At 35.4% G+C, this 72,089-nt stretch overlaps 1 long non-coding RNA gene across 1 annotated transcript; it reads right to left on the bottom strand.

The window, feature by feature from the left end:
• Window positions 1–30,792: 30,792 nt before the first annotated feature.
• LOC138710013 (uncharacterized) lies at window positions 30,793–54,125 on the bottom strand. Its single transcript, XR_011335015.1, has 3 exons — window positions 53,828–54,125; window positions 43,343–43,526; window positions 30,793–30,998 (listed from the first exon to the last, which is right to left on the bottom strand). It is a non-coding gene; the product is annotated as an uncharacterized lncRNA (long non-coding RNA).
• Between the last annotated feature and the right edge of the window lie 17,964 nt (window positions 54,126–72,089).

Genomic DNA, 72,089 nt, shown 5'->3' with positions numbered 1-72,089 from the left:
TGAGGATGACGGCCACGAATCCTCTCATTTCGAAGGTCGCCAAGATTGTGGCAACTGTGCAATGTTGGGATGATGGACTGGTCAGAGGTGTTTGTGTAGAAAGTCATAAATCTGTAAGTGGGTGTTCAAAGGAGCCACCAAACTGCACTCCATGATATAAAATAGACTTTAGCAACAAGGTTAGGTAAGGTTTGATGAGGAGATAAGTACATTAGTGTTAATTACACACTTTGGCAGTGATAAGGTTGGCTGGGGTTTGACGAGGAGATAATGTATTAATGTCAATTACACACACTGTTGATTTCAACGATATTCCCTGGACCACATCATATTTCTCCTTAATTTCGCCATGGTAAAGTGTTATGATATTTTCGAAAATGTGCATTTTCTTTTAGTGTATTAAAAAAGTCGTCATTATACTCCATAGACCTTGCATTTAAAATTGCAGGGAATTAGTATTAAAGAATATCATCACCAATTTTACTAGCAACATTTCGATTCTCTTTTGTTTCATAAGGTGATTTGGAATGTACACGCGAAAATAAATCCAGGTAAGGATCATGCTAGCACTACAAGAGAAGTCAGCGCATGCGCAGTTTGATCTCACAGCCAAGTTCTTTCTGTCGTGAACCTCTCCTCTAATGGCGAGCATAATTGCTATATGCTATAGGCACCGTGCAAGCTCCTCTAGTGGCGACTGTTGTTACTAACTGTGGGACAGCAGCGATAGAGTTGTGCTTGAAGCGTATGAATATACTTAACGTCACAAGTTAAATGATTAGAAATATGGATGATCCTAAAAAGCGGAAAGGTAATGCAAATTGCTGTGTTCTTGAGTATAGTAATGCTTATAGGAACACACCAACCGATATTGTTTTTATTAATTCCCAAAACAGAAAACTGAAGCGCAATGACGCTAATTGTGGATCCATGCAGTACGCAGACAAAAGTAAATAAGGCTACACTACTTGTAATCATAGTTTTATTGTATACTAGGCCTGATATAAAAATAGAATGTATATAGTATTATGTTTATAAGTAACCATTAAGTTAACAACAACAGGAATGTATCATTTAAATTTCAAAAAATACATAATTACTGAGTTCTTTACATATATATTATGTATAATATTAGCAACAATAAATAATTATATATTTATTTTAAATGTATTCATATCGATATTTAATTCTTGATTTCAAGTGCTGATGGTTCATCTTGGAAACCAACACCCGCGCAAGAATTTGCGGTATTCATTTTATTGGGAACGAGATCAGAACACCCCCAAAACTAGCATACCGTTCCCAGTATTTTTATAAAAGTTTACAAGAAAAAGACTGCCTCATCTCAACTAGCTCCGGAAAGGTACGAAAGAGACGCATAAAGAAGAAGAAAAGATGAAAATTAAGTTTTATGGAAGGCGAATGCTCAACAAGTGTTATTTCGAAAAATTAAGTAGCCATACAGGCAGAAGTAAATGAAACCATTCCTAGTGATTTTGTTCTTTCTTTCACAATTGAATTGTGTGAATTATCTATTCAAGTGTCTATTCCATTACATGCTGAACTGAAGTCACATAAGAAATCTTATGACAAGCGTTCAGGAACAGATGATATGTTTAATGAAATGCAAGATTTCCGAAATTATTCTACAATAAAATATGAGACAGAACTACCAGACTTAATGGGAGTGACATTTGTGGTTTCAAATATATTGTTAAAATTGCTGCCAATTGAAACATAATAATACCCGTAGAATCATAAGAAATATTTCCAATTCTATCATTTAACCCAAAAATAGCTACCATAAATAAACAATAAACGCCCCAAGATGTAGACCATACATATTATATTTGCCATTTTTATTAGTGAATTTCACATCGAAAGCTTTCGAAAAATTCTGTCCAAGAGTAAGATTAGTAAAGAAAATCATTTACTCATATTTTCCAATTAAAATGAAAACTGGATTGTCGTATTCTGCTATGAGGGTGATGTTCGGAGTTAATCGTACTATTATAATTATAATGTATTTTTACCGCCACTTTAATGTTGTTGACATCCACAATGGTTACTGTAATTTTGGGTTTTGGCCTAGCAGAGAAAGTATTCAGGAAACAATGCCTGCAATATTGAAAAATGTAGAGTGACAATTAATTGTTCAGAAGTAGAACAGCCACCCAATATGGTCAGATGGTGGCCTTCAAATCTAAATGCTACCGAGCAGATCGAGTGACACATTCATAACAAATGATTGTGGATTATTGACTTTATTGGAAGGTGGTGATGAAGTTAGGTTTTCCCGGAATAATAACAAACCTCTCCGATAAAGGGATCATTGTTGTTACTCCACCGTATCTGCACGATGGTAAATTAACAGCTGAAGAAGTCGAAACTACTTACAGCGTTGCCAGTGTTCGAATTCATGTTGAAAGGTGCATTGAGCGAATTAAAATATACAGTATAACATTTTACACAAAATATCAATTGAACTGCTTCCGCATGTTGATCTTGTTTATTCAACTGTCCAAAGAGAAGTCTGAACCTCATAAGTGATACCAACAAGGGACCACTTATGAGGCAACTAGGCCAGAATATCATGGGGTAGAGTGGCCAGTTCCTTTTCCCTTCCATTGCATATATCGCCAACTAGCTACAAATTACACTAGTCAGACTTCACATGCATACAAACAATATTGTTCTTCCTCTGTCACATATCGTCAAGTGAGATGTACAGCCTGATAACAGATGTACATATCAGCCAGAACCTCAATCAGAGGTAGTATGTTGATATTGTTCATATGTGTTGTAATTTACAGTCGCCCATTATTCAGGAAGTGTAATTAAGACTACTTTTAGAATTAAATCACCTTAAAATAAACAATTTATAGAGACATTATACACACAAATATTACACACGTCATGACATCAAATATAAGTATATCAATGTTTTCGTAATATGACCGTTCACCCTCATTGAATGGTATGAAATCTGATTTAAATGCCAAACAACTTCACTGTTATTCAGGAACTTTGTAGTTACATTTTTACACTCCTCTAGCAGTAGTGAACTTTCCACTGAGTCTATAAAATAATTAAAGACTGAAGATTGCTGGGTTTGCAGTGAAAGACCTGCCCTTGGGCAGAACACTATGAATCAATGAACCCATTCTTACTAATATTACAACTTTTTATCGGCAGAAAGCAGCATGTAATTTCTATATCACACATGACTAGTGAATGACTGCGAGCCTGTAGTTAATTAGGAATTGAGACACTGCGCGGCGCCACCAGTACGATTTTGAGACCCTTGCACGGTGCCTATATGGTAGATATGTATTATCCAGTTGTTCCAATTGAATAAAAGTTTTTTTTTTTTTAGTTGACTCTTCAAATGTCACTTACTTACTTACTTACAAATGGCTTTTAAGGAACCCGAAGGTTCATTGCCGCCCTCACATAAGCTCGCCATCGGTCCCTATCCTGTGCAAGATTAATCCAGTCTCTATCATCACACCCCACCTCCCTCAAATCCATTTTAATATTATCCTCCCATCTACGTCTCGGCCTCCCTAAAGGTCTTTTTCCCTCCGGTCTCCCAACTAACACTCTATATGCAAGGGGTGGTCCTCCAGCTTGGGGGTTGGGCGAAGGGCTAACAACCCATCACCGTAAAAAACAGCTTGTTACGAATCCCTTCAAATGTCACAGATAGAATAATACAGAGTGGACCCCTCGAACTTCCCTGATTTCCATTGTTTCTTAAAAAAAACATGATTATTATTTTTTTATTTTATCAGAAAGAACAACAATAATAAACACAATATGCTTTCACCTCCACCTTTCATGTCTAAAAAACGAAGACTCGAGGAATAGGGACTGAATATGGCATATTTGAAATTCTGATGGCATCTGCAGCAAGGCAACATGTAGAGGATGAATGCCAGATCTTCGGGAACTTTATAGTTAAAGATGTAGTAATGTTCATCCGTAACACAGAGCAAAGTCCAACATGCTATTATAAACGTTTACTTGATGTGGAACTGAAGCAGTGGCAAACATGCCATCCAGTTCTTTCTACAGTTCACCATATACATTTTCTTCTCAACATTATACTGTAATGTTCTTCCACCACAAGGCCCGTTACCATATTAAGAAAATTCCTTCAATTCTCCTGACTGTCCAAGCACTGCACTGATTACACTCAGTTCAAACCCAAATTTTTCTAGCATCAAGTACGTCCAATTGCCAAGATGTGGATATGGATTTTCAGGCTTTCTTCATTTAAAAATAGTGTTTTATGGTATTACTTAACCTTTTATGTATTGGTAGAAAATAAGAATACCTACTTGTAGACTTCTAACACATAACCTGTGCATTCAGCTGATGCCAGAGCGGTGTGGAATTGCCTCACTATAACTCACTACAAAAATATAAGTTCAAGGAGGCCTGCTTAGCACAGCGTAATACACAAATACACTATTGTGTTATCCCCACAAATTAAATAAACACAACAGAAGCAGGAAATATACGCTTTTTAGAACATGATAGGCAGATGCGTTCTTTACTCAGAGAGAAAAATTAAAGTTTTTTGGAAATGTAGTAGTGCAGGTGGTGTTCTGCGCATGCGCAGAGCCTTTCTCTGTGTTTTAACACAATTTACTCCATTAACTAACAGTCAGAAAACGCACAGAAAAAGTGTCCGAATTCCAAATGTAAGATTGAATGTTCTATTAAAATTATTATACTTTTGTATTTTGTTTAAGTCCTTCATTAACCCTCCTGCTACCCAGAGGAGTAATAGGATTACTCCATTGTTGATTTATCAATATTATTTTAATTTTTCTTCATATTTCTTTTTGGAATTCCATGCATTTGTCCGTTATATGCTTACTAACAATTTGAATTAAGAATAACATAAATAATTAACCCTTTCATTCACTGTGTCCTCTAAGAGGACAGTAACTTCAATGCCGCTTCATGGACAGCTGTTGACAGGTCCTTTTAGTTACCTTGTCCTCTCAAATGGACAGTTCATATCTGGAAATCTAGGCATCATGCTGTAAAAATGAGACTGTGGGCAATTCACAAAAACTTAAAAGGAGTCAAGAACAAAATTAGACTTTTATAAACGAAAATTATAATTCGTGGCTAAAAGGATTAATCTACTTTAAGATATACAGTAATTCACATTATTCATGTGGGGTGATCTTGTTACCCCTCTTCATAGTGTGTGTCATGAGAATTCTTGGATATAAAATTCAATCTATAGCTTAATTCTCTTGATTTCTAAGTTAATCTGCTTCTAAATTATTTTATTTTGTGTTATTTATACACCAATTTTTATATTGTTATTTATATTATCATGACCTTTTGTTCTCAATTTTTTACGTTTTATTTCTGTGTGTTATAGTTTTTCTAAAAGTGATTTTGTTTGAAATAATTATTAGTGGAGCTTTTTCCGAGATGCACATTGTAATATAGGTGGTATTCGAATATTTGAATTTCAACAAAAAACTAAAATTTCATTTATTAGTTTTAAATTTTTATTTATTTATTTTTATAACTTCAAAACATTTTCTTTTTAGATTTTATTTTATTAAAAACAAATGCTTTTGAGATGCTCATGGTCAGTGCTGTAGTTGGAAGCAAATTTTAGAGGGTACTGTTGAAATCTCCTTGATCAGACTAGATTTTGTATGGACTCGTACTGCACTTCTTTTCCAAGGTTGCTTCTTTGTCATGCAGTCGTCTCTGCAGACCTCCTTCTAGATCACAGCCACAATTGCATATAAGGCAAGGAATTAAACGTAGACATTGCTGGTCCAACACTTTTTAGGAACAAAAGTCTAAGTACTCTTTTACTGGAAGGATATTACTTTTCTTAGTGCGGATATTGTTCAGTACAGTAATGCTCATTCACATTCTTTAGTTGAAATTGGAATAGAATCTATAACATGCAACTGGAGTCAAGATTCATATGAACGCACAAAAGTAACAATATTTCCCTCCTCTAGCAAATTGCTAACATTATGAGCGAGTTTTAAAATTAGTGAATCAGTGCAGCAGAATTATTGAGGCACCACATCATAAAATTAGTGTTATGTGAAGCCATCTACACAAGTTTTGAAATTAGCAAATCAGTGTAGCAGATTTCTTGAGGCGCCATGCCATGAAGTTAGTGTTAATTATGATATAAATACGATGGTGGTATGCAAACTTGAAATTAACAAATCACAACTACCCCTGACGTATCAGACCATGTTGCTCAATAAAACAACGAATGGACAAGTGTTTAAGCAAAGGATTTAAGATGCCATCTGCTACTTTTATGCCAGATATCAAAATGTTTTTCAAATACAGTGGAGTCTGAATTGTAGGTAGTGTTATTTTAGGCAGTTCGATTCTAGGATAGGGCACATCGACTCAAGAGTTCAGCCACATCTGCAAGAACAATGTTCACTATTTCAGGTTCTCATTGTATATCTTATCGTAATTTTACCAACAGAGAATCGAGGCAATTTCGTAAATTAGATCGCAATAGTGTAACAAATAGTGTATTTTAAAAGAAATGAATTTATTGCGGTTGAATCTAAACTCTGATAAATAAATGGACGATTATTAAAACGAGGAAAATTTTTAAACTTTTGTGACATCTTTTTCATGGAAGAACTAATCCATTCTAGAGAATTAAAATATACCCATCAATAAAATAAAGTTAATTATTGCTTGTGCCATCGCATAAAATATACTTCCTTTATATATCACAGTACATACTGATCCTTTTGAGAGAGCAAAGAAAGAGCATAGACTGTCCATTGTTTATAGTTGGTCTCTTTAGTGGTTTTTTATATTTTCAAGAATTGAACTGGAAATGGTATCAAAATTACTATTGCCAGTAATACTCCTCTTCCACTTCGCTAATGTACTCTCTGGTATAGACAGTTCTGCAGCTAAACTTGCCACACTTTCACCTTTCTTTAGTCTCTCTGTCATAGCGAACTTAGTTTTCATCAAGTAGAATTTATTTTTTCTTTTAAACGTGGTTGAGCTCAATACAAAACACCCAACTACTACCAAGAGACAACTATACGCGAATACCTTGCCTTCGTTCACTCACTCCCCATCCCTACTGCCTTATAAGGAAAGGATAAATAAGACATTTTCCCTGCCTAAAATTGAGGCTTCAGTGCACCTAACATCCTGCATTTAAAAGTCTATTAAAGATTATTTAAACATAATTAATATATTTTAAAGTCTATATTTTTTGAGGTACGATAACAGCGAATTTTTATTTTAGATGGTACAGCATACTGGCCCAACTACAGCACTGCTCATGGTTATATAAGCCGCACAAATCTTACATTCTCTTTAAGTTCGTTTACGGAATGTGACTTTCTTGCATTCTGTAGGGCCTTAATTTAAGTAATTTTGTCGTTACACAAGCAGAATTTCTACTTATTTCAGTTTCCTGCACTAAACTCTGAGGGATTTTTGAAAGGTGTGTTCCAATCCTTCATCAATCTCGTCTAATTTCTCTTTCGACAGAACAGGACATTCTTTTCGGTTTTTCATCGTTTACCGAACCTGTCCAAATGAATTTCTTATAAAGTCTTCTTATTTTACTGGCAGCTAGAACAGATCTATCTGGAAACTTGCCGCACAAGATTTTCGTTTCCGTATGCATGTATTGTATAGACTGCAGATAAGTACTTTCACCTAATGAATATGTTATACAACAGTAGCCTACATGGAGCACTTTAAACTTAACTTAAACTTTTAAGATTATAGCTTTCACAGCCAACTTGATTCCCACAACACAACACAACTAAAGCAAAACTGCAGTGTCACTCATTGCTTGCATGCCGAGAATGTGGATGCACTATTCCTGGTGATCATGCCATCTCTTGGCGGGGAATGGCTCCTGCAAAACCCGAGCATCCCCAATTAACCCCACTGTATTTAAATTTAAAGAATTAACTGAAGTGATTTTCAATTTATATTATAGTACTGTGACTTTCATTGGTTGTAAATGTGTTATCTACCATGTCAGAACTATATAGCATTGAGCAGTTTGTCTTCAAATGGAAGGGAGGTAAATTTAAATTTACTGTATATGTTGCCTCATAGTGTCGCCGGTAACATATCTAAAGTTCATTAGTTTTGGTATACTATGCTTTCAATAAAATGGAGCAGAACTTTTGAATCACCCTGTATTTTTAAAAATAGGATGATTATGTTATATTTTTATATTTTTTGTAAGTCTATAGTCAATAATACACCAACTGTTTATATTCCAAATGCTTAACAAAGATTGGTATATGATTTTGATGACGGTAATTTTATCACCCCTCCTTTGTTATAGTAAGTTGTGAAAAATTTTGATAGCAGGAGGGTTAAGAACTTGATACGCTTCAGGAACAGTAACACTTATAAACTGTTAGGAAATTGTGACGAGATATTGCGGATAGTGTATGAATCACCAAATCACCATAAAATGCACCGTCATTGTCAGATTTTCTTGGACATAAATAACTTTTCTATTCTATGTGGTATCCTTTCTTGCTACCTTAGTAGGGTCCCCAGATGTCCCAGTTTAGCCAGGATAAACTCGAATTTCTAATATCTGTACCCCTGTCACGAAAGAGTGTGTCCAGGATGTCAAATGTCCCAGTTTTCTCTAAAGCATAATATTAGGCTAACCTGATTTTTTATGGTCCAGCAGGGGACATAGACAATTTAAAAAGAAAACACAACCACTTACCTAGTCACTATCTGTTGAAATGTTGCAGAAGATACATGTAACAGTAGATACAATGACAGAATTTTGCATACTAAATTTGTAGAGTATCTTAACTTTTTGAACTAAATGCATAAACACAAGTAACTCCTATAAATAATTATGGCCACTAAGAATTCAATTTCAGTACAGACGCATGCATGGAAGTCTTTCATAAAATATTGTAAACACTGAACTCTAACACACACATTTTACAAGTACTTGTCTGAAGAATGTATTTTTTTAAGGATCTGTTAATTCCCATACAGCTTCACACTAAGTTCTTCACATGAGAAATTAAAGTTTGTTTTCACTTGTAACAAAGATGTTTCAATTTTCTTTCTTGACTTTTCATCAGTCCAGATAGAGTTCAATGTGGAGAAAAGTCTTTCAACTGATGAATTACTGACTGAAAGACACATGATTAAGGACACTATTTTGAGAAGATTTTCAAATGTAATGGATTTTTTTTTTTTTTTTAAATGTTGAAAAACATCATATCACTTTTCACCTGTTGGTTTGTCATAAAACTCCTCATTGTTTTACTTACTTAGAAATGGATGCTGCGGCATTTCTAACGCTTCCACGCAATGCGAATGAAGACGAAGATGCTGTTCTTCTTAAAGAGTGCAGACTGTCTCATACTGTGCTCTCTGGTTCGTCTGTCTCATACTGAGAACCGTTCAGAAATGTGCATGAATCATAGGAGTTTCAACACGATACTTAAATATTCACGTGCAAAATGTTACTGAAACAAAATCAAAACTTCTGGGGACAAAATTAATTTCCAGGGACAAAAACGGGGACATTTGCACCCAGGGGACAGCAATACAAAACCGGGGACGTCTGGTGAGCCTACATAAGATAATATTATTTGTGTGATAGGTAAAGTATAGTAAATATAGGTACCTATTTAAAATTTCCCGATTTCATTAGCAAATATTCAACTGGTAGCAATTCTGTTCCCTCTGACACTCAATGAGAATATCTTAGTATGAGCATGACGAGCATGAGTCTACATTCTTACTATTTCTGGTTTTGGTCATTCTGATTGCTTTTCTAACTGGCATTTGCAGTTGCTGTTCGGATACAATTTGCACATGGGAGTCTTGCTTTAGTTTTATTGAATCTGAATGTTAATCATTATTGGATGAACATTAAAAGTGTAGACCACGTGTAGGATGTGTAGTCTCTTCTTTCAATATAGTTATAGGTCATTCGTTGTCTCGTGAAACCTATCTGAGTGTAAGGGGAAGAAGAAAGTGAACTGACAAGGAAAGCTCACTAAATGATAATGGATTTTCACAACAATTTTTCCCCCATATGTTCCATTTGAAATAAGAAATCTGCCTATAAATTTCTACAGCCAGAGAAGACCTAGTCTTTAAGATATGACTTTTCAAAATAATCGCCTGACACTCATATAAGTCTATCTCCATTGCCATCGTGAAGAAGAAAAAATTTAAGGCCCCAAATGTTTACGCACTGCCCTCAAAATCGAGGAAGCTTATGAAAACTCACCTCTTCAAGTTATTTGAAGAACTATGCTTTCCATCTGTCAGTGATCATAGCCCCAATTGAGTGAGAAATTTACTTGTTCACAGATTAAATGTTGTTGTTTTCTAATGCCAGGCGTTTGACAATAAAGTCATTTGACCTCTTGCACTCCAATATTTCTCAGAGATATTATCATGGTCACCCACTGAAGCACAGATTTTGAGGTGTTCCGAATCCATTTCTTGGTTTCAGTTGCACAATGGGCAAATCATGGCCTGTTGCCAATCTAAATACAGCCACAGACGAGTTTCGTGGTAAATCGGGAATTAACTGTGGATTATGATGCAGAGAGTTCCATTTTTTCCCTTGAGATTTTGTTATCAAATTTTGTTTGTTGAAGTCTAAGTATGTAGATTTAATAAATCTTTTCACAGAGTAATATGTAGATTTAGTAACAGGTCTGTAAGTAGCAGTGCTGCCCTTCTTTGCTAAAGCATCCCCATTCTTACAGATTAAATGTAAATACATAGGTAGTTGTAAATGTCTTGATACCATATGCCCAAAAGGAGATGATTGAAGATTTAATTAGTTCGCCCTTTAATGTAGTATAAATTGATACATCAAACCACATTGACAAGAAAATGTCGCCAGTTATTGTTAGGTACTGCAAAACTCCAAATTTTGATATTAAAAATGAAATATTAGAATTCACCAATATAATTTACACAGAGAGACTTCAGCTATTCTGGTTTAGCACATTATGGAAATTGTTGAAATGAGTAACATTTCAGACAAAATATTAGGAATATCAGGAGACAATAGAAACACCAATTTTGGTGATTTAAAAAGAAAAACAATTTATTTTAGAAATGAAAAAGAACTGGATGGGCAAATATAAATGGAGTAGTTGTGTAGCCCATATAATACACAATGCTGTACAGAACTGGTATACATACTCGTATTTTGGCAGTTGGCTTTCAGACTGTTATAGGAAAAATTTTCCAATTCTTTCGTTTGTTTACTGTCAAAGTGGAAAATTTAAAATCAGTCTGTGAAATTTTTACAAGAGAATATAAAATTATGTTAGGCCAGGGTTTAAGTCACAGTCGCATTTTGCTACTCGACTTCTAAAAATGCAACAAACTTTGAATGTCTATGTGCAAAAAATGCAACAATCACATTGGACTTCAGAAACGAAGATGGTAATAGAGAAAATGAAATCACAAATGTGTTTGAACTTATCTGAATTTAAATGAAATGCTAATGGCATGGGTAATATTCAAAAAGGGATTGAGCAATAGATGTTCAGGAATTGATTTCAAAGAGTTGGTGCAATTAATGTAAGTCAAGTGAACAATTTTTTCTAATTGATTTATATAATTCCATGGCATACCAAAAATTGTGAGCAAGGATTTAGTTGCATGAATCTTGTCAAAACTGGAATTAGAAACAGTCTTTCAGTAAAAAGAGTTAGCACTCTGCTAACAATAAATCTTGAAGGGTTTACTAGTAAAGAATTTCAATGTTTAGAGTGCCCATAAAATAACGTATTTTAATGTGATATAAATTCAGCAGTAATTGATTCTAAACATACCGGTATGTATGTCTAATGACTTACTTACATAAGTGTATCTAGACTGTGATAAGATGGATTGAAAGTAATAAAACTCCAATAAACAAATTACGTAACTTTTTGTTCCTCCATACTTCATTAATTTTATCTTTCTGCACAATTATTCATAATATTGCACAAGCATTTCTCAATTTGCACAAATGTAATTTTTCATTTGTGCATTTTTGCAAAAATTATTTATTTTCTAGCTTAAACCCTGTGTTAGGCCACAGCAAAACCAGATGACTTTCTTTGAAGACTGCTTTAAATCGTTTGAATGATATGTATAAACGCCTCAGGTCTTGCTTCTTAAGCTTGGATACATGACATTGTCCATGCATGCTTTGTGATTTCCTTCAACAAAAGAGAGAACTTTTCCTATCTCATTTTCTTAAAAAGTAAAAAAAAGAATATTTTCTAAAGCTGTATACTGATGATTGAGCATAAGGATGCCTCAGCTATTGAAACGAAAAAAAAATAACAGACAATCTTTTCAAGCTTAGGACAAGACAAGATGAGGTCTTTATAAATAGTGAAGTACTTGCCAAAGTAGTCTACAAGAAGGTCTGATATCAGAAAGCCCTTTCAGAAAAATTGTACATTTTTACTCAATAACAGTAGACTACATTGATGAATGGGTGCAACAGACAACAAGCTCAACAAGCACGTGATTCACTGCTTGGTGCCATCCTATCAATTCAGCCACAGCATTCAGGTCTGATGGAATCCATGTGAACAGGAATCCCCCTCCACCTCCCTGTGATGTTCCTCTGCAGCCTCTTCAGATCAATAGCATCTGTTTACAATTCACGTGCATGAATCTGCTGCATCCTTAACCAGAAGGACACATTCATTCCGCGATTCACCACAGCGCTATCTATCCAAGGGAGCTATACTCCCTCTGTCTACTGCAGTCTGCTGATTGAAACCCATGTGCCATCTCTGGGATATGTGCAGCTCCTGCAGACAGATGCCATCTGTAAGCGAATTCTGGAACCATGTCCTCCTGGTCAACCTGTAGCTATTAAATGTGATTAATGAAATTTTGCTAATGAAGGCGAAATGAGTCAGAGGTCCAACACCGAAAATTACCCAGCAATTCTGCTTCAAGTGGTTGAGGGAAAACATGGAAAAAACCCCAACCAGGTAACTTGTCCCAACCAAATTTGAACCCAGGCCTGCTCGTTTCATGGCCAGGCAGGCTAATCGTTACTCCATAGCGGTGGACATAATTACTGATTACTCTACACTGAACAAAATATAATCATGTCATTTAAACATTATTACCGCAAGAATCTTGTGAGAAAAACAATGTGTGCAACTAACAAGTCGATTCATGATTAAGGTAAACGTTCTGGATGTTCTGCATTTCATTGCAGAGGCTTGGAAAGCAATCACAGATTCAATAATGTCTAACTGTTCTCATAAGTAGTGTGGTTATCTGTGGATGGAAGTGGATCTCTCGGGATTGAAAGTGTAACAGAATTAACACGACAGAAGACAAATGTTATCAATTAGAAGCTAGTGTGTCATATGAAAAATATGTAACATGTGATGTTCAAATCATGGAACAATTAATGTTAGAAAGAAATCTAGCATTTGATGCATCTGAAAAAGAAGAAAAGGACGAGGGAAATAAAGAAAACAATGAGCCCCCAACAACTTTCCTGTTAGCTCTGGAAGACATCAGCAATACTACTAAATACCTAATGAGATTTGATTGTAATGATAATGTAATGCCTGCCCCCAGCAGTGTTGAAAATGTGGTATATAGGGTTTATAAGAAAAGAAAAAACAACAACCTGCCTTAATGGATAGGTTGAAGAAGTAAATTAGATTGAAGCTAATATTATTTACCGTAATGATTTTATAATTAGTCTTTGTAACTTTAAGTAAATATACTTTTTCCTCCCTTTTACCTACCTACAGCTATTAGTAAACCAGTATTCTGTTATGTTAAAATGTTTACATTTCTCTGTTGTGTTAATATAATAGTTGAATATGTGTAGAACAACACTTGCTGCTGTAACTACATTCTTCCATGTTTGCACCAGAACCCACACTGATAGAATGCTTGTAGGTTCCAGGTTACATACTCTGATGCAGGTTTAAAGAGTTTATGCGGTAAACACATTGCATAACTTTGTCCTCTTTTAACCTTGGTATGCAATGTAGTTACAGAATGGGATTTGGCTCACATGTTCACACACAGCATTTACAGAAATGTCAGAAAAAAAAAGGTTAAAAGTGTGTATTTTACAATAGTAATAATTCATATTCCGAAGCTTATTGTATGGATTCGTAACAGGCTGTTTTTTATGGTAATGGGTTGTGGCCCTTCGCCCAACTCCAAGCTGGAGGACCACTCCTTATCGGCTGTCCATGACTGCTTATTCAATATATTCGCAGCTACCCTCCACATCTGGAGGTCACATAATAACTCGAGTGGGCTGACAAGACGCCAGAAACTCTCACAAACTCTGTGCGACTTGAAATTGTGGTTTTCTCTTAATATACCACAGTAATGCATTAGATTTGCGGAGGTTAAAGGTGTTTGAGATTAAGGTACTTAGGAAAACATTTGGGCTAAGAGGGATGAAGTTACAGGAGAATGGAGAAACTTATACAATGCACCTGACATAATTAGGAACATTAAATCCAGACGTTTCACATGGGCAGGGCATGTAGCACGTATGGGCGAATCCAGAAATGCCTATAGAGTGTTAGTTGGGAGGCCGGAGGGAAAAATACTTTTGGGGAGGCTGAGACATAGATGGGAGGATAATATTAAAATGGATTTGAGGGATGTGGGATAAGATGATAGAGACTGGAGTAATCTTGCTCAGCATAGGGACTGATGGCGCCCGCACCAATGTGAGGGCACCAATGAACCTCCGGGTTCCTTAAAAACCATAAGTAAGTAAGTAATAATTCATATTAGCCATTAACAATGAAATCACCATTGAGTTTTCTAAGTGAAATAACATACCACTTCCTAATGAATACTGAAGTCCTTCAAATTAAATTCAACAAGTGGAACCAGTGTCATCAGTTTAAATTTATGATATGTTATGTGATGTATTCTAATGCCACTTTGTTTTTATTTCGCTCGTATTTCATTTTCATATATTTCTGTTCGTTTTCTTTTTTTTACATAGATGGCAGTCCTAGTGGCTTATCATCTTTGCTTTTGATTATATCAATTGGCACCTCAAATGAGGGTAGTAATTCGCGGGTGCTTGTGTAAAGGGGATTAAGTATGAATTGGCTAAAGTGGGATAAGTAAAGAGTTGAACCCTCCACAATTACTTCTGTTAAATCATGCTTCCATCCATAATGCAGTTACAGTGCTCTGTATTTTGTGACAAAGTGGTTTTGTTCAGTACCAAAGGAGAGAAGTTTACATATCTTATAATTTGACTTAACCCCCTTTACACGAGTACCCGCGAATTTTGCATGTTGGATAGCCAGTGTCTTGTGTGATTTTTCTACTATGGGTGCTTTTTCAAATTTGTCAGTTAAAATCCCTACTCCTGTTTTCCGCACATCATCCATTGGAAGTGACTGTAGGGCAGTGTTCGACTGGAGTGGTGGTGCATCATGGGAGAGTGATCTGCGATGTGCAGCCGAGTACACATCAGAATTTGATGTCTGACAACAGTGGTGGTTGTTTGTCCACCGAGTGAGGGGTCAATCGACGAGATGTGTAGCTGTACAGCAGCAAGTGATTAGTAACTGCACTATAGTTTCGCCTGTGTTACACGGGTTTTCAGTCTGCTGGAGCTGCCTTGGTGACTCTTCCTTGGACTCGCGGATATTAATTCAGTGGCTGGTGTGGTCCGCAAGTAATGCTTGACAGTGCAAGTTATAAGTATGACTGTGTTTGATTATATGCTGACTTAATTCGTACTAGTTGTCTGAAATTTCTTTATCGCTGTCCAGTGAGTGCAATGTCATTTGTTGACATCTGTATTTAGGCACTGCAGGGACTATGCGGAGCAAGTGGGAGGGCATGTACATTCCACATCAAAGCATTATTAGCATGACTGCTGTACCAGCACATATAATCACATGCTCTCCTGCACTTGGTGCCAATATAACAATAAAATTATTATATTGATACCAGAGCCGCTTGTATTGTTAATTATAATTTATCACTAGAGCCCGGATATTTAGGAATTTATAACAGTTAAAATATGCATGCAAAAAAGGCAATAAAACGTAAAAAGATGCCCAATAATCTTTGAAAAAGGCATTATGAATTTTAAAAGGCACAATATATTTTAGCAATAAATTTAAATTATATCAACATAACTCGCATATTTACTTCGTAGGTGACACATGTTGACTTATAAAAGACTTTTTTCCATGATTAACTGTCTTTTTACAAACCTTACACCACAAAACTGTTCCATTGGTTGAAAACACATGGGCACCAAATTCACTAACGTAAGCAAGAAGTTTACTTTTCAATGGTTTACTGATTTTAGGCATTCCAGCTACCTTCTGTCACCCGACAATAACTGACTGTTCCTCACTCAAATTTCTTTCTCCTACAATAATAAACACGTGTAGCAAAAAATTATAACAGTAAGATTTGAAAATATGAAAGCAAACAATTATTGGAAATGCTACGTGGCAACTTCTATGAGAACGAGCTTAATATTTAAAATTATAAAGCTGATTGTGGGTATCGTGAAGACATGACAATATTATATTTGTAAATGTGGATTGTCAATCATTATTCATATTACTCCAATAGTATTAAAGCATGATTATTAGCAGTTTAAGCACCAAAATAAATTACTTTTATTTACTATTGTTAGTAAAGTTAGTCATTGTTTCAAATATTTAAATTTCATACCCATTACATTACAATTAATTAGAAAATTGCAAATAAACAAGAAATATTGCTTTAAAATGACAAAAAAAAAAAGGCATCTCTTAGCAAGAATCACTTTAAAAAGGCAAAATAAAAATTGACTCTATCACTTTGATTTACTCCAAATCACATTTATATCTATGGAAATAATGATTTACTTCCACCCAGTAAAAAAAGGCATTTTGCCAAACATCAGGGCTCTAGTTATTATATTTCATTTTATTTTTATCATTAATATAATGTGTTCCGACAACTAATAAATTAGTATCTATTGCTATATAGTCCTGCATTCAAACTGCAATAAATCATGTGTTTACAATATTCAAAATTTGTACTGTTGAGTGATTAAGCCGATTAAGGTGAATGTTGTTGATGCAATGTTGATAACAAGAAATTGCATCACAGCCTCTGTCTCCGCTTATTATTGTTTCAGAGAAGGAATTGATATTTTAGTATGAGTCACAAACTGCAGTATTTAGTAGTAGTCGGTGTAATGTTAACAGGCAGATTATTTCTCGTTTTCGAGAATGGCAGTGCCGCTAATACAATTCTAGTAAATAGTGCTATCTGTCCACAACTCTCGCCAACTATAATGATCGGTACTGAGAGGGTGCATATTTACTGTACTTGAGCAATAGCTGAACTTAATACTGCCACAACGATATATTGCACTGATGTCGTGAAAATTAGACTGCACTGTACCGCTACGCCCGAGATAAGAGATTGCGTCATATGATTCATTCCGAGCAGTTGTCTTTGCTGCCACAGGTTGTCATCAGACAAGTGATATAAGGGGCATTTTACAATATTATTTATCTCACTATTATGTACAGTGAAACCTACCTTTGCGGTCACTTCATTTAAACGGCCACTTGGCCAAAAGGCCAATTTTCTCTGAAACCAATTGGATTTTCCATAAGATCAATACAATTCTCTCTTTATTTAGCGGCCACCTCATGCACCAGCCAGTGGCCAGGGTCTATTTGGATTGGAACCTGACTATAACAGTCATTGTCCAACAAAAAATATTTTCACGGATACTGTCTCACCTATTTTTTCGATGGTTAGAGGACAATATCACGAGGACAATAGCTAAATGTACAACAGTACACCCTCCACATCTTGGGGTTAGTTGGTTACTGTTTTATGACTCTTTTGTCACTTTCTACTCCGACCCTGCACAGCTATAAATTCTTACTTGTTTTTAAACGATTGAAACACGGACTTTTTATATTGAAAATGTCACAGAATGTTTTAGATCAGTAGTTAACCATTCGAATTTTTATATATTTTTTTCTCCTCTTTCTATCTTTCTCTATTTGGACCAGCTTTTACGAATTTTTCTTCTTTTCATTCAGTTGATTCAGAGGTACTGTGAAGTTAGTTTGAGAGAGAAATCATGTCTAACAATAAATCTAGAGTGGTGTTAAGTTTAGAGGTGAGACGAAAAATGATTGAAGAAAGTGAGAAGGGAACTTCTCCGAGAAAAATTTCAGAAATATTCAAATGTGGAAGGACACAAACGTATAAATTAAGAATAAAGATGAAATATTAAAAGAATGGGAGAAAAATATGCATGGCAAAAAAAAAAAAAAAAAAAAAACGGGAGAGCGAAACTGTGTTTAGTAATGTGAATGATTTCGTTTACGAGTTCAAGTGTGTGAGGGCGAAGAAATTGCCAATAAGTGGGCCTATGATTCAAGAGAAAGCTCTTGAAATTGCCAAAGAACTCAGTGTAAGCAATTTTGTTGCTACTAATGGGTGGTAAGAGTGCTTTAGAAAACGGCATAACATTGCATTTCGTTCTGTGTCTGGTGAAGGCTGTGACATTGCAACCAGTGTTATTGAAGAATGGAAATAATAAATAATATACTGCCTTCAATTCTTGCGGAATATGAACTCATAGACATTTACAATGTTGACGAAACAGGTTTTTTTTTTCAGGGCCCTCCATAACAAAACTTTAAGTTTTAAGAAAAAAGAATATAAAGGGGGAAGTTGGCAAAAGACAGAATAATCCTGCTCTTTTGTTGTAATGCTGTAGGAGAAAAAGAACCACCCTTAATGACAGGGAAATCATTGAAACCCAGTTGTTTGAAAAATGTTGACATGGGCTTATTGGCGGTGAAATGGACTGACTGCCTATAATAAAGCTTGGCTGACATCATCATTGTTTGAAAATTTGCTATGCGATTTCAATTCCAAGATTAAATGACAAAATCGCAATGTGCTCCGTGAAATTGGTATTTCTTCCCCCCAATACATCACACCTTGATCAAGGTATTATCCAGTCATTTAAACTGAGGGACCGCAAGCGAGTTTTGAAAACGCTAGTTGCAAGAATGGAGGAGGCTGACATTAATGTGCATGATTGTTGTACGTGCACAGTACTAAAAAGTCAGTCAAATTCAGTATTTTCATGCTGATTCATAAACACCGCAACCTTAATCAAGCGGCCACCTGATAAAACGGCCATTTTATAAGCTAACTTCAGATGGCCGCTTTAGACAGGTTTCACTATATCTTTATTTCTAGACCACATTAGTTATTGTGCAGTCACTATTGTTCTTTTATTGGTTTTACCTCTTCGCCAGGAGGAACTGTTTTATGTTTAGCTTTACTAGTAAGTTGTTATTATCCTCTTGAAGTGTGGAGGATAGATGTACCTTGCCTAATTGTTACACAAATTAAAGACTACTTTCTATATTGTTAAGATTGACTTTTATGTTATTAAAGTAGCCATTATTAGTACAAGTTCGTTAGCGTTTTATTTGCTATTGTTAAATCCCAAGACAGTTCAGAGCTTACTTATTATGTCATCATGTTCTGTATCCTGTCATGTCCTCAGCAGGGAGAAGGAACTATGCCACAGTTACAAAGACATATGAGTACTTTAGAAGCATAAAAAGTCAAGTAATATGTTAAACTCTTCCGAAGTGTTACTTTTACATGGAAGCTAAGATGCGTATTCCTCTCTCATGTATCTTTTACCCTTCTATAAAGAAATTCATGTAAAGTTTGTGGTCATGGAGCTGATTGAAAAGTATTTTAAATGCTACCATACCATAAAATATATTTTATAACTATATATTTGATAACAATACAGGTAATGAGCATCATTATATTTCGAAAACAATAGTGGAGCACCACAAGTGATTACAAATATTCACTTCAATTCTTAATTTTTTTCAGTGTTAATGTTTGAACTAATACAAAACATATATTACAGATATTCTAACTGTTACATAGGAAATTACATGTGAATTTTATGTTAAGCTGCAAAATACAAGGTGCAGTAACATATTTCCAAACTGTGCTCGTATTTATTATACCGTTAAACATATATGTGTGTGTCACTGAAGATTGCTGCTTTCATGCCTGTTGAGTCAATCTATCAAACAGTGTCAGATTGTCTTCAAGCCTTCAGTACTCGTGTGGGGAACACCAGTCAACCAGTATGTTTCTTTTCATTGTTGTGTTTTCTAGAAAGGGTTTACAATGGTGAGACTTTAGGTACCTTCAAAACCAAGTTCATGTTCTTTAGTTTCAGTCTTGAAGTTCCTCGTATAACTTGCGTAGCTAAGGTTTTATTCTTCTGGGTGGCAATTGTCAACCACGCGACTTTTTACATTACAGTTTCTGTAAGTTTTGGTAAATATTCATTATCACTTTTGTGAGTTATATACTGTATCTTTAGGGATAATTTGTTCTATTGAACTTCGAAGGATTGTGGATCTACATTTATCAGATTTCTTCAGAGATTAGAAGACGTTCTCATGTATTACTGGGAAATCAAGAAACCGATATGCCGGTTCCAGAACAAAGGAATGGATCCAGGGGCCGTTGTTACTTGGCGATTATACTAAGAATGATGCACCACATGTTTTCAAATCTAGTGCCATGGAACTAATTAATCAGTAACAAATATGAAAATTTTCTTCGTATCTATACTGATGGTTCAAGGAATCCTGATGATGGACTTTCAGGCGCAGGGTATTATATTCCAAAATATAACGATAAATATTATATATAATGTTCATCTCCCTCTAGTCTCGAAACAGAACTACTGGCCATAGAGGCAGCTCTTTTACATGTCTCTACCTTATCTGATATACTTATATACATTTTTAGTGACTTGATGGGAGCTATTCTAAATATCATGAAATATACTCCAACTTCCTATGCACAAATTACAAACTCTATACAGAAAATATTAAATAAACTAAATCTTCAAAAAGAAATAGTAGGTATTCCAATGGATACCTAGTCATTGCGGCATTACTGGAAATGAGATTGTTGATAATATTGTCAAACAGGCAACATCTTTGGGGCCCAAACCTATGTAAACTTCTTTAACCTGCACATATTCTGCAGTTAATTCTCATTTAACAAATTTATGGATCGAATTATGGCTTTCTCCTGATAAAGGCAAAGTTCTTCAAAACATACAAAAGAAACCTAATGATTTACAAATGTTGCACAACATTTCCAGACACATACAAACTTTCTTGGCAAGAGCCAGGACAGGCCATATTATCACTCAGAAGTATCTTCACTGCTTTAATCTTCTTGACTCTAGTAGTTGGTGCTGGTGCAACATAATGAAGAAGATTTGGAACATATCCTCTTAAACTGCCGTCACATACATCCATAAAACTAATCTAAAATATGCAATCCCTGTAACCTTGGACAATTCTCTCCAATATAAACTGAATACACCCCATCTTTGGAATGTGGTTGCTGAAATATACAACCAGCATCGTGCTTTTACCCATCATTTGCAAGAAGAGGAAATTCATAGTGAAACATAGTGGAACACGTGTTGTCAGCAAATAGCTGGATACACTACGAAGATAGATAGAGACAAAAGACTAGAAATGATGTGTGAAATGTTCAAAACAAACATGTGCCGACCATTTGAGGAATATCTGTTAGGTACTGCAAAGACATGTCTGCAGAAAGCATTCAGGAGAATGCATTTAGAAGAATAATCCAAGAAAAATAGGACAATAGGACACGAGCTATTAAGGCATTATTGTAAAGAAAGATTTTCACAACAAAGCAAAGATTATAAACGTGTTTCCAGTGTTAATTTTGTAGGTAAATGTAGAAAGCATTTGAAATTTACACATAAATAATTGAATGGGTGAGTGGAATAAGGATAACATTCCAACTTCCCTAGTTTGTGGGAAAACAAAAAAACAAGTTTACAGAAAAAGCTTAGGGTTCTATTGGAAAAGTTACTAGTAGACAATTGTAGAACTAGTCATTCTGTATTCACTTGTACAATCTCAAAGTCAAATACTTATTTTTTTAATAATTATTAATAATGAAATGTGTTGGAATATTATCCTTTTTCCACTCAATGTTTTCACAACAGATAAAATTATTAACTATAATATTTTTTTGTGACATGAAATGTTTAATAGTGCAAAATACACTTTAAAATGGTTTTACTTTATACAATGATGACCATAATATGAGTCTTTATTGATCCTTATCACTGTCCGCTGTATTTGAAGTAGGATACTTAAGGGTGTCTTTATAGAATGACTTGTACTCATCAGGTATGTAGTGCGTGACTTTTGAGATGTCCTCTAACTTCCTGATGTTGATTCCAAGTTTTCCATTATATGCTGCAGTAGTGGGGAGCTCCACATGATCTTGTTCCTTCAACCTGAATGTTCCATGGTGCAAACCATCAAAGTACTCTGAAGCCTGGATCAGCCTTTCATCTTCTGAGTGAATATAAGTTTCCTGTACTTACTGATGTTGAATGTCAGGTTTCTATTCTCAATATCTTTACATGTTTTCTTGAAATACTGCGCCACAGTGTTTGAAGTTGAGTACCCGGTTGTTTTGAAGCCTCTTTACTTGATATGGTTGACTGAGTTTCCTAGCATTTCGAATGATGTCATCATACTGATTTGGAGAGTAAATCCGATCTAATCTTCGAACTTGTCGTTTAATAACTGAAAATGTTCTGTCACATGGCAGAATGTTATCCTTATTTCACTCAACTAAAGCTTCGACTGCCTCCGTGATCTGTTGATCAGCATACTGGCTTCCAGATCAGGAGGTCCCGGGTTCGATTCCCGGGCTCGGTTCTCGGGAATTTTTCTTGAAGAAGAGGAATTCCTGAGCGTCTAGAGTCTGGAAATCTTTATGAATGTGAGTGTGATTGTGCCGGGTTAATATTAATTAACCAATCATCACAAATATAAAAATATATCAGGACTGTCACTGGGCAGTAACCTGAACACATGTTTCAGCGTCACATTGTTGACAAGTAACTCCATCTGTTAGCACAACCATAAAGCACGTAATAGATGCTATAGAGTTACCAACAACGAAAAAAAAAAATAAAGATTCAATGTTGGTTTTAATAATATAAGAGTGGAATATTCCCCTTTTTACACTCATTACATAGCTTAAGCAAAAATTTACAAAATGGCTATTTCAGTTTAATTTTTCAATTTTTTGGAATGTTATTCTTTTCTTCACTCACCAGTTCAATTACTGTATCTATTAATTATAAATAAACTAATTCCGTTTCAAAACTATTTTTACATTTATTTATAAATGAACTCTGTATACTCCGTATTAACACATTTATGTAACCATTCATATTCAAAGAATGTTCAAATTCATTCTCTAAAGCAAGAATATAACTTCGGTGACAGCTGTTCCACACCTGACTGAATATGTTATGAAAAAGTACGCGAGTACTGAAGGATTAAGAACTGAGCTTCTATACGTGATTTTGTGCAAACACTGAAATGCGATTTTTCCTGGAATCTCTCTATATACGCCTTATGGCTAGTCTTCTTCTCTCCATTTCAAGTGATGCATTAGTATAGATTCCAGGCGTTTCCCTGGTTCTAGATAACTTCTTTGTTTCATATGTCCTATGTGTTGCCTACATTCCAGGACAGTCCGGAAATTTATTGATTGCCCTTTGTATTTAAAAGCCTAAGTTTAATTAAAAATTAACAGTAAGAATTCCTGAACAGAATGTACAAACATGTGCATAGTATACAATCATAGTAATCATCCTCCGTACAATGAAACAATACAGACATTAATTCATGCTGCCAGACTCGAATGTTCTTAGACTAGTAACTAGGGCCCGGATTCTTATGTAATTACATATTGCATTCCTTTACTTGTGGACTACTGAAAATTACAAATGTTGGTGATTTGTGGTTCTGATATGGTTATAGTTGAGTTTCATTCTACATATTCTTAATAATATTACATATTTTACATATTATGCAAAGAATGTAACATTTTTGTACATATCTAAACAATTATCGAGTTTTTAATACTTTTATTAAATTCGTTTTATTTTTCAGAGTACAGTATTGAATTTTCTTTCATATATACTTGGAAATAAATCTTAACGTCCCTGTCCCATAACACCGCCTGGAGGGCCACCTTTTGTTCTCACTACTGGGTGTTCATTGTGTCATGACGTCACTGTTGTGAGTCAGCGATTTGAAGCGAGTTTCAGCTTTTATGTCAGAGAAGTTGCCTATTATTCTAGGCGTTCTATCTGAACTTGAGAACGTGTACGGTATAACTTGAACGTCATAGCAACAGATGGCGGTCTGTACGGTCTGTGTGCTACCATAACCTCTTTCGAACTGTGTTTTGCGCAGGCAAGTCGTACGCAGGATATTTGTTATCATCGGTTCCGTACGGCAACATTCCACAATACAAATCAAATGCTCCGTGTCCATGTTGACCTTAATGTCAACAAATACTGTATGTAAGTAATCGTCTTAACCCTCTCCCCATATCCCGCCAGTAAGAAAAAAACTCACCTCAGTACGTGTTTTCAAACAGTTCACATTCCTGCCACTACCAGCGTTACGGTACGTATCGGTAAGTACTCTTCTGAATGAACGCCATACTTGCCAGGCAACTTCTCTGGCACATAGGTAATACACCTCTGCGGAAATGTAGGAAGATTGAATTCTCTAGGCTCATCGGCTAGCCACATGACGACATACAGCGAGCCATGACACACTTTGAACTGAACATGCAATATAGTACATGATGATAGTAAAGAGGGAGGGCCTGGAACTGACGTCGTTATATTCTGTTCACAGTTATAGAAAATATTTCACTTCAATTTCTAAAGCTGGCTTAAGAGAGAGAGAGAGAGAGAGAGTAATTCTTTTAAAAATAAAAGTAAACATAAAACTGAGGATTCCAACCCTATGTCTGTAAAACACAGTAGTTCGGAGTTTGGGTCGGGTGTCAGGTAAGTCAAAATACCATTCTGTGTGCGACACAAAAATATTTTTATACGAAATCTTATGATAAAAGAAAAAGCATAGATTGTAGCAGAGATAATTTGTATTTTCAAGCTATACTATGGGGTGGAAATGGCAAATCGACTTGCCAGGCAGCATAACTTACTCACACTTCAACTGATCAGTTAAATTGTGACGACACTTTTGTGAATTTACATATTTCCCCGATATTTACTACATTTTTATGTACATATTTCGCACTTTGATATTACATAAAAATCCAGGGCCTACTAATAACGACAATATAACATTGGAGAACAATAAAAAAAACACAGTCTAAAATAAAATTGAATCAACATAGAAAAGAAAATAAAGTGAGTGTACTTGATATCCATTAAATGGAGTTACTACACATCCCAAACTTGTATTTTTATTACCTACCAGAAATATATATTAGATATACTGCCCTTGCCTCACTTCCTGAGCTGTTTCTTTGCGGGGCGAGACGCAGAGGGGGGGAGTAGGAGGTGCTGGGTACCGCATGTGCCTACTACCCTACATTCAATACATCGGCCTTTTCAGGACTCCTTTCATCAGCTATGGAGCAAGATCAGCCATGCACAAGCGAATGTATAGGCTATCCTCTCACAAAACAGATATGTCCTCATCAATTCCTGTAACTTAACACTAATCCCAGTGGTATACTACAGTCTCTACTCGAGATTATCGACCTAATCGCGATTACGGTTATTACGTGTACACATTCGTAAACTCTTTCTTCAATGGCAGTGTTTCTCAAACTTTTTCCACCGCGAAACCCCTTTTAATCTAAAGTGTAATAGCGGAATCCTTGTAATATTTTATTAATATTTAATAATTAACAGACAAGTGAAAGCTAGTATCTCAATAATTCCGTTCAGTAGGACTAATGTATTTGCTTTTTAAGCCTGCAATCTGGTTTTATGGCGGAAAGTTGTAGTCTCATTTCTACTGTACTTCTGAATTTTGTCTTTTCGATATTTTGTTTTAGTGAACACATACGCAGAGAATCCAGCAATGAAAGTGATGAGTATTATGGGTATTTTCCGTTTTAGATGTTCATTAAACATTATTATTAAGCATATTCTTGGGTTATTATTATTATTATTATTATTATTATTATTATTATTATTATTATTATTATTATTGGTGGTTTCATGTTATTATTGATTCATATTTTCGTAACATTTATATATTTTTATAGTATCCACTAAGTATAAAATAGCCACCGGAGCAGCCCAGTCGGCTAAGATGCTTGCCTATTGATCTTGAGTTGCGCTCGAGCGCGGGTTCGATTCCCGCTTGGGCTGATTATCTGGTTGGATTTTATCCCCGAGGTTTTCCCCAACCGTAAGGCGAATGTCAGGTAATCTTTGACGAATCCCCGACCTTATCTCGCCAAATACTATTTCGCTATCATCAATCCCATCAGTAGTAGTTGATACAATGTCGTTAAATAACCAAGTAAAAAAGTATAAAATAAAATTTAAATTTACATAGGGCTCACGGAACCCCGGAACATACTTTGAGAAATGCTGCTCTATGGTAATTCAGCAGTTGTCCAGACTGAACGAAGAGTGGCCTAGTGTGTACATACATTTTAGGAAATCGCCATCAGAGATAATAGCGATAGTGGTAACCACGATTACAGTATCCAGAATTATAAACAGTAAAAACCCCTGTACTGGCATAGGATAATGTTTTCAGAATATGTAATATGCTGCCGTGCTGCACGCTGCAGCTGACGTGCCGGTCCGTGCAGACCAAAGAGGCGTGGTTATAAGCACTAGGGAACTCTCAGTTCGGGACGTGAGACACAGGCAGTAGAATGTATTCTAAATCCAATAATAATTACGAATATACCGGTGTGAAATATCTATCAACATCAACTCCTGATATTATAAATGTATAAACAAAGAATCTGTACAACAAACTACAAAACCTGATGCTTGACAATGATCTCGAAATATAAAGCAAGGCATACAGATAAGTAACAAACAATTTAGAAGTAAAGTATAAGAACATTTTTATTAGGTTAATATAGATGTAAATATTCTCAAACGTTCAAAATAGGAAACAGGCTTCTATCATACAAAATTCATAATTAGAAAGCATATATAAGACGTTTTTGTGAAATGGAAAGAGATTTAAGCAAAAAGAAGAGATGTACAACCATCCAGAAAACACTAAGCACAATTACATATATATTCCACCTAATGTCTTAATGACTACAAATTAAATACATCATATTTGCTTGAAATAATAATCTCCATACCGAATTTTGTTACCACGTAATTGTATACTCGTACATTACGAATTATTTTTCATTCTTCATTTGAATTAGTTGAAATGAAATCAATTAATCCACCTACGTAATATGTTGCCTGTATATACATCTTGATTACATAACTTTTAACACATATAACTTTGGAAAACATATTACAGTATATGTCTTTCACGTGTTGATAAGGTACCATAAAATTTAACACGTGAAAGACATATAATATGTTTTCCAAAGTTGCCTGTATTTTAAAGTAAGCGAAATAAGAACAGGAATTCATTCCAACAAAAAAATTAAACATCAATTAAAAGCTAAATAATTATTTCAAATAATTTGTTGCAATTCATGTTAAGGCCTGAGGGAAAACCATCAATAATAATGCATCTTATGATAAAAATGGAAAGTTCTATATAAATTACACATTGCGCTGAGATTTTATGCTTCTGACAGTATTTAAGGTAGAATAAAACAAATTTTAACACAAACAGCTAAGAACAACCATTAAGAAAAACGACACGTGTGATAAATCCAAATAAATATCTCAATAAATAAGTAAAGAAATAATTTTTAGAAAAACTAACTTTATGTATGCCTTTTACAAAGGTGCAAAATTATCTTATGTATGAATTTTCACATTGATTTTTACGAAAAGGAGATACAATTATTTTATACTTTTAACTTACCCTAGCTCTTAAATGAAACGAGGATGTACAGAGTGAACTGTAAGGAATGTTATTATTTTCAGAGGGTTATTCTTTGAGATACTTCAAACAAAAAAGTTTAGCACAATTTTGCTCGTTTTTTTTTTGCTTCATAGTGTGTTTTGGGAAAGTCATTGATTTAATTTCCAATACGCTCAGTCAGTTTAAGAGAGCAGTGTATTGCGATGATAAAGGATTGAAGGAATTTTACATTTGTCCTTTAAATGTGCAGAACTTTTATTTGAACAAATGTAACATTTCGTTCTAAAAAGGAATTTTAAAATATTACATTTGTTCAGATCAAATTTCTGCACATTTAAAGGACCAAACTAAAATACTTTTAATAATTTATTATCAAAATCAGACAGCAGAGTTTAGGTCCCTACACAACGACATGACGTCACGTCCCTTTCTTACAAAGGGAGCATAACAATGAGTTCAATTACCTCCTTGCAACTGATCTACACCTCTAGTACAGGCAGAATCAATAGGCGGGTTTTTGGTTTGGTACGGAAACAACTCACTCCACACTTTCTCTAGCGGTTTATGACCTGAACAAAGAGACCTTTCTGTCGCTCCATTCGAATGTTAGTTATTGACAAGTGCTTGTCTGTGATACTACTGTGCTAAGTTTGTTCGTAACTAAATTTATTCAGGTTACTTTTCACATGATATAATTTAAATAGAGTCCCCTGCCATGTCAACAATACGTTGCCAAATCCTTGGAAGATGGTTGACTTCATCTGCAGCATCATTTCTGGATATCTCTGTCACTGATCCAACTAAAGCTCTTTGGATACCAACTCTTGATTGACTGCCTTGCTTCCACCCAATCTTGCAATAGTTTGGTTACCCTAGCATTACAAAAAGCTTGTAAAGGCTCGTCTCCACTATTAAACATTTAACAACAACATGTTAAATGTTAAATTGTTTACCATTAACATCCCAACATGTTGATTGAACATGTTAATGCTAATTTCATTTAACACTTTGTCCACACTGTTAAACATGTTAAATTTACAACACTGGGAAATTCTGATAACAGCCATTCCAGTTGCCATGGATGTTACATTTTTACTATTTTCAAACTATATATATTGAAAATGAAGTTACTTTTGTCAGTTTTTATTAATAGAATCAATTTAGAAGATCAGTATCATTTTACAGAAAAAAGTTGTTGAATAATATTTATTATTATTGCAGAAAATAAAGGAAAGGTTCCGTCACAGATATTACAAGATTTGTGAACTCACTTCACACCTTATTAACAAAAAGTGTAAAACTCAGGTCTCTGCCTCAAGCAAAAAGATGTTCATTCTCATAGTGTCCATGTGAAAGCTATGCAAATCTCATGGCATCTAATTAGTTCACAAAAACATAATCGTTAAATATTTTATAGCTGTTTCTTCCACGTCACGGATGTTACACACATTTTGTCATGGATGTTACAGATGAGTTAATGTCCTTAATTTTTCAAGTTTCAAAACAACTGTGACATTTGTAAGTCAAAAAAATATTCACTTGAACTCTTAATTGTTATTAACTCAAACTACTGAAAATGAATGGCAGAAAGAATATAGTACAGAGTAAAAAGTTGATCCTGGAATTAACAGTGCAGACCCTCAAAACATTTCTTCAACAATAGCTCCTTGAAAAGCATACATTAACAGCTGATCTCTCTATGAGTAAATGCTGCAAACTTTAGGGAAACAAAACAGTACCTATTACCTAGCCAAGACAACTTAGATTCAATGTCCAAAAACTTGTAAAATATTTGGTCTTTTGAAAATAAAACATTAGATCATATTAATCTACTAATTATCAACATAATGTGTGAGAGGTCCGGGAGAAAAATATACTCTTTCACAAATTATTGAACCATTTACAAACACCTCCCAACATAAAGATGAGATGTGGTAAATAAGTACAGTAGTGGCAAAAAAAACTGGGCCGACCCTTGTAGCTGATTTCAGAGCCTTGTTCACTCCAGAGCACGATAGACTGGTAACTAAGACTTTCGTGGTTCGAATCCTGCCTTGGAAGGAAACTTTTTTTTGTTCCTTATTCAAATTTATTCCCAATACTTTTCGATTGCAGCGATATTTTACTACTTAATTAACTTATTATTCCCAGAACATGAATTTTTACCAGCAATCGAAAAGTATTGGGAATAAATTTGAATAAGGAACAAAAAAAAGTTTCCTTCGAAGGCAGGATTCGAACCACGAAAGTCTTAGTTACCAATCTATCGTGCTCTGGAGTGAACAAGGCTCTGAAATCAGCTACAAGGGTAAGTCCGGTTTTTTTTTTGCCACTACTGTGCATAAGCAAGACAATGTTATTGTTAATACTACAGTATATTATTATTATTATTATTATTATTATTATTATTATTATTATTATTATTATTATTATAGTACAAGGCATTGTGATTTTACCCTCTTTGGTGATATCTGGTATTAGTTGTCAATACTGAAGAGACAGTCAAATTAGCCATTTAAGAACTGCTCTTAAATGATCCTCACTATGATATATGCTATTTTTTTTTTAATTAGTGCCTCTAAACGTTTCAGACAGATCTTAAATACTGACACATATAAAAATTCTGATGGCTTACAGGAGTTGAACGAAAGAAAACACATGCACACTCACATGTGCATGTATGTACACACGAACACACACATCACTATCACTCTACTATTATTATAAATTTGAATGCCTGACTATGGCATTATAAATACCTTCGCTCTCTTTGTATGCACTTCTGGATGTATCATCAATTCTATTTCCATTTTCTTCTCCTGTACCAGCACTAGATACTCCTTCCTTTTTCTTTTCAAGTCTTGCTTTTTCCTTTTCATCAAAGTCTTCAGCATACATATCCAATGCATCATCATAATTTATTGCTGATCTACTCTCTTTCTTGACATTTTTACGTTCTGAATCCTCAATCTGAAATGAACATAAATACAATAAATAATAATTACAAGTTACCAAAATTCTAAAAATAATTTAAAAATTATGTTTTATTTAAGGACACTCATAACTGCCGAGGTTATATAAGGACCGCTGATGTGCCAGAATTTTGTCCCACAAGAGTTCTTTTACATGCCAATAAATCTACTGACATGAGCCTGTCGCATTTAAGCAACCTCGGGCACAGAAAACCAGCACTCTACTGACTGTGCCACCAAGCCGACTTTTAAAATAATAAAAAAATGTATTTTCAACTAAAATTTTTCCAAATACTCATTCCTTTTATGTAATATGTTTTATTTTAATTGACATAGTTAAGGACATTCATCCTTCTCTTCCACTCAATCAGTATGATATAAAATTAGTATATTGCTCAAAGTGTGCTTAAATGCGACAGGCGCATGTCAGTAGATTTACTGGCATGTAAAAGAACACCTGCGGGACAAAATACCAGCACACCAGCAACGCTGATATAACCTCGGCAGTTGCGAGCATCGTTACATAAAACATAACATTTAACATATATAATATAATATAATAGCTACATAATACATCATTAATGTAACACAATAAATACAGTTTCTTTTGTCATCCCAAAATACCAATACAATAATTATGTAATACTAATAATAATAATAATAATAATAATAATAATAATAATAATAATAATAATAATAATCATCATTATGAAACCTACAATATGATGAAATGATTAAACTCAATCATGATTGCAATTATAACTTCAATTTGACTATGTTCGTAAGAAATGTTGTTGTTATCTAATGCCGGGCTTTGGCAACGAAGCCATTAGCGTTCTTACTCTCCAATATTTCTCTGTGGTGGATCCATCAGGTAGAACTTCACAGGTTATGAGATGATCTTCAGTCATTTCTTCTTCTTTGTTGCATAGAGGGCAATTTGGATTTGTGTAAATTCCTATTTTATTCAAGTGTTTGGCCAAATAATCATGTTCTGTAAGCAGTCTGAATTTTGCTACTGCAGATTTACATGGGATTTCTGGAATAATTTCTGCTTTTTTTATTAAAATGCTCCATTTTTTTATCTTTGGCTTTGGTACATAGTGCTTGGTTTTGCTTGATTTTATATTTATTTTTAATTAGTCTTTTGATGGATGTAAAAGGTAGGCTTGTATTTGTATTCTGAATTAAATTGGATCCTTTTTTGGCAAGAAAGTCAGCAGTTTCATTTCCAGCAATTCCGCAATGTGCAGGTGTCCATTGCAATTGAATTGTTCGTAAGAAATTGCTTAGCCTATTCTTGAAAGTAGTTATTGTCTGGTAGCCCCTAATATCCTGAGTAGAGAATTCGATTGACGAGGGACTGAGACAGTAAAAGAGGATGAATAGTAATAATAAAAATAATAAGTTAATGGTTTTATCTAACCTGGCAGAGTTAAGGCCATGAGCCTTCTCTAACATTGAACTCCACACTCTATGACGAGGAACTGCTAGGACTGGCTCTCCTGTGACCGTGGTAGTGACTAGACCAGCAAAAGGGCTCGGATTTCTGTTACTAAAAACTCTGGAAATATATATGCACTTAGGCCATAAAAGTACTCAAATATAGCAAAAAAAAACTGGAAATATGACGCAGAACAAATCATTGGCTATTTTACAAAACTGTTTTCGTGAATATTAACTCTTTGTACTGGCCATTGCAGACTGTTCAGCCTATAAATATAGCAGGGCAAAAGACGGGTAAAAAATATCCGTCTGTCCTCTGCATGACTAATTTTGTTACAGCTATGTTAACAGGGTCACTGACTGTTACGGCAACAGTAGAATTAGAACCTCTTAAGTGTCACATGTTTGGAAGGGGTGAAGAGGATGAAGGTGAGACCGATCAGCAACAATTTGACCATAATTCTAACATACTTTTGTCCTCTGTGTTTTGACAACTTACTGCTGGCGAATCCAGTTACCTTCAAACTTCATTTAACCACAAAATATTTCTAAGGAAAATAAATCCAATAAATAACCAAATCCAAACAAAATCTTCTGTCATTATTGACACAAAACATGTTTGGAGAACTGTTAAGACTGTTGTAATTAAAAATGTGCTTTTCTACCATTTTTGATCAAATATGACTTAATGCTAAAATATGCATTTTTATAAACAATAAACAATGATTTTTGGAGGAAGTATAAAAATTCTTAACGGAAACTCAAAACATAATCTGGCTTCTTCCAGGATATTTATAAATTACAAAGTAAATACAATGTACAAACAACTGATAATATAGAAAAGCTTCTACTCTCAGTACACCCACTCTCTCAGCCTGAAATTAAATGTGAAAATGATCTGATACAATACATCACTGCAAAACGTGACATCGACCAATCAGTATTAAAATCATTAGCGATTGAAACCATATGTACAAGATATCCAAAATCTGAATGGCTTCATATTTATACAGATGGATCTCTGCTTGATAAACATAGTAATGCTGGAGCAGGAATCTACAGTGACATTTTTAGCTCCTACATATCTCTTGGAACACTGTCCACTCATTATGATGGTGAATTAGAAGCCCTGAAACAGATTTTTCATCACATACATAAATTTAACAAAGTGGTTATACTTAGTGATTATAAATCTGGACTCCAAGGACTAACATCAAGTCCTCCAGAAAACAGACTCGTAAGATAGATTCTTTCTGGTCTTAAAATGCTACAAGGGCTCGTAAAGAGGTAGTTTTTCAATGGATACCCTCACACTGTGGAATAGTAGGTAATGAGAAAGCTGACTTCCTGGCCAAAAAAGGAACAAACATCAGACGAACTCAAAATAATACAATCTCTTTTCATGCCTCAAAAGTCAGGATCAAACGCTTAGTTCAGTCCTTTTGTAAACAGGAATTCCTGAAGAAAAGCGAAGACAAACCTTGGAACATTCTGCTAGACAGTAATAACATCCCAGATTTACCACCAAAAAAGGCTGTTGCTATATTTCGCTTACCAACTCAACATGATTGTCTCACCTCTCATCTACATCGAATTAATATCTACCAGCATCCACAGTGCACCCTCTGTAGAAATCAGAACTTCATCATGGATAAAGAACATTTGCTACAATGCCCAGCAATAAAGAAATTAGATGCTGATTTACCATCGCAGCTCACCAAATACTATTGGGACGCCCTCAGGAGAATGGAAGAAATCTAAGATCCTTAGTATTGGTCAACAACAACATAATCAATAAACACTGTGATATGTTTAAAAACGCTAGAAATATGTTTATTTAACTTAAGCTTATAAAAAAGAGACTGGGATAAAAATATGACATGTCACAGAAATCCAATCCCTATTCATAAATATACTAAGCACTGAGTTATGCATGTAGCTTGGAATTATTATGGCTGAGAGGTACAACATTTCAGAATCTTCTTTTCAGGTGTGAGATGAATCTGATGTTTCATTCCCAAACAACTAGAGCACAGACTTTCCAATACAAGGAAGTCTAAGTAAAATTTATAAGGACAATGATGATGTCGGATTAAGTTTTTCCAGAATGTTCCCTTTCCTGTACTCTCATTCCACCATTGCTTCATAATTCACACAATCATCCTTATGGCTATTGCAGAAATCAATGGAAATCTACTGCATTGTACCTATCATTTTTCCAGGAGACCAATGCATGAGATTTTTGTGATAAATGGTCTATGGCACAAATAACTGAAGAAATCCCTGATAGCTAGCACTACTTGAGTTGTCAGTTATGGTACATTGAGAAACACAAAGTGAACCTACTTTACACTACACAGATTAAAGCCTTCTTTACACAGCGACAGTTCTATCATGACAGTTGCTATAGTTCACTCTCATGATGGGAAGTGTTTACATGAGACTCAGAATGAGACCATACTATCATAAGAAAATGTTAGAAGTGGAAATGGTTGAAGCCATGGCCAGAATTGTTAAATTAAGGGAATCATCAAGACCCAACATGGGGGGGGGGGGGAAAAATATATATATATATATATATATATATATATATATATATTTGCATCTTTATTTTTTACATTTTATGACAGTATGGTTCATTCTGCTTAATTTGGTATTTGGTTTATGAAAATATTCGAATATTTACTATTTTAAATATTTTAAAAAATATATTAGTGTATTTATGTTTCAGAGAAAAAAATTTATCACTTTTCACAAAAAAATTATTATCTCAGGAACTAAAATTGTCTTAGAAGGCTGTGGTTTGGCTTGTTTTATAGTAAAATTAATGCTTCATAAAGTCTGTGTTTCAAGATCTTATCCATTCTGGTTTGCTAAAAAACGTTTGAGAGAAAAAATTCAGAATACTAATGAATCGTTCAATAACATTGTTTGGTACCATGTCCCAAAAAATGTGTTTGTTGGTATGTCAACGTTGAACTTGGTGTACTAGATGCTGTACTCACATTAATGACGAATACACTGCAAGAATACAGACGTTGAAGGATTTGGTATTCAAATAGGATATAATACCTCGAAAAACATGGAGAACTTGGACACATTGCGAGTGAGATAGAGGTAACAAACACAACCTAAGAGGCAAGATCTAAGAGAAGGAGGGCAGTATTAGGTGAGCAGGAGAGAGAAGAAGATGAGGACTACCAACCGGATGGGTTTTAAAACATTTTTTCTGTAATAAGTGAATTTTTATAGAAATTTTTACTTTAAATATGATTTACTTAAAACTACATTTTTCAACATAAATGACCCGTTTTCTCAGAAACTACTAGGTCTATCTGCATTAAATTTTTACGATACATTTCAGGTAACAATGTGATGATATGGAATTCCTTTGATTGAGTTTGCTGTAATAGGTTATTAAAAATAATAATAATAATAAAAATAAATAAAATATCTAATTCTTGTTTTTAATTTTAGAAATTTATAAAAAATATTGTTTTTCTATTAGATATTTTATCATCAAAACGAATCAGTGCACTCATTTCTATACCATTAAAAAATAACACATTTCTATACCTAGTATGTTCTGAGATAACGGGTCATTAATATTGCTGTTTTAACATTAGTGAGATAGGGCTTGATAACTCCCTTTAATAAAAGTGAAAAAATAAAAATAAGAAAGGGAAAAGAAAAGTGTGGGTTAGGAAGTGGATAGGGAGAAGTGAGAAGTGTGCTTGATGCTTTCAGCACTCTTATGTTAGAGGTGACAAATGAAGATTCAAAATCGTTTTGCAATTTCGTTGAAAATATTCAGTTCATAGTAATTTACAGCACAAAATTGTATTATACACCATATTCGTATGGTGTATGGTTTAATACATTATTAATTATTAGTAAAAGTTCTTGTATAGTATTGTGGAATATAAAGTTACAACTCTACTGTTGTAAGTATGGAGTAATAAAGTACAAATGTACAAGAAATCTTTGTGACTAATAACTATTAGTTACAGCTCAATACACTTCAGTGGCGTGCGGATCCTATTGCATTAGGGTAGGCTCTTCATGTTTGCATGCTACAGAGGTATACAACTTACAATATCTCGAACATATTGATAATTTGATATTTGATATAATTTTAGTGAGTTATGACATCAAACCAGAGCAGCAGCCAGAATGAGGGTAAGAAAACAGAAACCTCCGGAAACTAATGATAAAATAAATTAGTAATTAAATAAATCATAACTTATTTACTTGAAGGTGAACTGCATTCTGCGTTCCATTTTAGAAAACTCCTCAATGACATCGCTGTGGAATGTAGGGGATTTTCGGATTTCTTTCAGCTTTTTCTTCTCAATGGACATCAAGGCTAGACTGCTCAATCTTTCTTGCCCTTGAGTTGATCTTTGAAATGATTTAATCCGCTTAAGGGCAGAAAATGACCTCTCAGGAGATGCAGATGTGCTTGGTATGGTCAAAACCAGTAGGGTCAATTTGTACAATTCGACAAATGCTGTGTGGAATTGTTTTGATTTTAAATGTGTCACCAGTTCATGAGGGTATTTTCCACGAAACTCTTCCATTGAATATAGGACTGTCAATACGAACTATATGAAACACTGCACTGTGCTTTACATTCAGCGCATTCAGGGCGGAATTAGGAAAATTTAATTTATAAGACTGAAATTTGGTTGGATCAAGCAATGAAATAAATCCCAACTTAGGGAGATTTCCAAACCTATCTGTAATATGGTTTGTCACATTGTCTATTATTTCAAAAAATATTCTCCTGTATTTTATGACATCATTTTCCAGGCATTTTCTTTTTCGCGGCACTTCTTCACATTCGACTTCATTACAAACATCACGCCATAATGCATCAAATCTGTCTCTCTCATGTAGAACAATACGTTTTGTTTCATTAACCTTTTCTACACAATACAGAATATCCAAATGCTCCGTCTGAAGAATGTTGTACAGAATGTCAGTGTATGCATAGATCTTCGATAACACATTTAGCAGAAATTCGGTCTCAAACTCTGATAGGAAAGATAAATATCTATGCGCAAGAGCAACAGTTTCACTTTCCCAGTCTGATGAGTTGTTGAGTATATTTTTAAAAAAGTCCACCAGCAATTCACGGTATTTAAATTATTATAACCCTCTTTGTTCCACACACTTTGTTCGTTACAAAATAATAAGCATGGCCAGCAAAATAATTTATTAAGATGACTGCATCCAGTTAGCTAATTAGTTTTCACATATTGGTTCACATTGAAATAACGTAAATATTCTGTACTCTTTTCTTTATGCAAAAACTTTAAGTTCGGAAGCGCAGGCACTGGTCTTCCCCCCACAGTTTCAATTTAAACTTTTTTGTTAAATGATCTACAACCGAAAGGCTTTTTAAAAATCTGTTCAATTATACAGTGATCTTCTGCCATATTACAACAATATCCTACTAGTTATACCTCACTTTGTTTAAATAAACTCTATAACACACTCACTTTACCACTAGAAGTTCAAATAAACACTATAATACAGTAATTTCATCACCAAAAGTGCTTCCATTAGCGCCTACCACCCTAACGTATTATGGCAATGGGCAAGACACATAAATCAGGGCGCATGCGCCATCTGTTCTAATGTACTGACTATGAAGGGAAACACTACACTCACTGCAGGGCCAGGTAGTCTCAGCAAGCCAAGTTGCCCAACTCTCCAGTGACGAAAGATGACGCGAGAGCGAGCACACAGCGGACAATAATTGAATTGCGACGTACAGTACCAGCCAAAAGAAAATGAAAATAGGATGCCAAGCCAAAATTTGCTGAAATTAGTTAAGGACTCTGCAGACTTTCTTAAATTAACAGTATTACTTTTAAATACAAATTTAATAAATTTCTTCCTGTCTGTCTGGGTAGGCGCAGCAGACCTAGCCTACCCAGAATGCACGCCACTGATACACTTGTAATGTCTTAGACCAGCGTTCTCAAACTGTGGTCCTCGAGTTCTGCCCTTGTAGTCCTTCAAAAGAGACAGAAGAAAAACTAAAATTTCAACGTATTGCGTACTACGGTACACTATAGCTGAAAATCTCAGAGTTTGTAAAATGACACATGGCAATTGCCTTTAATTTTTTCTCCCAGTACTAATATTTTATGAAATTTCTTACCCTACGCATCTACCCACCTGCCACTCTACTCTCAGCAACAAAAGAGGGATTTAAAGCACTATAAAGTGGCGTTTCTCGCCATCTTTTCCCTGCACATCTGGTGCCGAGCCTGTAACCCAGCCAGGGGCCACCCAAATTCATAACAGAGGACCAAAGTACCGAACCTTTTCATGTATTGATGAATTTGTTAATAGTTTTGCCGACACCCAGTCTGCACATTGAAATGGGCACATACTGTACGTTGTGCACCAATAATTCACTGGTCGACAAAATTTAACTTTTTTTAATCGCCAGAGATCAAATTATACTTTTCTAGACCAATTTTTCATGCAGATTACGTATACACCTTCCGTTTCTTCATGTCAAGTATAGATTTATAATTACACACAATACTTTAAATTTATGGAAATACACAAACATTTAAATGTTATCAATACAACAAATACACTTATATAATGATAAAATGATCAGATTTCTATATTATTAATTATTATGACACTTATAGTGATAATTAAAAACAGGATTATAGATTTCTAGAGAACTGGAAGCTAGAAGTGCTTAGTAGATGATTGTCTTTTATGTTGTTTTTCTGTGTCATCGCGATACAGCATCCAACAATAATCTGACATCATGGATTCATTCCAGAAACCCTGGTAACGTTTCTCCATCGATTTGATGTCTTGGTGAAACCTTTCACCCATCTCGTCACTGACATCACCAAGGTTGGTTGGAAAAAAATCCAAATGAGAATGAAGGAAATGAAGTTTTAGGGACATACGGCAACCCATTTCTTTATATGCATCCAGTAATTCCTTAACTCCTTTTTTGTAGTCCGGAGACTTTGTCTTCCCTAAGAAGTTTATACACAGCCACTTGAAGCTTTTCCAAGCTTTTACTTCAATCTCATCCGAATTTTTGATCCCGCAGTAGCTCTCTAATTTGTGGGCCCATTAAGACCCCTTCTCGTAGTTTAGCAGCTGACACACGACAAAATTTTTCACTCAGATACTAGAATCCTTTTGAAGTTCTCCTTCCAAGCGTCTTCACAAAGGTTTTCGTTAAGCCAAGCTTTATATGGAGAGGGGGAAGCAGTATTTTTTGATTGTCAACTAGAGGGATATGCTGGACATTTTCTTCACCTGGGTTGTAAGTGCTTTTAGATTTCCAGTCTCGTTTGGTGTAATGTTCACTTGTATTTCGGCTGCCCATAGACAAAGGAAGCAGCAGAATTTTGTAAACCCCCCTTGCATACCCATCAACATGCCAATGACTTTCAGATCTCCACATATATGCCACTGGTGTACATCGTACTGAATTGATTTGAGTACTATGTTCGTATTTTCATAGGTTTCTTTTAAATGCACAGAGTGGGCAATGGGTACAGAAGCTTTTAAATTGCCATTGTGCAGAAGAACGGCCTTCAAACTTTGCTGGGAAGAGTAAATAAATAACCTCCAGTCTGATGCAACATATTGTTGTTTTAGTCCCTCAAAGAGTCCAGGCACATCGTTGCAGAAGACCACTGGACCATCTAAAGAAAAAACTTTTCTAAATATTTTGTCCGTTTTCTATAGTGGCATATCCTGACGTCTTCTTCAACAAGATGTTTCTCTCTAAGCCTAGAAGCTAGAAGTTCCGCCTTATCTTTTGGTAGTGAAAGATCTCTAATGAGATTGTTTAGTTCATGTTGGGTAAATCGCTGTGGTTCGGAACTAGTAAACTCAGAAATGTATTCACGATCAGAAGCACATTCTAAATTTTCACTATCACTGCCTAAGTCACAGTCTACTTCCTGGAACAGTTCCATTTCATTTTCTGGAGGTTTTGGAATGGGTAAGTTGTCATCATGCGGGACCGGCCTCATTGCAGATTCAATATTTGGGTATACAATTTTGTGTTTGTTTCTGGCAGAAAACCCCTTAATGTTAACACAACAAAAATAACAATCGTCAGTGTGATTTTTCGGTTCTCGCCATATCATTGGGATAGCAAATGGCATCGACCTTTTCTTCTTTTGTACCCAGTCCCCTAAGCCTGTCGAACAGGGTTTACATACAACATGTGGTGGCCACCCTTTATCCTGATCAGCAAGAGGACAACCAAAGTACAATTGATACAATTTCTGAAGCCGTGGAGTGATTGTACGCCGTTGAGATTTCGGGGTGAAGGAACCGCATATGTAGCAGAAGCTGTTGGGATGATTTAGACATTTTCGGGGCATGATAGTTGATTTAATCTGCAACAGAATAAAGCCTATTAGTACCTTTACTTCTATTTTCGTACAATTTCTCCAAATAAATTATATTTTTTAGAATGCGTAAATATACTGAGGTCCTAATGAGTTCCCAAAATTAAGGGAGGGGGCGTTTGGAATGTTCCCCAATAAGAATTGCGAGATTATGTATTATATTTTTAGTTAAACAAGGTACCTATGAAAAACTACATGCACCAGTAAAAGATACAGGCCTACTCACCTTATTAATTGATGTAAAATACACAGCACTCAAAATATATCACTATCACACAAGATTCACTATAACTCTGTAATACGATTGTGTATCGTTCAATCTACAAACTGTGACTGAGGAAGATGATTCCATGGGGATGAAAAAGGACAAGATAAATTTTATCTAGGACAGGAAGTTTACATGTGGGGTACGCAGCAAAAGATAAGGCACTAACTAAAGAGTGCCGCACTATTAGCCGCACGGAAATAAATGGAGCGACTTAAGAGATTATTATGAATAGATTGAAAACTATTTGTGATATGACATAAGTAAAACCAGATCTGAAATCAGCGCAACAATATCTAACATACTGTACATATAATACTTTTGGTGAAAATTCATTGTCGACCAGTGTAATAGAACATGCCAAATTGCATCTTTACTTGTTGAAAATTGGGCATGTTTCTGCATTAATTTTTTTATTTGTTTTTCCAGATGACGATATAAGAAATTTTAGACTCCGTCTATTTTAAAATCCCACAGATTTACTTTTTAAACTTGCGTGTTTTGTCTCTAAGTGCCATTTAAATTTCGCGGGTTTCATACACTCGTTTGAAAGTACTTAGTAACAAACAATGCATCGAGGTTTTGGTTCACTCTCATTGCCACACCAAGTAAATCCAAGTTCCAAATAACTCTTGTCTTATTTACGAAAGTATTTCTTCTTTGAATAGCTACCACTAGAACTAGATATTTCTTTAATGGCACTGTAATTAATATATTTCTCCACACACAGCTTCTGAACTATTAGCATTGTCTAAATGAAGCGTTCCTTTCTTTTCAAAGATCCGGATCGAAGCCAGTTTTCCATTATTTATAATGGACACTATATAATAGAGACGTGGACAACTACAGCATGTACCACATAAGAAGAATTTCAAACAACTAACTGCTAACAGGCAAGCGATGAATCAACAATGCACAGAATTTGTTGTAAGTTACTTGTGATTGGCTACAAATACATAATTACAAAAGTATTATAATTGATTAATTTTATTTTAAAATATAAGTATACTGGTATTAAAATATGCTACAAAAATGATAAATTTGCTTTTGAAGGGAACAAAAGTAAGGTGGTCCGCGGAACTGTTTTGACTTAAAAAAGTGGTCCCCACTTCAAAAAAGTTTGAGAAACGCTGTCTTAGACCACACTTTTGTAGAATAGGGTCCATGTTGGATGCTGGCTGAAAGCTGGTCTCATCATTGCACTTTTGGTCGCCCAAGGTATCTCTTCCCACAAGGATTGTAGTGAAATAGCCTCTGAGGCAGCCTGTTATTGGGCGTCAGTGATACATGTTCATACCCGTTGTTTCTGTATGTTGATATGGTACCGGTGATGGCAGTTATGTTTAATTCATTCCTGATGTCGACATTCCATTTGTGATCATATAAAGTATATCCAACCAAAGGTCTCAGGAGTTCTCATTTCTGCACTTCTATTTTTGAAGTTGTCAAAATGTTAAGGTTCATGTTTCTGAGCTGTATTACAAAGTTGGAATTGCCATGACTTTATAACATTTCAGAATTGTCTCTGGCAGACTTTTTTATTAATGTCTTACTAATAAAAACTCTTATACAGACGACGTTTAACTGTCTTATACTTACACAATGAATAACTCGTTTGTAAGTCGTATGTAAATTCTTTACTAATAATCACTACATACGTCATGTATAACAGTACAACTGTTACATAGCTATGTCATAGTTTCGTCATTATTTCATTACAAAAGGTGATAGAATAATAAAATTGTGGTTCTCTATTGCATCCGATAGTGAGTGCTAGTGTGCCACACTAAGTATCAACAGTACAACAGGACCTGGTCGATTACCACACTATATTTTGGTCAAAGAGTACAGCTACAGCAATATTATTCTAATTCTTCTGTGCTCTTTGGTTTGTTCTTCTGTGGTTACAAGGCAACCATCATCATAAAATGACAATCTATACAAACAGCTGTTAGAGGGGTGGCCATTTTTTTATCTCTGTACAACACTTAAACAAGGGATTTCGTGTATATAACTACTGCAAAGCAATTCCCATGTATAATTACAGGCTGTTTATACATCCATAGCTTATGCATGGCTTATTAGTCATGTTTTCTGTCACAGCTCTACTTAAGTCTCATATAAAAACTATATATGGTTTATCAGTAAGACCGTATATCTCTGAAATTTATGTAAGAAAGCCATTCTAGATATTTATCTGAATGAACTTACCAACTTCGATATACTGTATGTTCATAGCTTTCCTGGTAAATATCCATGTTACCAGTTTCGGTAAGGAGACGATTAGCCAGTTCCGTCAAATCTGTTACTTGCTGCTGGTTTCCCTGCTGACCATCATCTTGTCCAGCTTTCTTTCGCCGCCATCTCTCTGATGCTGACATAGTTTTGTTGCCTCCTGAGGAAGTAACAGTTCTAATTTTTATTTTGCATTAAAAAATTTAAAAGACCATAAATTAGTGAAGAAGAATAATAAACAGATCTAGTACATCACTTGATGATATGTATCAGAGGAAGATCAATTGTTTGTATACATCTGAAGTCTGATTAGTGTAATATGTAACTAGTCAGCGATGTATGCAATGGAGGGGGAAAGGAACTGGCCACCCTACCCCATTATCTCCTGGCCTAGGTGCCTCATGAGTGATGCTTTATGGTGTCACTTATGAGGTTCAGACCTGTCTTAGGACAGTTGACTAAACAACAACAATAAGCAGATCAATATTAAGATATAGAGATTGTATAGATTGTTTAAGAAGTAGGAGGGAAAGAGGAAAGATTGGAAAAAATTGGATTTGGACTGATAGATCTGTCCTTGGGCAGACAATTACGAATGAATGAAATAAACAGATACAAAGAAATTGAAAATAAGGACTGCTTTAATAAACAAGGTAAAAGAAAATATAGTAATGAATTATCTGCTTCATACAAAATGAATTCAAACATGATTTGAGAATGTCTTAGAGAGAGAAAAGTGTCACTTTAAGAAGAGCACAAGTTGTATACGCAATATTGTAAAAGAACGACTTTTATCACCATATATCATATTTTGTTGGTTGTGAGAAAGCTTAAGGTAACATGAACAGTAAGTTATTAATACTTTAAAATATTTTACAAAATAATATTCCCAATAATTCTGAGAAACGATAATATAAACAAGTTAAAAACAGGAAAACAGAAGTCCGTAAAGAATTTAAGAATACCATGACAATAGCAAAGATTCCAGAAAACCAATAAAAATGAAAAGAAAAATGTGACTGAATTGTGATCTACAACAGATATTAATGCTTATTATATGAAAGAGAATACAGCACATAGAATTATATTCATGAACAATACAATTAATACAATATTGTGTGATGTTACTCTTACGAAATTATGGAAAAACTTAAGATCATAACACATTATATAAGTACTGTATATATGTCTGGCTTATAGGTTTAATATTACGACCTTTTATAACTTTCACAGTATTAAGATTCCAATACGAAATTGTTGTAAGTATGATGATATCTGTGACAATTTATGAAAAATGCCATACTTTGGTGCTGGTGTGGTGTGCATGATTAGAATGAGCAAAGATGACAATATCAACACCTCAATAGAAATTGTTCTGCATTCTTTCACTGATGGAAATGAAATCTGTGAAGTGTAGACAACATGCATTTCGGAATGAATTTAATTGTAGGCATCACAAAGATGTTCCTACCTAGATGTGAACATAATTAAATGGGACAAGCAATTACGAGAAATGGGCTTTATTGTGATAGTAAAGGGACGGTGTTTGAGAAAAAAGTGGAAAGAATTTATCTTTGCAAGAAGCCTGAGGAAGTCGATTCGAGCCGAAGCATTCACTTGTTCCCATGCTCACTGGATCTTACTCATCTGAACTTTTTCCTGTGAAATATTGTGAAGGACCAAGTGTATCATGTTCCTCAGGATAACTTCAACGATTTGTGACACAAAATTCGTGAAGCTATCGACAGCACAAATGTTTCTGAATATCTGGTTGGAGGTGGAGTACAGGTTGGACATCTGCCATGCCACTGGGAGGGGGGGTTGCACATATGAAGAGGAGGATTCCAAAGTGTCCTAAGTTCTTTTTTTTTTAAGACTTTAACTTGCTTTATTCGCATTTTAATTTATCCTTTTCCAGTTTATATAGGCTATAACTGTGTAAGTTTATTTAACACTCTCCTAAGTCTTGACAGTGTTTGCATATGCTTTTTTGAAACGGATCTAAAGGTGTTAAATTTATTTTACCATTTTTCGTCATTTCACTCATAACTTATCATTTGGACTTATGCCAGTTTGGAATCCACCTCTTCATATCGAAGTTCTTTGAGTGTGACACAAAATGCTTGAGTCTCTGTACCAGAATACACGAGGTTTGCCAATAAATAATGGTAACTTTTAAAATTCTGTTGAGTCTAAATCGACATTTTTGTCCATCCTAATCACCAGGCTTCGAGACTTCAGATCCAATAGAGCAGTTCAATGGAAAATCCGCATAACAGCATGCTGAGTATAGTGGTAAAGCGTATAGTGGGTGGGAGTACTGTAGAATGAATGCCAACAAAAATGCAAAGAAAAACACTCTGGATTTGAAGGTTCTGACGAATAAGTTGATTTTCATACAAACCCATTTTCAAACTGTGTCTGAAACTATTACACGAATAAGTTGATTTTCATACAAACCCATTTTCAAACTGTGTCTGAAATTATTACACGGTTAGAAAAGTCAGAGCAAAAGATGCCGGAAGCTCTCAAATTAATTTAGAAAATGACGCAGAGAATTAATGAGACACCAAATACATCGGTTACTGAACGTGTAAAACAGAAGTGGAAATCAATTTTATGTAAAAATAACGGTTATGGAACATTGTGTAAAATAAACAGTAAATTAGTGGGCATAGAGTCACCTGAGAATAAAGGACTGTGTCTTAGAGACTGCAATGATGTTAGGTTTTTTCGTTTTGCTCCTATCACATTATGCAACGTAGAGCGCAGCTTTCCACAGTACAAACTTTGGCAGATAACCGAAAAAGATTTACGTTTGAGACACTGAAAATGTATCTTGTAGTTACATTGCAATTCGGTACTGTAACTGCACTTCCTAAAGACGACCAATAGGATAAATAAGAAATTAAAATTGCTACATGTTTATTTCCACCATTAACAATGTGTATAATTAAACACAAATGCTTATAAAACACAGGAGAATAAATGCTTTTCACATTCTTTTGAAATTGTTATTGTGTAATGTACATTTACTTTCAGAATGTACATATGTGTGTTTCCCCATACTACCGTACTCTACTCTAAATAGCAACGTTGTTACCTCAACACATCTCTACCTACCTGCAGCGAGTCAACAACCCACAGTGCATGCAAAGTAAACTTATTGTATCGGGTCCAAAGTCTCGTAGCCTGCTAATCACACACACTATGCCAGTGCGACGATGTGGTATTTTTCATGAATTGCCATAGATATCATCATATATACAAGAATTTCCAGTCTGAATCTAAAATCTAATACAACTAAAGTTATAAATAGCTATGATGTTAAACCTAAGCTGGACTCACTATATTATAAGATAATGGTACAAATACATCATGCAAGAACTGTAAATGTTTCAAATGCTCCTAGTTGCTTCTCTTCACTTCATCGTAATGTCCATGTTTCTGTCCCATATAATGATACTTTCCACACAAAGCACTTCACTAGTCTCTTCCTAAAACACTCCCAAAAATAATATACACTTATGAAAAAAAAATAAATAAATAAAAAATTATTGGATTAACAATATTTTCACCGTTACAATTACACATATATAAACACTAAATATAAACATTTACATAGAGATAAAAAATTTTAGAGGAGAAAAAGTTCGTCCAAAGGGCTGGACTCTGGAAGAGTACCCAAAACGGTCATTGCATTTCCGCTTTGAATAGCAATACTTAAGCGTTGACGCAAATAAGTAGTGCAACGGCGATCACCAGTAATGGAGATCAAAATTTGGTCAATATGAGATACCAAAACTTTAGCGTCATGACTCCAAGGATCGAAGGTCTCCACAGCAAATGGGACAAAGATATAATTGTCTAAAAGATGAGCATATTTATTGACTTTCTTCTTCACGGCTAATTCAGCAGCAGATGCTGCGCGTCTAGAGGTATTCGGCAAGTGAGATGGAGCTAGAGTGTCAACGCAAGTGGAGTCCCAAATTAAAGATTTTCCTCTAGACCATGGAATTAAGGTCAGACCATTGGGTCGTTTACCATCTGCGCAAATAATACCTGGTGGTTCCAAAAGAGACGGGATGCCACAAGAAGTCAGAGATCTTTTAATGATATCATTGAGTGATGTATGTCTGGGAATGCGACCCTTGCTCCTCGCACAGCTGAGTGCATGATAACCATAAATATCACCAATTCCCCCGCAAATACTTTGGTGTGGCTGACAGAGTTTACAACCAAGGCGTAAAGCTATTGCGATTTTAAAGGATGTACTATCTATTAGAGTGCCGATGTGAGGAGAAGGTAATGCGTGTAACCAAGCTCCAGACTCACTCTCTTGAAGAGCTAGGAGACGTGCAATGTCTTGTTCGGATGTGAAAGATGAAAGGAGTGTATCTAAAATTTTTTGGGAAAAGATAACGTCCCAATGTTTTTGAAATTCAGGATGGGCAGGAGGATGAGTGGTTTGTGAGGAAGTATACCAACTTGTCAGAGCATCACGCACATGGCAGATTTCAGCTGCATCACTGTATAAAGGAAAGAGCAATTTGATGCAACGGAAAACTCCAAAGGCAGAAGAAAGAAAAGGAGGTATACAAACGTCAGAAAGTTTCCGAATGCCCACACCACCAAATTTAATTGGGAGAGAGGCTTGAGTCAAACTAGTATCGGTAAAACTTATATTGAGGATCATTTCCAAACTGGATCGAAAAAGAGCATCAGCTTTATGTAGGAAAGTTGGAAGAAGCCATAAAGGAGTAGTACGCATAAAGTAAGTCATCTTAGGGATTAGAAAGCAATTTTTAAGGAGATAATAAGAAATATGAGGATGTATTAGTTTTAAACAATCGATGAAATATTGCAAAGAAATTAGTTTTTCTTCAGCGATGTGATCAGCAACTTCCAAAAAGACGGGAGATCCAAGAATCGTTAAAGTGGATTTTGACATTAGTAAAATACCCGGAGCAAGTTTTTGAAAAGAAGAGAAAACAGTTTGATTAAACTTAGAACAAAAATAAATTTCACATTTATCAGGATTAAGTTCTAACACTATAGTTGAACCGAATTGAATGATTTTATTAAGATCTTACAAAACATCTGAAGGGGCTCCACTTAAGCAACCATCATCTAAGTAAAAAAGGTTGAGTTCACTAATAAGTTCTTTAATAAGGGGATGAATTGTTAGACTAAAAAGTAAAGGGCCAGCCGGATCCCCTTGTTGGCAACCTGATTGAGACATAATTGTATTGGAACCAAAATATAAAGTAGAAGGGTGTCTGTATGATTGCCAGAAATAGGGGAAAAGTTGTGGAATTTTAAGTTTGACAGCTTGCAACATGGTATCTCTTTCAATACAATTGACGGCATTTCTGAAATCTAACTTAAGAACGATTTTATCAGAGTTAGAATTGGCGGAAATGAATGAGCGCAATGAGTGAATAATACTTTCACAGCCCTGAGGTGAACTGAAGCCAAATTGATTCGGTCTAAAATATGCACTAATTTCTTCTTTGACACTAACACAAGCTATTTTGGATACCAATCTTCGCAAAGTGTTCCCAATGGCAATAGGTTTGATGCCACCATCCTTCTTATTGATCGCAATAAGGAAAGCTCCGTAAAACACAGGACAAATCCCAGGATCTAAGTCGCCATGTAACAGAAAATTGCAAAGGTCGGTTAACGAAGAAAGAAGCCGTTTACTGGAATCACCTGCAGATACAGAAACCAGATCCTTAAGGTGTTGAGGTCGTAAACCATCGATACCAGCCTCGGAACCTTGTGGAAAGCTCTGTAGAGATTTCAAGACGTCTTCGCTGGTGACTGATAGACGAGGTGCTGTAGGATCAGGAAGGTCAGGGAAGGAGGAAGGTCTAGAAGGAGGTGGATGTTTAGATTTTAAAACATCATATGTAGCAGTTGTTGGATCTGCAACTCCCATATCTGAAGATAAGAAGCGAACAGCGCCACGGATATCTCCTTCCAAAACTTTCTGTTCTACACGACGGATGTGATTAGAAGGAGAATCACCTTTATATGAACGATTCCTGACATGAGGAGGATTGGATGGGAAGTTTGTCACATTGTCTTTGATTTTAGATATTAGAGATTTATTACCAGAACGATTAGGAACTCGAAGAGCTAAATATGCGAAAAGAAATAAATCATGCCAGGAGGTAGTAGTATTGTGCGATAAACAAAAATCAATTTGGTGACTTAAGCGACTCGCAGCTGAAGATCTAGCGCCTTTAGGTATTCGGCGTAATACATTAACGCTTTAACTGTCGTATTTCTGTACTAACAGTAATAAGAAACGAGCTTTGAATGACTTCCGCCGAATTTGGAATAGACATCGACTGACTTGAACTGCCAACATAGAAAAAAAAATCACTACCTGTTCAAGAGCACCACACTCAATCGCTTTCACCTTCATCTTGACGATATTAAAAGCTTAAACTAACCTAACCTAACCTGTCACTAAAATCCTAAACTAATCTAACCTAACCTAACTTGTCACAGATTCGCCTATACAAGGCATTACGAAAGCCTAAACTATCCTAACCTAAACTGTTACAGTTTCGTATATGCAAAGCATAATAAAAGCCTAAACTAACCTAACCTAACCTGTCACAGATTCGCCTATACAAAGCATAACAAAAGCCTAAACTATTCTAACAACCTGTCACAGTTTCGTATATGCACAGCATAATAAAAGCCTAAACTAAACTAACCTAACCTAACCTAACCTGTTACTAAAATTCTAAACTAACCTAACCTAACACAGATTTGCCTATAGGCCTACATAACAAAACCCTAGAGCGCGCTTCCATACAGGGGCAGTGGCATTTCTCTAAGGTTAGAGCCCAGTTTAGGTGTGCATGTATTAATCGAAAATTAGGTGCTAGAAAATATTGAGAGTAGGAGATATTTACATGACATTTTTTTTTTTTTCGATTAATACACACACACCTAAACTGGGCTCTAATCTTAGAGAAATGCCACTGCCCCTGTACGGAAGCGCGCCCAAACCCTAAACTACCATAATCTAACCTGTCACAGATAAGTAAGTAAGATATACCGGTAATAAAAGTCTAAACTAACCTAACCTGTCATAACACTCCATTTTCTTACCCCTACACACTTCCCTGAGGTATGAAAATGGCCTAATTTCTATCCCTCTGGAACATTGCAAACTATACTTGTTTTTTTTTTTAAAGATGGGACATGACAGTTAAGCAGCCGAGCTTGGAACTACCAAAGACGTTGTAGTTATATATCTAGACACACAATTGGCGCTGGTGTCGTGTACAAATTTGAAACCTCTCGCGCAGGTTTGCGCGACGCCATGTTTGGGGAGCACGAATGATTGTTTCTATAAAGCATTCAGAGTTTAGAAAATACCATTGAGTATGTAGGCGTTTACCTTAATGGATTTCCTCCTTCACTATAATATAACTAAACTTATTTACGTATTTTCTAACGTATAATATAAAATAACAGAAGTAAATCTAAATATTGTAACTAAGCATTGTCTTAAATATAAACGCCTTATATTGCTCATAAATAGACTTATTAATTTATTTCTATTTCCTATGACCGAATACATGGATTATTTTTACTTATGTTATTTTATATACATTAGAAAATACGTAAATAATTTATTTAAATTATATTACAAAGAGAGGGATGTCCGCTAAAAATGTCTATATACCCAATGGTATTTTCCAAACACCTAACGCACTGCAATAATAATCCTCATTGTTTTGAGAATCAGAAGCGATATGACTCTTCTACTGCAGACATTGATTGCAATTCCCTCATTCTTACATCATTCTCAATGACACAATATTTTCAAAATGTGATTGTATTCATTGCTGGCTTTGTTGTTAAATCATTAAGAAAAATATGGTGTAATAAATTTTATGGTACGTAGCCTACCAGCAGTAAACAAAATCTCTTTTATTTTTTTAACGAAAGAATAATGGGAGTCTTGTCATTCCATCATCTGAGATTATAGAAATATGCCGCTTAAGTGAAAGAGCGATTATGCAGAGTTGACAGTTCAATGACATATTACCACCCACTCTTACATCATGTGAAAACAATGTGCTCTAGAAGTAGAACACTCGTACAATCTTTCTACACTTACAGGAACATATTTTAGAAAATGGATCCCAGATTCCTCGCGAGAATCATATTTTTTTTAAATTGTTAAACTGACCATAAATGTAAATAAGTATCTACTGCCGTAGCTCAGTGGGCTAAGGACTGTTGGTCCGGAGTCGCGCTCGGTCGTGGATTCGATTCCCACTGATTTCCTGGTTGGGTTTTTTCTTATATCCCCAACCGTAAGGTGAATGTCAGGTAATCTATGGCGGATCCTTGGCCTCGTCTCGCCAAATATCATCTCGCTGTCATCAATACCATCGATGCTAAATAATCTAGTAGTTGATACAGCGTCATTAAATAACCAAATAAAAGAAAGTACTACATAAAGAGCAGATGTCTTTTTTATTTATTTATTTTATTTATTTTAGTAGGTTATTTTACGACGCTTTATCAACAGCTTAGGTTATTTAGCGTCTGAATGAGATGAAGGTGATAATGCTGGTGAAATGAGTCCGGGGTCCAACACCGAAAGTTACCCAGCATTTGCTCATATTGGGTTGAGGGAAAACCCCGGAAAAAACCTCAACCAGGTAACTTGTCCCGACCGGGAATCGAACCCGGGCCACCTGGTTTCGCGGCTAGACGCGCTAACCATTACTCCACAGGTGTGGACTTAGAGCAGATGTCGATATAAAAATGTTGTAAGACAATATTTAACGGAGTCAATAATAATAATAATAATAATAATAATAATAATAATAATAATGAATCAATAGGCAAGATGTTCTGTACACTAGGCCTAAGTTCTATTACATGACTAATTGACTAATTCATGCATGTGACGTTTATTTCATACTACAGCTTTGATAATAAGCTATTGCACATAGGCCTACTTATATTTCTAACTAAAACATTAGGTACGTGTTTCTATTTTACAGGTGTAGGCCTATATTATGTGATATGGAAGCGAATAAATAATAATTGTTCATTTCTCGTGCACATCAAAACAAACGTGTTTACAATATAGGCCTAATGTAACGTCTTACACAGGCAGTGTTTTGTTAATAATAGTTAATACTAATAATTTTCTTTTCATCTGAACTATTACTACAATATGCATTTGTATTTCTGTTTGCTCTATATGTTGTCAAATAACTATACAACATCTTTAGTTACGTTATCAAATTGTTACAGTTTTCTTTCGTTTCATGTCAAACTAACAGTAACTAAGCTTGATTATGTCTTTAATGTGGTCGCTTTAAATGTTATTAAGATTTTTTTTCATTTATCCATTCAGATTGACTTATAAGAGACACCAAACATATATATTAAACATTCAGCATTGTATAATGCAGCCGTCTGCTAGCCGGTGCTTCTCCCAAAGCATGGCGGCGGACATGAGCTTCAATTTGTCCCTACTCTAAACTTCTGCACAGCCTCGGTTGTAGGGGCTCGGGAACTACAGTCCTATGTTGCCAATACGGACTACCATGCTGCCAGCTGATGGAAGCTAGCAATTGACGTTAAGATAGCTGATGTTAAAACATTAATTGACAATTGACGCAAACAATACAAAAATCGACAGAGAATCAAACACGAAACGTATCAATGCTAACATTGTGTGCACAATAAATGCCGCAAAGAGAGCTATTAAGCACTTCCCGCGTGGAAAAGGTACGTTTGGCAACTCAATTGTTGTTACCATAGCAACAGGCCTACCACGCTATGCGACATTCAGTTATTTTTCCGATCGCAACGCTCCTGTCATGTCCCATCTTTCAAAAAAAAAAAAAAAACAAGTATAGGTGAAACGTTTGTAATGTCTCGTAAGTTATGTTGGTACGACATGTAAGACTGCAGAACATGCATATATCCATAATAGGAAAAGAAGTATGTTGCAATAGTAGTGGTGGTGGTGGTGGTAGATAAAATAATAATTCTGCTGATTACTGTCTTGTTAATATAATTTACTATTAACTAGAGTAAATAACGCCAAGCACCACTATTAAATATACCCAAGAGAAATGGCATGCAGAGCATGCCCCGTTTGTATGACGTCACGATTCTGCTATTCAGTCCTGATAAAGAACTTATAGCAAAGGCCCCAGCAGACCCTGTGAATGAATGAGGGTATGCCCTCTTGTTCTCTTTTGTATCCACTGTCCACGTAGAACTACGTCTTTCTCCTCAGGAGGTGCCTATGAGTGATAACTCTGGAATTTTTTTTTCTTGTTAGGAGGGAGGGAGGGAACATCCCACGCACTACGACCTGAGGTCTATTGTACACCCCCTATATGGGATGAGTTGCGTGCCCACCAATCCTCTATGAGCACCGACCTAACCACTTACTTGACCCCCTTAACAACTGGTCCCTACAGCCAACAGAGTCCATGTACCACTCCTGCTCCGGCAACCCCTCCAAGGCTCCCTTAACGGTCCAAGGCGGAAATCCTCCACAGAGAAGGTTTGCCCCAGGTTCCGTTGCAGAAGCTATCCATCATCACTTGAATACAATCCACGAAGGCCAGTTGAGAGAGCCAGCAGCTTCGGAGGAGCGATCTGAAAACCAGAAGAAGTAACGGGATGATGAATGAAAGGATGATAGGGGAGGAAAGGAAGTGGCGAAGTTGAGTGGGGTTCCAATTGTCTGATAAAGTTACCTGATATTCATCCATAGGAGTGAGAGAAAAACCCCAAAAAAACCTCATCCAGGCAACTCATCCCGACCGGAAATCGAACCCGTGTCTGCTGGATTTAGAGTTAGACTCGCTAACCTCTCAGCCACAACGGTGGACTAACTCTGGAATGAACTGTCACTGTCCTGGTGGAGTGGAAGAGAAGGCCTGATAGCCTTAACCTTACCAGAATAAATAAATAAGTAGTAGTAATAATAATAATAATAATAATAATAATAATAATAATAATAATAATAATAATAATAGGCCTATTATTATTATTGTTATTATAAATAACCCACACTTGTTCTCCTTGTCTCCTTAGCAATTAGAATAATAGTTGGAGCAAAGGCTAGAGAATCATGTACACCATTTTTTTTTTAAATGAGAAATTCTGACCTTAACAAATCAGTACATATACTCTTTAATAAATTTCCTCTTATGTAATAAATGAAATTTTCTAGCCAATTCAGCCATACATAGCACAAATACCCGCAGAAAAAATGATTTTCATACACCATCACCAAATTTATCATGCTATCAAAGGGGAGTGCGTTACATGGCAGTAAAAATTTTCAATGGTCTTCCTGAAGACATTAAGAATCATAACCAAAACCCTGCATTATTTAAGGTAAAACTAAAAAATTACTTAATATCGCACACTTTTATTCTTTAGATGAATTCTTGACATTTTACTGTACTGTGTAAATATTTTAGTACTATTAAATGGTAAACATATTACATTCTATAATATGTTATTATTATTAAGGTACCGGTATTAAATCTGTATATATTTCATCTTTGAATTTTTATATGTTAAACGTAATAATTGGATATGTTAGGCTATATTCTATGCTATAAAGCAACTGTAAGAATAGTTATGGAAAAATTTAATCTGCCTGCTGCCTGTCCGTCCGTCCGTCTATCTGTCTGTCTTTACCTTGATCGCCTTGTATTTTCTTTGTTCTTGTATTCCCTATTTTCTCCTTGTATTTTGAGGAAAAAAAAGTTACATTTGTTCGTACCAAATTTTCTCTTTAAAGGACAAAACTAAAATTCTTTCAAACCTCTATTATCATAATACACTGCTCTCTTAAACTGACTGAGCATATTGGGAATTCAATCAATAGATTTCCTAAAATAGGCTATGAAAAGTTTCATATTAAACAATGGAAGATAAAATTAATGTGCATTAAATTGTGAATTATTTGAAAGAAACATCATATCTGTGGTCGGGAGGAAAAAGGTGTAAGTAAAAATTTTATACTTTTCAAGAGAGCAGTAGAAAGATTGAAATTGGTGTCAATTATAGAGTTCTTTTAATTAAGAGGTTTTTCCTGGATATTATTTTTTGTATTTCTTCTAAAATAGGTAATGTTGCTCATTTAACACTTTTCTTGATTATTTCCAAAAAGCCGCACTTAAGCCCTTTTAAGATTACAACCCAAACTGAGAAGAATGGACTAAGGTAACTGCACCGAAAGTTGACACTGACCCAAAGCCTGACACTTTCAGTTACAATATGTCTTAATAAGATTATATGTAGTCAGAAACATAATTTCTGAAGTTGTTCCAACTTGCTGTTATCTTGGCAACATCGAACAATAATCTCCTGGAAATACACCTGATTTCAACATGATGGATGCTGCATAAAGTAGACTGTTGTATCATTTTGCACGGAATCGCCATTATTGTTAAGCAAAACGGTAAGCGTGCACATACAATTATTTTAATCATAAATGACATTTTATGTGGAATTTTAAATTGTTATTAATATTGAATATGTAAAATTGTATGCAGAAGATAGTAAGAACATGATTTGTTTGAAAATGATATTAGAATAACCTGCCACAGGGGTGTCAGCCATTGGTACTCTTAATTTTACAGATGTTCCAGTGTCTGACACAATGTGTCAGGCTTTGGTGAAATAAAAAAATTAACATCTAAATGAGTTTCTTGTTCATATTATTCCAGAAACGTTACAAGAACCTGGTATTTAAATCTGCTGGCAATAGGAAGTTCTGTACCAAAAGCTGACAGGGAGTGTCAACTATAAGAGCAGTTTCAAAAATTTTGTTCATAAGGCTGACAAAAATTTTTGTCACCCAAGTAATAATTTTAAATCGTCTGTTTCAACAAATTCTTTCCTTGTATTCTTCTGTCTGAAGTCTTTAAACTTTTACTATATCCATTAAAATACATTTAATTTTTTTGTATCTGTGCTGGTGTTTCGTGAATATGTTAGGAGTAAATACACAAACGATTAGGGAAAACATGGAAATTTTACTTGAAGCAAGTAGAGCGATCGGTTTGGAAGTAAATCCCGAAAAGACTAAGTATATGATTATGTCTCGTGACGAGAATATTGTACGAAATGGAAACATAAAAATTGGAGATTTATCCTTCGAAGAGGTGGAAAAATTCAAATATCTTGGAGCAACAGTAACAAATGTAAATGACACTCGGGAGGAAATTAAACGCAGAATAAATATGGGAAATGCGTGTTATTATTCGGTTGAGGAGCTCTTATCATCCAGTCTGCTGTCCAAAAATCTGAAAGTTAGAATTTATAAAACAGTTATATTACCAGTTCTTCTGTATGGTTGTGAAACTTGGACTCTCACTCTGAGAGAGGAACATAGGTTCAGGGTGTTTGAGAATAAGGTGCTTAGGAAAATATTTGGGGCTAAGTGGGATGAAGTTACAGGAGAATGGAGAAAGTTACACAACACAGAACTGCACGCATTGTATTCTTCACCTGACATAATTAGGAACATTAAATCCAGACGTTTGAGATGGGCAGGGCATGTAGCACGTATGGGTGAATCCAGAAATGCATATAGAGTGTTAATTGGGAAACCGGAGGGAAAAAGACCTTTAGGGAGACCGAGACGTAGATGGGAGGATAATATTAAAATGGATTTGAGGGAGGTGGGATATGATGATAGAGACTGGATTAATCTTGCACAGAATAGGGACCGCTGGCGGTCTTATGTGAGGGCGGCAATGAACCTTCGGGTTCCTTAAAAGCCATTTGTAAGTAAGTAAGTAAGTAAGTGCTGGTGTTTCGTATTAAAATTTTAATAATTGTGATTTTCATTAATTTTGTTCCTGTCACATGAATATTTTTGTAACTCTGAGATTCAGTTCTAGTAAAAAATAATACTTTTTTCTTCTTCATCTTGAAATTAAAAAATCTCTACTTTCACTCAAATCACTTCGTTTTATTATGGTAATTGCAAGGAATGTTTTATTAGAATACTTTGTTTTTCTTATAGGTCCCTAATTTAGCTTAAGGTTCACTATGCCTCCACCATGTCCTTCAAGGGAAAGATAGATAGTAATTATTGAAGATGAAGCTACAAGAATTGCAAGGACAGAGATGATAATGACAGTGCTATCCCAGGCCCAAGTACGAGGGTCAGTAAAATGAAAACGAAAAATAATACTTTCCTCCACAGAATTTTACTATTTCTCAAAATAATCTCCAGCAGTGTTCAGACATTTTTCCCCACTTGCTCACCAGATTTTTTATACTTTGTTCATAAAATTCTTTTGGCTGCTGGTGGCATCACTGCGGCAACACCTTAATCACGTCACGAAGCATAGCAAACTGGCGCCCTTCCAGGTCACTTCTGAGCTTGCTGAAAATCTGGAAGACGCAAGGTGACAAGTCCGGGCTGTAAGGCGTATGTTCGAGCACCTCTCAGCGCAGGTCTTGAATGGTGTTCATGGTGTGCCAAACTGTGTGTAGTCGCGCAATGTCGTGTAACATAATGACATCTTCATGCAAACGTCCACGTCACTTGTTTTTGACGACACGACGCAATTCAATACAGAGAATTTCGGAGTATCGAGCGGAGGTAACAGATTCTCCTCTGTCCATGAAGTGGCAGAGTAATAGACACACTGATTCAAAGAACAGCATGAGCATCACCTTGCCTATGGTTGTGAAATTTCTGAATTTTTTGGGCATGGTGATGTGCCGTGCTTCCACTGCATGATGTGTCGCTTGTTTTGCGGTTCATATTTGTACCATGTTACATTCCACGGTCACATTACGTTCGAAGAAAGCCTCCACCTCCTGTTCATAACGCATCAGCTGTTGCAAACTTAGTCGCATTCAGTATTGTTTCTGCTCACTTGTAAGCCATTTTGGCACCCACTTTGCGCACAGTTTATGGTACTTAAATCAGTTGTGGATTATTGAATATGCAGATCCATTACTGATATTCAGGTTCTGAGCCGTTTCGTCCACTGTACGCCTCAGATCTGCTCCGATGAGATTGTCTGCTGCAACAGTATTTTCTTCCGTGATGATTGTGTGGGACTTGGCCAGGGCGTGGGTCGTCCGTCCTCCAGTGATGTTCGCCCTTGTTAGTATCGCTTTGTCCACTCATACACTCGGGCGCGCGACATGCATTTGTCCACGTACACCTTCTTCATAGGGCGATAAATTTCAATTGGTTAAATGCCTTTGGCAGCTAGAAACTGCATCACACTATGCTGCAAGAACTTGGACACTCCCGTTACTGTGAACGTCATCTTCATCTTGCTGCCGCGCATCACTCCCTGCATATGCAGGTTGGACAACCTCAGACAATACAGCTCTCAGTCATCGGTATCAACTCGAAAACTTTCCGCCATGGTGGTGCATAACCTAATTGTTGGCAGCCGATTTCTCGTTTTCATTAATGTTAAGTGTCAACTTTTGGAGCATGTATGTGTCAGCCTTTGGGACAACACAATTTTTGACGTGTCAGCTATTGGTGCAAGTAACATGCTTATTTGAAAAAAAATAATAAAATAAAAAATATATTTGCTCTTTATATAGCCTTTGTGCGATTCTCCAATTTACATAAATGAGTACCTTGTCTCTGATACCTGTACCAACTCATATAAATAACTAACTTGCCTGTAATGAAGCAAAATTCATAATTTGTTTCTTAAAGTGTCAGCCTTTGGTACATTTACCTTATTTAAACATAAGAACTTTTTCATGTCAAAATAAATGGGAAATGTAAATTATTAGGAATGCAAAATAGGTCTTAAACAATATGAAGATTTCGCGGGAAAAACGACGAATGTCATAGTTTTCTTAAGGTTGATGTCATTATCTAATTCAATGGATCACTGCGAAATTTAATGCTGTTCTTATGAAAAATGGTAAAAAGGAGAATTATCACCACGAATACAGTAATCCTTTACTTTATTTTCTATAGAAACAGCACTACATCTTGCAGTTATAGGCTCAATTAGATCATTATCTAATCCTTAACAGAAATGTGACATTCATCTCTTTTCCCGCGAACTCTTCATATAGGACTGTTTACCTGATGCTTAAAGTTTTAAAAGGAAAGGGCATCAGTATGTGATAAAATACTGAAATACAAATTAGACCTTTTTAATAGGGAAGCATGGAAAGTAAACATGTATATTCCTAAGTCCTTTATTCTGTGTGTGCTCGATTCAAAAAGTACTTAGGACGTTTGGTAACACTCTATAAATCCAGTCAGGGGTCTTATTTGACTTTAACCGTTTTGCCAGATTGTAGAGAATTATTTCCGCTTTCAAAATATATAAAAATCTCATTTTCACAAAAAATTGACTTTAAGACCTTTTTCCTCCCGGCCACAGATATATTCTGTGTGACAATGTTATAAACTGTGAAGGAACGAAAGTATTTGCATATCATATGAAATATACACTATCTACATATCGAAATAATGGTCTTTATACATTGGGAGGAAAAAACAAAACAAGAAAAATATAGGCTATATTTTCGCTGCCAAACACTTCACCATTTTATTTCATCACATTCCTCTTAAGACATTCAACTTCTTATGTAGAGTTCCAAAACAATTAACAAGTATGAAAAATACGTTCGTTTGTATCGTGGCAGTAATATTAGTGCAATTTTTAGACACCAAAAAATGCTGTAAAGTGAGTTTTCAATACATATCATTACAGCTTTAAAGAAACTATTGAAATAATGCAAATTAAGCTTTCAGGAATAACTCCCTGTAAAGATAATTTCAATAATTTCGAGGGAAAAATTGTTCTGGGGCCGGGTATCGAACCCGGGACATTTGGTTAAATGTACCAACGCTCTCCTACTGAGCTACCCAGGAACTCTATCCGACACCACTCCAATTTTTCCCTCTATATCCACAGACCTCAAAGTGGGCTGACAGCCGTCAAGCAACCAACATTTGAGTGCACACTAACTCTGTGTGACTTTAAATTGTGGTTTTCTGTTACGTACAGTGACGTGTATTATGCAAATTAAGCTTTCAGGAATAACTCCCTTTAAAGTTAATTTGAATAATTTCGAGGGAAAAATTGTTCCGGGGCCGGGTATCGAACCCGGAACCTTTGGTTAAACGTACCAATGCTCTCCCACTGAGCTACGCGGGAACTCTACCCGACACCGATCCAATTTTTCCCTCTATATCCACAGACCTCAAAGTGGGCTGACAACCGTCAAGCAACCAACATTTGAGTGCACACTAACTCTGTGTGACTTTAAATTGTGGTTTTCTGTTACGTAGAGTGACGTGTATTATGCAAATTAAGCTTTCAGGAATAACTCCCTGTAAAGTTAATTTGAATAATTTCGAGGGAAAAATTAACTTTAGAATAGAAATGATCGGGACGAAATTCAAATACAAATTGCTGAGCCATTTATACCCGAACCCACGCTTTCAGAAGTCGAAATTGCGATAGAAAATCTGAAAAAGTCCAAGTCTCCAGGTATCGATCAAATTCCAGCAGAATTAATACAAGAGGGTGGAAGTGCATTATATAGCGAAATTTATAAACTTGTATTTACTATTTGGGAAAAGGAAATTGTACCAGAACAATGGAAGGAGTCCATAATTGTACCTATTTTTAAGAAGGGGGACAAAACCAACTGTGGTAACTTTCGAGGAATATCACTTTTGTTGACGTCGTACAAAATTTTGTCCAATATTCTTTTGAGAAGATTAGCTCCATACGTAGATGAAATTATTGGGGATCATCAGTGCGGTTTTAGGCGTAATAGATCGACTATTGATCAGATTTTTTGTATTCGACAAATAATGGAGAAAAAATGGGAGTATAAGGGTACAGTACATCAGTTATTCATAGATTTCAGAAATGCATATGACTCGGTTAAGAGGGAAGTATTATATGATATTCTTATTGAATTTGGTATTCCCAAGAAACTAGTTCGATTAATTAAAATGTGTCTCAGTGAAACATACAGCAGAGTCCGTATAGGTCAGTTTCTATCTGATGCTTTTCCAATTCACTTCGGGCTAAAGCAGGGAGATGCACTATCACCTTTACTTTTTAACTTCGCTTTAGAATATGCCATTAGGAAAGTTCAGGATAACAGGCAGGGTTTGGAATTGAACGGGTTACATCAGCTTCTTGTCTATGTGGATGACGTGAATATGTTAGGAGAAAATCCACAAACGATTAGGGAAAACATGGAAATTTTACTTGAAGCAAGTAAAGCGATCGGTTTGGAAGTAAATCCCGAAAAGACTAAGTATATGATTATGTCTCATGACCAGAATATTGTACGAAATAGAAATATAAAAATTGGAGATTTATCCTTCGAAGGGATGGAAAAATTCAAATATCTTGGAGCAACAGTAACAAATATAAATGACACTCGGGAGTAAATTAAACACACAATAAATATGGGAATTGCGTGTTATTATTCGATTGAGAAGCTTTTATCATCTAGTCTGCTGTCAAAAAATCTGAAAGTTAGAATTTATAAAACAGTTATATTACCGGTTGTTCTTTATGGTTGTGAAACTTCGACTCTCACTCTGAGAGAGGAACATAGGTTAAGGGTGTTTGAGAATAAGGTTCTTAGGAAAATATTTGGGGCTAAGCAGGATGAAGTTACAGGAGAATGGAGAAAGTTACACATCACAGAACTGCACGCATTGTATTCTTCACCTGACATAATTAGGAACATTAAATCCAGACGTTTGAGATGGGCAGGGCATGTAGCACGTATGGGCGAATCCAGAAATGCATATAAAGTGTTAGTTGGGAGACCGGAGGGAAAAAGACCTTTGGGGAGGCCGAGACGTAGATGGGAGGATAATATTAAAATGGATTTGAGGGAGGTGGGATATGATGATAGAGAATGGATTTATCTTGCACAGGATAGGGACCGATGGCGGGCTTATGTGAGGGCAGCAATGAACCTTCGGGTTCCTTAAAAGCCATTTGTAAGTAAGTAAGTACAATTTCAAACGTATTGTAACCCAATTCTGTAACGTCATTCACAGGTTTGTAAAAAACAAATGGCTGCTTTATGAATAGCTCTCGTAGAACAAAGATACATATTGCTTTTTTATTTAAAACATTCTACCACCCCCAGAAAGAGTAAGTTACATACTCGTGCTCAGAGGGCATTCCACATAATGTTAAGACATTTTATTAAATAACAGAGTAAAAAGTAAAAAAAGAAAAAAGAAGGAGGAAAAACATATCACAATAATTGAACTTTACATTTTCTCTCTAAACAGGAATTTTTAATTGATTTTTTGAAATAAGGAGCATTAGTAAATTGTATACTTAGGAATTTAGCTATTAAGGTATCATGTTATAAAGCCTTGGACCGAAGTTACTGCTGTGATTATATGCTACAGCTATGGTACATTTAGGTTCTGTTAAGCATAATATATGTTTTCTGATCTTTTGGTTTTTTATTTATGTCAGTGACGTCAAAGCAAGCTCATTTTTCTGACCTTGACGTCGTGCGCAGGCATCAAGTGCTAAGTTGGAAAGAGGAAGGGTTGTGTATATGTGTAAGCAGCCTGTAGGATTAAGAAAATAGTGGTGCACAAACTTCAAACAGAACGTGACATTTTATGTCGTTATTTTTATATGGCTTCTTTCTGTTTGTTATTATCTATATTGTCTGTAAAACAAAAGTACTAATACCAATTTGTTAATATTGCAGTTGTGTTTTAAATGTTCATAACATAATAAAGAGATAAGAAGGAATATTTTTACATAACTTCCATAGTAATACAACTATACTGTACTAAATTGATGAAACACATCATTCATAAAGAAAGTGATATCCCAAAAAAAGAGATTGAGTATGACATGACAAGTTGTAATTGATATTGATGATACCTTTAGCCCTATAAAAATAATCAATCAACTAATCAAAAAAAAATTACAGTACTAAACAAAGTTACCTAGGTGCTGTATATGTTTCAAGTGTGTAACTAATATTCCATAACAAAACTCTTATCGCATTATGCTTTTAAGGTGATATTGGTGAGCAACTTCCTATCATCAGAATATTAAATTATTTTCTCGAAATGTGCTGAAGCTATAGAGCTGACATTTTTACAACACATGGGGACGTATCTTTTGCTTATGATGTAACAGTAGTTGCTTTGTTAATTCATTTCCATGCAAATATTTTCAAAACTTTCAATACACTATCTTCAGTAATATGCATTTACGGTATATTAAATTAACGAATACATTCTGTAAGGCTACTAAGTAAATAGGCTTATATCTAAAAATTTCACTTTTCTATAAAGAAATTTGAGAAAATACAGTATTTCTTTTGAACAAACAAATCAAACTTGTGAAAAATGAACATTAACATTAAAACTTACACTCTTATAATGCACTTATACTTCCAGACAAATCTAAAAATTAACATGGATACAGTTTTAATAAGTTCTCTTCCCTTTATCTATTGAATCAGTGCTGGCCATCCCTGAACATAGCTCGACCAAGCGGCATATACTACTTCTTTTGTCTGTCTCTTTCCTTTCTGCTGTAAACTGCTCAGGCTCTCCTGAGCTCTAGAGCGCGCGCTTGCTCCTGTGGGCATCAATTGACATCACTGATTTATGTGAATATAAATTAAATATATTTCAGTTCTTATGTACGAAATTCCATAATACATTGTTATAAATTTGATGGAAGTCAAATATTTTAAATCCTGAATACAACAGTTCTGAAGGGTAATCAAGAGTTTATTAAGACATAATTGTATTATTCTTTTCTGTAGCAGAGTTATTGGCATGAGGGAGGTTACTATTAGCACTATATTAACTTCGTACTTCCTTAAACATCAACCATAGTACACCAACTATTTACTTTTCTTACACATACTGCTACCACCACCACCACTAAAAAATTTTGACAACACTTCAACCATTAATGCTTCATTATACTACTCTGATTTCTCTCTGCAATTCTTTTAGTTGGTTATTTAACGACCCTGTATTAACTACTGGGATATTTGGCATCGATTGTATTGGTAATAGCATGATGGTATTTGGCAAGATGAGGCCGAGGGTTCGCCATAGATTACCTGACATTCGCATTCGTCTTATGGTTGGAGAAAACCTCGGAAAAAACTACCAGTAATGAGCACAAGCTGGAATCGAACCCTTGCCCGAGTGCAACTTTGGTTCAGCAGGATCCTTGTCCTTGTAAGCTTTTTAGTTGTTATACACATTAATGGTAACATTTTCACAATTCACTTTTTTGCTTTAAAAAGCTAACAATTATTGTGTCTACTTACTGATTGATGTCCACGTTTTTCTTCAGTGATACCGTACACCGCAGCATAGAATAATGAATCCACAGAGAACTTGATTTCTTCTTTTCACTTTTCATTGAAAAATATTCCAGCATAAACTTTTCAGAAATATTCTCTACTTTTTTTATTTTACACCACTCTTCAAACTTCTTATATTCCTCTTCATACCTCTGTCGCGATTTTGTTGGAATTAATAAATCAGTACAGCTGTTAATGCAATACCATTGACACTTATATTTATAAATAGTCATGGTGACAATACCGACAATAATAACATTCTTCAAATGTTTCTTGTACATGGCCCTCTATATGAATCAATGACCTACAAAGCAAAGCTTCAAATGTTTCTCGTACAAGGCCCTCTATATGAATCGATCACGTACAAAGCAAATGTATATAGCTGGCAATAAAAATTTTTCATTTAGACAATATTCAATTTTACATTATTTTTTTATCAAAGCTGATGAAACTTTGAACGATACACATGTCGTAACTTCATATTCATGAGTGTTTAGTTTTGTGTTGTGGGTTTATATTCGTTTGCTGAGTGTTTCATTTACACAGAAACATTTACATAGACCTAAAAATAGTGAAATAAGTATAGTTGTAGTGTTCAGTTTATTTATAGTTGTTACATTTAGTTGGATAAGTTGTTAGTTATGCCTAAGAAGAAAAGTATTAGATCTGTACTTAGTTCTGCTCTGAATGAAAGAAGATGGGGTCCTAAAACAGTGAAACAAATTGAGAAAAAATTCTCGTTTTTCATGAAACTGTAGCTTAATGTAGGTGTTCGAAGTGACCACCATCAGCATCGAAACACTATTGATGCCGCCGAACTGCTCCACGAACTAAGTTCCGTAATGTGTCCAGTGTCACAGCTGCACATGACGTTAAATTTTGATTTGTTCTCATAGCACATCCAGTGTAGCTGGCGTTTCCCGATAAACAACATCCTTTAGGGTCCCCCATATGTAGAAATTGGTGTTAGGTCTGGGGACTGTGCTGGGTACTCGACAGCACCTCTTCGACCTATCCATTAAGCTACAGTTCCCCCGAAAATGAGAATTTTATCTGAATTTGTTCTAAAGTTATTTATAAACAAACAGTGTATACTTTTTTGGGCTAATCTGTATTTTAAGTCATGTTATGTTACATTAAAATTAAATTTCAAATGAAAATTCTGAAGAAACTTTAAGAAAACAGTAATAATAAATCTTGGTCTGTATTACTTACTGAAAAAGAATATATAAGGTATCTGGTTCTTCTCGACATGATTCAGTAGCAAAATTTCGGATGCTAACTGGTCATGACTGTTTAGCAACACCCTGTTTAAAATTGAAATTTTTTGTTCACCAAAATGCATCCTGTGTAACCTAGAAGACTCTTTGATGAGTCAAGAACATTTACGAAAATGTCCAGCTTCGGCATCAGATGTTTTGGATTCGGACTCTAAATTATACTGCAAAGCTAGAAGGTGAATGGAGAACTTCCAAGTGCCTGGGCAACAGATACTGCTGCTGCTACTATGTTACATTAAATCAAGTTTTATTTAATTTCCATTTCGACATGTACAAAACACAGTTCTAAATTCATTTATGCTTTAGATTGCATTAATGCAATTTCCCCAAACTATCATTTGTCTCTTCTTGGCAATGCATAAACAATGTCACATTACAAAAATTCTGCTAACAAGTTTGGAGTTAGACCTTCTATATAACCCTAAATTATATGTGTTTTTTAGGTTTTCATGGTGAATGTGATTTGGATATTGCACTATGTCCTGGAGCTAACATTTCTAACCTACATATAGGTTCCATGATCAGGGCAGAGAGCCTAGGTAAGACCAGACAGTTCACCTACTCTGCTGGGCATGTAGCGCCTGGCCGTTCCACGTGCTGAGCTCAAATGACAAATTCTGAGGGGAATATCTGTCAGTGACTAAGCTCTTAAGAGGCTTTTGAGGCTCATATACCGATACATATATATTCTTATATGAGGTCTAGATATTTACAGTATGGATACTTACAGTCACTGATTATTCAATGAGGATGGCGAGACCTCATATAAGAATATATATGTATATATCAATGTTAACGTCCATATCTGTGGAGTAACGGTCAGCGCATCTGGCCGCGAAACCAGGTGGCCTGGGTTCGATTCCCGGTCGGGGCAACTTACCTGGTTGAGGTTTTTTCCGGAGTTTTCCCTCAACCCAAGATGAGCAAATGCTGGGTAACTTTCGGTGCTGGATCCCGGACTCATTTCACCAGCATTATTACCTTCATATCATTCAGATGCTAAATGACCTAAGCTGTTGATAAAGCGTCGTAAAATAACCTATTAAAATAAATCAATGTTAATAGTAACTCATGAACTGTTGTTGAAAATGACCATGAAGTCATTTAAATATGCGCTCCTGCATACATGGCTTGAATGTTTTAATTGCAGGTAGTAGGCTATTGATAATGCAATGAGAGGAGGTCGGCCAGCACCATGGATCATGTGCCGGTGTGGCTCAGATAGAAAGAGAGCTCAGCACGCACAGCCGAGGGGTTCCGGGTTCGATTCCAGGTGCTGGAACGAATTTTTCTCAAATTGATTCCTTGATTCCAACAACTTGTTTTCAAAGCAGCAATCTGGCTTTATATAATACAACTCACCCAGTGGTGATATTAAAAAAGTTTAACAATCAGTTCTCTCATGTATATTAAACATTATACAGTATATGTCCATGATAATTGCAATTATTACCTTGAAATATTTCAACAACTGGTTCGTCAATACTGGTGCGAACCGGCCAAATATCACCACTGCACTCACCTAACGAACAAGTTGTTTATTTCAGTCAGAGTATTAAAGAAGCCATGAATAAAAAAAAAAGAACATACCACATTTGTTTTCGTTGATTTTAAATCTGCTTATGACAGTATATGGAGGAGTAGCCTAAGCTTGTAGAAAAATTGCACAAAATAGGAATCAGAGGTATTATACTCTGTTAGTTACAAGACTTTATCACACAGCGATTCAGCAAAGTTAAATATCAGTCATATTTTTCAAAATACAAACAAACTATGGGTGTACTTTAAGGAACAGTATTGAGTACAACATTATTTAATAATTTATCAATGATCTTCCCAAACCTTTGGCAAAGAAGTAAAGTTTGCATTATTTGCTGATGACCTCGTCATCTGGGTTTCAAAACCAAAGAATAAACTCAAGTCATTGGAAACCCAAATTAACACAGCTATGACTAAATTGGAATATTGGTGCTCTACTAACCTAATGCAAGTAAATGCAGACAAAACTAAGTATCAAATATTCACAAATGTCACTAAACCAGTTAATATAAACATCAAGCTTAACTGACTTCCCTTACAAAGAGCAATCAGTTCACAATATCTAGGAGTCATATAATAATAATAAATTTAGCTTCTCTTATGAAAAGGTTGCCAGATTTGACACAGTGTATTACATATAATTTGGAAACACACCTAATACACATTTGAAACGGTTAGGGAATCGAATATGCAAAATGTCAGAAAAATTTACAACTGAGTAGCGTTTGTGCTCATTTACAGTTAAGAGAGGGGGGGGAAAATATCATCAGATAGGTTAGAACGATTTGAATGCCATATACCGCGAGAAAAATAATAGTACCGATTGATTGGCATTGATATCTAAACCAATCAACAGCCATCGGTTAAGATAACTTGAAATTTCCATTATCACTCCCATACAAATGATTTCTCAATATCTGAACTGATCCTCTGAGGGCACTAATGGCTATTTCCTTCACAATGCTGTGGTTAGGTCCAGGTTTTTACATTCGTTGGCAAAGAAGGAGGGTGTGGTACCTCGTGCTCCCACCATCAGACCAACACATCAATGTGGGACAGGCTATATTTATCTTTATAGAATGGGATTGTTGGTTCATAGATCCATTTCTTTTCACTGTCCACCTCATGCGGTTGGTCTGCATGTGTCTCAAATCTGAAGGTGGGATCGAGAATGTATGCCGAGTTGTTCTTAATGGCAATGATATCAATTCGCTGAACACTTCCTTGTGTGGCTAGTCCCTGCACCTCTTGATGGACTGTAAACCCTACTTCCTTCAGTGACTCGGCCAGTATAGAACGGACAGCATGGTGACAGATGTTGCGAAGGGCCTCACTATAGGGGCAGAAGCCAAGATATGGGGAAGAGTTTCAATCTCGCTGAGACAGCGCCTACAGCGGATACCATCCCGACTTCTACCCGGTAAAGCTCGGACCGGAGCGACATAGCCTACCATTTTAAGGCCGTCTATCCATTCCGAGAGGATTAGACCTTTGTGGTTTCTTATCCAGCTGTTTGCTGGGGGGAAACCTTTGTTAAGAATCACTCCTTTACCCTTTTGTTGCAATGTACACCAATTATTTTCAAATTCTTTGTCTCTTAAAGCGTCTCTAACTTTTCGAGAATCCACAAAATTTTCACGATTATTTATAAAAGAATTAGCAGGAGTTAATTTAAGGCTCTTTAAACATGTTTTACTCTCCTCAATAAGGTCTCTGGTGGAAGTAATGTAAGGATCATTAGTTCTGTGTAATACCCTTAAGCCGTTAATGTGTTGTAGTGTGGATTCCGAGTGTACCCTAAAAAGACCAAGTCCTTTATATTTACGATGTGTATATATCATAGAATCGGGTGTGTCAGCTGGTAGTTGCAAAATTTCTTTAAGAGTGCTTTTAATAATTTTATCAGCGTTATCTAAAAAAGTATTGGGTACTGTTATCAAAGGCCTTGTCTGAAATGTGTAGATTAATGATGGGCAAATTGAGGAATTTAATATACAAAACATTTGATCAGGATGTAATAAAGGCGACGAAATTAGCAAATCTAATCTAGTTTTCAGGTCGTTTAAAACGGTTTGGGAATCGAATATACAAACATCAGAAAAATTAACACCTAAGTAGCGTATATGCTCATTTGCAGTTAAGCATGTAATAGTCGTGTCATCAGAAATGTTTAGTTGATTTGGATGCAGTTTACCGCGAGAAATATTAATAGCTACAGATTTATTTACATTTATATCTAAACCAATAGCTTTGAAACGATCAATAGCCATCCTTTTGAGTTCTAAAGCAGAGTTTTTGTTTTTAGCTATGATAACAGTATCATCTGCAAAACCAAGTACAGTAATAGGTTTTAAACCTGAAACAAGATTGAAACCATATTCGGCAGCGATCAAGTTTTCTGACACTTCATTTAGGATGTCATCAGTACATAGATTGTATAATGCTGGTGAAAGGGGCGATCCTTGCGTAACTCCTTTTCGTAAATCTATGGGATTAGTTTTTCTATGATTGATTTCTACTCTAGTGGAATTATTTAGTTGAAGATTCAAAATTAACGTTTTCAACAAGCTTGGAATAAGCAAGCTATCTAATGTGTGTGATAGGTGCAAGTGCCCAATATTATCGAATGCCTTACTAATGTCATGGAAAATGAGAGTTGCATCACATTTTTTAGATTTTGCGGATATTAAAATGGACCTGAGAAGGGATGTATTAACTATTGTTCCTGGAGAATGTGTAAATCCCCTCTGATGAGGATTGAATTTTATGTATTCTCGAAGGCGTTTATCGAGGACACGTTCAATTACCCTACGTAACATGGAACAAATAGTAGGCCTAATTGGTCTCCAGTTTTTAAAGTCATTTTCGTCACCAGATTTATAAATGAGAACACTTATTGCGGTCTGGAAGCATGGAGGTACGTGACCAGTGTGGAGCATTCTTGTAGCTACGGAGGAGATGATTTCTGCAGCACTATCATCCTTCAGAACTCTCATCAGGACGTGGTCTGGGCCAGGAACAGTGTCCATCACGATTCGAGATATTGAAAGCGCAACTTCTGACTTGGTGATAGATTTCTGGAATGTTTCATCTAATTCGAGTATTTGTGCTTCGGTGTAATGGGATGGGTATTCTGATCGAATATTGTTATTTGGTTGAGAAAAATTTGAACTGTCATGTTGTTGCACCTCGCTGACATCTAATTTGCACGTTGCTTTATTTTGACTCAGTACTGTTCTTATTGCTTTCCGCCATTGATTGAAGTAGTCGAATTGTGTTTTCTCATAGAGAAATTGTTTTTTTTTTTTTTTTTTTGTCGGTCTCATTTTGTGGCTCTTTCTGGGTTAGTGTATCTGCTGTAAGTCCTCTGGTTATTTAAATTTTTCTTTAGTTTTCTGGCTTCGTAATATTTCCTTGTTGGATGTTTGGGTCCGGGCAGATAATCAATTGCTTCATATAAGGAAATCAGGAATTGCTGTGTCACATCATCAAACACATTGTCGGATAACTCTGCGCTAAATTTATCCTTCCAAGTAGAAAGATTTTGTTTGTAGAATGATAAAGGACTTGTATTAGCAGTAGAGTGGTTTTCAGAATTATTAGTTAAATTATTGGAATTGTTCTTCCACACGATGGTTGAATATTGGGGTTGTTTACAAATGAGACGTTCTCGATGAATATCTGGGTGAGATTTACTAATATGTATGGCTATTCCTCTTGAATTTAAGAAGCATTTTTCACAATAATCACACTGAATTTGATTAGGACTCTGCGTTGTATTACAAGTATCTAAAGAAATATTATTTATGTCTGTTGACTCTTCTCCTGTTGCAGCCTCCATGTAGTAGGAAATATCAAAGATTTGCTTATACTTGACCAGGTAAGGGTCTATAAATTAATAATAATATGTGGTATTTGTAAAGTTTCATATACCGGTATCGCAATAGTCTCACCTACAGTATATTCCAAAACTTATATCAGACACAGCACAGAACTATAAAACTTTCATATCACGATATGGAAAACCAATAAAAACTGGACGTTGTTGATAAAATGTCTATAGCAACACATAACAATTCAGGAAACAAGACGAAAAAGTCACAATTTTCCAAAAGTAATTCAATAAATTATTATGCGAATATCACTTTGTTTGGAAAAGAATAATTACTATGTATATCTTGCATAAAATAAGTCGAAACACCTTAAATGACACTAATAAGTTCACATAAATAACGTCAAATCGTTCTGTTTCTCCGATCTCATCTGGTAACAAATTATCTTGGAAAGATCATATTAATACCTTTACTGTAGTAGAAAAAGCCCAAAAGAGATTAAATCTGTTAAAAAGATTAGCTGGCTGCAAATGGGGAACCCAAAGACGTACACTAATTTCCACATATATGTACATGAAAAACAAATGTAGCCTAGAGTCAAAGTAAATGCAGAATTGTCGGAAGCATTTCAAATAAGTAAGGGATTAAGGCAAGGAGATCCTTTAGCTTGCCTGTTGT

This window comes from Periplaneta americana, chromosome 12 (assembly GCF_040183065.1).
Source record: "Periplaneta americana isolate PAMFEO1 chromosome 12, P.americana_PAMFEO1_priV1, whole genome shotgun sequence".
NCBI lineage: Eukaryota > Metazoa > Arthropoda > Insecta > Blattodea > Blattidae > Periplaneta > Periplaneta americana.
The sequence above is the reverse complement of the archived record's forward strand: the minus strand, read 5'-3'. Positions and strand labels throughout refer to the sequence as shown.